Raw genomic sequence first — 72,089 nt, 5'->3', positions numbered from 1 at the left:
TTTGTATTATGTGTTGTAGCTATGTATGTATGCCTGTTTTTCAAAGTTGTGCCATGCTTCTAAGTGACAACCCCAGATAGTTTGGAATCAGCACTGCCTAGCCTGCTTGATGGCTCATCAAGCAACATCAATTGTACAATGAACCCTTTGAAAGAGTCAGGGATATAACTTATGACTCAGCAAGGCATGCAGGGACATGCCTATAGACAAAACTCTATAGCTTCCAGGTCTTGTGCTCAGCATCTTGAGTTTGGAACAAAGGAAATTAAGCCGCACGGCAAAAGACTGTAAAAGGCAGCTCCATCTTCTGCTTCTTGTCTTCATTCCTGTTTCTTACCTCTGGAATAACCTTCCTACAAACGAAGCTCTGAACAAAGGACTGAATGAGCCATCCAAGCTTTGGATGTGTTCCAGAGGGACTTTCAAGCCAGCAAACTCACCAATGTTGCTAGGAACCTGATGGACTTCAAAGTCCTTGTATGTATGTGGCTGTTTACCATTGAACAACTCTGGTCATCTTCTTTCTTTTTTCTTTATAATAAACCTTTAGTTTTAGACCCTAAAGGATTGGCTGGCAGCATGGGATTTTGGGTAAGATCCAAACCAATACTGATCTGGTAACATGGCTGACCCTTTGGGGTCAGAGGAACATTTTGTATGTGTGAGCAGAGTTTTTAAAATAACTTCTCACTATCCTGGACCTCAGTCCTGATTAGGAGCCTGAGAACTGGAATGCAATAAAGGGGGATGTGTGATTTCTTTTTTTACTTCTTGACAACCCATGTGGGGGATCAGAAGCACAGTCTGTGACTGGTTGGGGAGTTTAACTTCAGTGTTACCCACCAATCTTGGAAGTGTCTGGTTTCTCTTTTACAGCCTGCCCTGACAGTGGCATTTCCAGTGAGGGATGCCCCAGGTCGCAGAGGGGCACTGGACTCTTCTCTTTACCCTTCTGGCTGTGGAGGGGGGCACGGGGACTAGGCTGTTCTTCTGGATGGCTGCAGCAATGGCACAGCCCACCCTGAGAGCCCAGGGATGGTGGGTAGGAGATTGCTCTAGACACAAGCAGCAAGGTGGAAGACGTTGTGATGGTGAGAGTGGGAGCAGGCTACAACGGGGAGCGGTTAGGAGACAGGCTGAGGTGGAGTGCTGGCTGGGGGAATAAGATCTAGCAGCTGGCATTCTGGCAGCAGGGCAGCTGTGCAGAACCTTGAAGATCAAGCTGAGAAGCCTGGATGTACACCCTGTCACACAGTCATTGGCATTCGCCATTAAGTGGGTGATTTCGGTCAAGTGGGTCCCGGCCCCCTGATGGGGTCACTTAGATTAATAGTCCCTGGGTCCCTGAGTGGACAAAACAAACAAGCAGTATGAGTCCTGCAGCCTCCTGGCTGAGGCAAAGCAAATGAACAGTCTGGAGGCCTGAAGCCTCTCTACAGTACCATGCTGTCTCCTCTAGCTGGTGGTGATCTGGTGTCCCCATCAGTCTCTGTAGTCAGCGAGGTATCCACACTGTAGTCCGGGTCCATGGACCCTGCTGCTTGCAGAGTAGCTGGTACCTCTGGATGAGCCCCCAGGACACACCCTTACTCCTCTGCAACCAGCCCTGACTGAGCTGGGCTGCCTCCTTTTATCTGGTTCCTCCACTTGGAGTATGCCCAGCAGAGGAAAGGAGATGTGGCCGCCTGGGCCCACAATGATTGGTCCGCCCCCGTCACAATCTTGCAGTCTCTGATCTCCTTTATCGCTGGGTCTCAACATTCTTGCCAGTGCTCACATGTGTTGTCAATGTCTCTTCTCAGTAAGGGCTGGTCTACACTGTGTGTGTGCGAGGGGATTGATCTAAGATACACAACTTCAGCTACGCTATTCGTAGCTGAGTCGAAGTATCTTAGTTTGACTTACCTGGCTGTCCTCATGGCAGCAAGTTGACTGCAGCGGCTTCCCCGTCGACTCCGCTTACTCCTCCTGCCGAGGTGGAGTATGGGCGTCGATTCGGGGATTGATTTATTGCGCCTAGACAAGACACGATAAATTGATCCCTGATAGACCGATTACTACCCACTAATCCAGCGGGGAGTATGGATGTGGCCTAAGTGAATTCTACTACTGGTCAAAATTTTTTGGAGACAGATTTTTCATGAAAAAATTGTTTTACCAAAAGCTAATTTTTTTGAGTAAAAAGAAATCATGTTTGACAAAATTTGATTCCTCCTGCTTTTGAAATGGAAGAAAAAAGTACTTTTTGGCATTTTCAAAAATTTTCATTTAAAAATTATGGCTAAAATCCTACATTGTCTAAGGGCTTGGCTACACTTGCAGATGTAGAGCACCAGGAGTTAAACCAGCCCTCAGAGACCTCAGCAGGGAAAACGCTGCCCCTTGTCTACACTGACAGCTACAAGTACACTGGCGTGGCCACATTAGCAACTCTTGCAACACCACAGAGAGCAGTTATTGTGGTAGCTAACCCAGTGTACAAGTGGCTGCAGTGTGCTTTTCAAATGGGGTGGGTGGAGTGGAGTGTGTTGTGTGTATGTGGGGGGAGAGACAATGTGTTTTGGGGAGCAGAGAGTGCATCAGCATGCTGTCTTGTAAGTTCCCTCCCTCGCCTCTCTCTCTCTCACACGCACACACACACATATACACACACGGCTCAGCAGCAATAGCATTCCACAGTAATGGCAACACTTTGGTGGCGGGCCCTTCACTCGCTCTGAGTCTTCGGCAATGGGTCCCTTAGTGCTGCCAAAGATGCGGAGCGAGTGAAGGACCCACCGCCGCCACAGACTCAGAGCGCCGCCCAGTGAGTACAAACGTCCACTCCCCCGCTTTGTCCCAGGCCCCCTGAATCCTCTGGGTAGAACCAACAACAAACCTCCACCCACAACACTTTCCACAATTGGCAAAATTTGGAAAACAGCCAGAAAGTGGGTGGAAATAGTTTTTGTTTAATATTTTCCCTGGGGAAACCATGATTTCCTGATGGAAAATAAATATTCAAATAATTTCCCCTTGAAAATTCTCGTTTTCTGGCCCACTGCACTGATTTCCATGGTATTAAACTGACATTTGGCTTTGCTCAATTTAAGCTGCTTTCTCTTTGTAATAGCAGTGCTGCCCTAGGCTATCACATGATCAGGGCGCCCTTTCACTCCAACACCACATTCTGTTATTGGGGATATTATACAATGAAATACAGTATTACTTGCACATATGTTCTCCAAAAGACTATGTCAAGAAGCAGCATCTGCCAGCGAGTGTATTAAATATGGTCAGCTTCGAAATTTCTTCATCCAGGGCAACCTGCCAGTACATCAAATTTGCTAAAAAATTTGGCTGCTACCATCTCATCATATATCCAGTTTCTTGTGGGTGTACAGACATATTCCCCATTAAAGGTCTTCCTCGGGTCCTTTGCCCCCCTTACATTTCTGCAATTACTAAGCAGCAAACCCAGTATCTTGGCTCTATGAAAGACACTATCTCCTCAGTTCTAGACTCATTAAAAGCTTGTGGAGCATTTTAGGTGGCATGCACATGTTCCATGCCCTCCCATAGCAGCTACCCTTTTCTGGGACCACACCTGTGTATGCTGCAATGAGCCCATTCCCATCAGACTGAGGATGATTGCAACAGTTATGACCAGGACTCCCTCTGGCATATTCCCTTGTGACTAGGCCAAACACCTGCAACGTATCTCAGCCCAAGAATGATTGATCTCCTCTCTGTGCTCCTGCCAAGCCCTTTTGTCACTGCCTTGTCTTTGTGCATCAGTGACAGCTTCCCACATCCACAACTGGAATTTATTCCTCACCATAAGATTTGAATTTCACTGTTGACTTCTCCGGCTTTCCACATTCTTTGTACAATGCTGCATCCATTTCTATTACCACATTCATTTGGGCTCCACAGCCTGTTCATATGTCACATGATCTATTAGTCATTCTTTGGCATTTGCAGCTTCTTTCCCTCTCACATTTATGGGCGGCTCATCGGCTTCATTCAAGGTATCTGTACTTTGTGTTTAGCCCATGCGTTTGCCTGTTTTGGCTATACACTTTACAAAGTGAACTTGGCTTGAAGAGTAATTTGGGATTAAGACCATAAAAAATCTGGAGATTAAATTAAGCTTTGCTTTGCAGCGGATGAATTTCTCATGGTGCTACTGTGAATTATTGTGCAGTAAACATAGCAGCAACCACATAGAATAGCTACAGTGCGGGGGCCACAGTTTGTCCATAGAATAATGGACCTGATCCGAAACCCATTGAAGTCAATGGAAAGAATTCACTGGGTTTTAGTTCTGATCCAGCAAGATGTGGGCCTGACCCCAAAGCCTGGATTCAAACATCACAGAATTTGGGAAAACTCTGGATCTGAATCCAAACTTTGTGGATTAGCCAGTCTTGAAGATTCAACTCTGGCTCACCACTCCACTTAAACACAGAGCACTTACGTATATATATTGTGAAAACACGAATCTGTTTGTTAGCAGAGAACAGAGATTCAAATGATAGTAAATAGGAATATTGGAAACAAATGGTTATATGATCATATAATAAAAGACTGACTCAGAATGCAAATGCCTGGGGAGGCTGAATTGAGCTTGAATGGGTGATCCTGATAGCAGTATGTCCCAACTTTTAAGTGCTGAGCTTTGCTAACACAATGTTCTTTTAATGCTGTTTTTTTTGGCACGTAATTATTGTCTGCATCACGGTAGCTGTCAGATGCCACAACTAAAATCAGGACCTGTCACAGGGTTGGTGCAGGCTCTCCCTCTTTTCCGCCTGCACCCTGTGTTTAGGCTGGTATAATAAAGAGTCTTTCACGCCTTCTTTTGTTGGATCACCCAAGTGTCTTTATTTACAGCATTCATGCAGTTCCCAACAGGTAGCGCCTCACAGACCCTCCTCAGGGTCTCCTGCCTTGGAGGCTTTCCTCCTTTGGTAAGGAGACAGCAATACTACCCTCCTGTCTCCTTCCAGTCTAGCCTCCTCTCTGAGCTGCGTTCAGGGTTTTTATAGCCCTCCCATGCCTCAGCCCAGCTGTCAGCACTCAGCTCAGCATGTTCCTCTGAGCTAGCCCTGATTAGGGCTTGCAGCTGGGCCCACTGTTGAATACCCGTGTCTCTACCCTGGCCTCCTGGCCAGAGAGCAGACTGCAGCCAGCACTTTGGCAGGGTTTTACCCGTGCCCTGCCACAGACCCCCATTGTATTAAGCACTTTAAATGTACCTAAAAAGAGAAAATTCCTGCCCAAAGAGCGTACAACAACCTGAACAGACAAAACAAAGAAAATATCCTGCTCATAATTTTACAGGAGGGGAAATGAGGGCTCATCTTCAGTGTACTGTTAGCTTGAGGTATAACTCAATTGTTGTCCCTAACCTCATACCCACCCATCCAGAGATCTCCAGCATGAGTTAAGTGGCACTTTAAACTCAAGCTGGCTGGCCCATTGCGGGTGGGTTGAAGTTCCAATGCTGATGATGCTCGAGTTAGTAGTGAAATGGGGTCTCGGCCACTCTGAGCTGTTCACTGCATGCAGCTCAAGCATTTGTTTTGCAGTGTGCCCGCTCTCTCTGGAGCTAGCACTGCAGTTATGACAAGCCCCGAGAGAGAGAGAGAATGTGTCTCGCCCAAGATCCCAGGGCTACCAAGAGAAATGTAAAGTTGCACTGGGTGCAATGTCACTCAAGGAGCTGTTTGGGCAGCAGTGGATCAGCAGGGCACAAGTGTACTCCTGGCCACACACCCTTTTTATGGCCCCACCTCCCACGTGGGAGGCTGGGAAGGGTCCAGAGTGGGGCTGAGGTCATGGTTCGTTGTGTGCACCATGGTGCACTGGACTGTGCCTCCCCAAAAGCCAGTTAGCCAACAACACTCCATCTGTGTGGTCCTTTCAGTTCCCCTACTGTGCTCACACTATCCTCCACTACCATACCTATGGTGCCCATGACATCTTGGTTGCACCATTTCTGCAGGGTCTCACCCAGAAGCAAAGGCCCCTTTGTCCCTCATCCCATATTCATGCTTCTGGAGCAGGGAGGGGCACTGGGCTCTTCTCTTTACCCTTCTGGCTGTGGATGGGGGCACCGGGGACTAGGCTGCTCTTCTGGATGGCTGCAGCAATGGCATAGCCCACCCTGAGAGCCCAGGGATGGTGGGTAGAAGATTGTTCTAGACACAAGCAGCAAGGTGGAAGATGTTGTGATGGCAAGAGTGGGAGCAGGCTACAACGGGGAGCGGTTAGGAGACAGGCTGAGATGGAGTGCTGGCTGGGGGAATAAGATCTAGCAACTGGCATTTCGGCAGCAGAGCAGCTGTGCAGAGCCTTGAAGATCAAGCTGAGAAGCCTGGATGTGATGCTGAGGGTGAGATGACCACTTGTTTCCTGCCAAGAGGTTTGAGCTACCGTGAGCTCAGCTGTGTCAGAGCCATTCCACACAAGCTGAGCCATTCCACACCATTCCACACACGGTGTTTCATGAGGTGGAGGGGGAGCCTAGGCTCTGCTGCAGCAGAGAGTTCTTTTGGTGGTGGTGAAGGAAGGAAGAGGACAGGTGGCTCACATGCAACAAGGATCTGTCTATACAGAGACAAGAGAATCCTGGGCACTCTGCACCTTTCCAAAGACAATAGGCTTCCTCCATCACGTGGGCTTGACAGCCCTTCTGGACAGCTTGATTTATTTCACTGCTCGAAACAGACCTCCCCGTCCACTGTGTGAGTTCAGTTGAGCATAAAACTAGAATTTTGGCATAGCCAATATGCTGAGTAAGGTTTTTATTGATAATTATAGTATGGGAATACACAGGTATTAATTACTCCGCCCCTTATGTCAAAGTTGATACAGCTTCAAGGAAATAATACTGAATGCAATGAGAATTTTATTTTAAGTCATCCTAATCGGACAGGTGGGGGGGAGTCCCAAACTCTTACATTATTTGTTTGCATGAAAAATGATCCAGGGTGTGATATGGAGGTATTGTTTTCACAGCAACTTCTGCTACCAAAAAAACTGGGAAGAAAAGAGTCTGACTTCTAAAGGAGTTGCAACGATTAATGGGCCAGCCGTGATGTTGCAATATTTTCAGATACAGATTACCAGGACTGACTTTTACTAGTAGTTGTCAATCAAGGCTGATTGAGTGTGCGACGAGACAATATCTGTAATATTACTTGGTCCTTATAAACGAGACTTAAATAAAGTTGAGGTACTGGTTCTGTATTAGCGGAAAGACCATCCCTGAGTTTCTGTGGCATTCTCAGCCTCCTTGTGCTGAGCCAGACTAGACAGAGCCAACCCTAAACATGACTCTCTCAGAGAGATATCTTCTCATCTCCCGGTTCCAACTAAACATGAATGTTAGACACAACCATATATATAGACAAAACAACCCCCTAATAACTCACAAACAATTTTCAATTAGTCTTTGAGGTGTGCTGCTCAGTCTTGTGGATCTGGTGTTATCTCTTCAGTCTCTGCAGGGTGGTGTTCAGTACCAACCATGTGCACCCATTCTGTGGACTCCTCCATGGCCCTTCCTGGTTCTAGCTCTGCAGATTTAGATTCTGCCTCCCGTGCTGTCTCATCTCTTGTCTCCTTGCCCTCCCTTCATCCAGGGGTCTGCTAGAGGCATCTCCTATTCCGTCTGTATGTCAGTTCCCTCAGGAGTGACAACCTCGTAGGACCTAGGAGCCACTTTGTGAGAGATCCCAGCCTTTTGTGATCAAGTTCTTGCCTCACATACTTATACAAGATCATGTTGCTGCAAAGGCTGAAGTTCTTATGACCCCTGTCATAATCAACTTTTTGTTTCTTTTGGTCAGTTTTCTTATGCACAGTGAAGCCATTTTATCTGTTACACCAATTTCTACACAGTTAGGCTTTCTTCTTTTCAGTTTTCTATTTGTAAGGGGACTATTGGCCCCTTACTAAAACTCAGTGATGGGTTTTGGTTGGCTAGGTCCCAGTACCAAAAGGAAGGGGAAGTGTGGATGGGAAACCAGGACCCTGAGACTGACAGTCCCTAGGGGCAATGGGGAGAGGCCAATGCTCCAGGTTAGCCTGATTGACAGGGCAGATGGGCTAATGACGGAGTCGAGGGTCAGAAAGGTTCTATCCTCCGTGTGAGCTGGAATTGCCCTGGGTCAGACAGACAGACTGGGGCCGAGCTAAGGAGAGAGAAGACCCTGTGCTGGGAGCAGAGCTGCAGCCATAGAGCCAGAGTGGCCAGAGAGGCAGCCCAGGGGCTGGAGGCAGAGCAGTAGCATCAGTGCTGAGGCTGAGTGGAGCCGGAGCTAGAACAGTGGAGCTGGAGCCGGGTGCAGTGAGCAACTGGGGCCAGCCAAGGAGGGACCCTGGGCAAAGGGCTAAGTGCAGAAAGACATCCCCAACCAAGGGTCCTTGCAGGCCAGACTGGAAGGGGGATCTTAACTCAATGGGGGCGGATGCTGGGAAGAAGGGTCCCACCACCCAAAGCCCAGAGCTGTGTGGCCACCACCAGAGCAAGTGCTCAAACGATAGCATCCGTGCAGCACAGCCAGGACCTGAGAAGGAAGCCTGGGACCTACAAGGAACAGACTATGAACTGCCCTGATGTTCCAGAGACACTGTTTGTGATGTTCCCTGCCACAGAGCAGGGTGATGTGTTTCCTTTACCCTCTCCCCATTTTTCCTTATTCTTTTTTAAATTAATTGCTGATTAAATAAATTGTATTTGCTTTAAAATGTATGTAATGATTAGTGAGTTAGGAAAGTGTCCAGTGCAGAGAGAGCACCCAGGAATGGGGACACCCTAGCCCCTGTCCTGGGTGATCACAGCAAGGTTGGGGGTTGAGCCCCCCAGGAATCCTGGGCCCAGCCTTGGTGGGGTTACAAGGACTCTGCCAGACAAGAGAGTGGAAGGGGAGTCCACGAGGGCAGGGAGGCCTCTGGTTAAAGGAAGTGGGAACGAGGACTCAGATCCTTGTGCTAGCCCATTTCACCTGGGTAGTGCAGAAGCCAGGAAAATTCCCCACAATAGCAGGATCATTCCCTCACTTACATATTGAACAAAACCTCTGCTGGTGACAACCCAAGTGTAACAGAGCGTGACTCCTTTCCCACCTTTTTCCCCACAGAAAATGCACAGCTTCGAGTGGTTGTGCTTTTACTGTATCCTTTTATTTTAAGTATTCACCACCATTTCCATAACAATTCCTATGCAACAGTCTGTATACAGCACCACCATAATTTTTTGGCCTTCTCCCCAGGACCCTAGGGGAACAGAGGTCTCTGTCCTTTGAGACCTTCATTTAACTGGGCTCAACTAGCCTTAATCCCTCTCTTTCCCCCTGGCACTTCCTTCCTGCTTTGTTGTCAGCCTTGGATTGATGGGGTAAGTGGCTCCTGATCCCATCAAGTGGCCAACCTGATTGTCTAATTACTGCTTCCAGCTTTCTCAAGGGGAGCTAATTAACTTCTGAGTGATCAGAGCACAGACTCACCTGTTCTCTCCCTGCACTCTGTTCCTCCATGCTTTAAGGGGGCAGCAATTTTGAGTAAGAGTTAGACTCCTCTTCCTTTTTAAACAGCCTCTTAATTATTTGGATGCCATTTTCCACTAGACCATTAGACTGTGCATATCTCGGATGAGATGTAATATTTTTACACTAGGGCTGTCAAACGATTACAAAAAATAGTTGCAATTAATCAGTTTTAATCTCACTGTTAAACAATAACAGAATACCAATTTAAATTGATCATAAATATTTTTGCATGATTTTCTACATTTTCAAATATATGGATTTCAATTACAATGCAGAATATAACGTGTACAGTGCTCACTTTATATTATTTTTGGTTACAAATATTTGCACTGTAAAAAAGATAAACAAAAAAATAGCATATTTCAATTCACCTCATACAAGTACCGTAGTGCAATCTATCGTGAAAGTGCAGTTTACAAATGTTGAATTATTATTTGTACAACTGCATGCAAAACCAAAATAATGTAAAACTTTAGATCCTATAAGTCAAAGCAAGAAAGGGTATATGCATTTTTAGCACATCTGGCATATAAATACCTCGCAAAGCCGGCTACAACAGTGCCATGCGAACGTCTGTTCTCACTTTCAGGTGACATTGTAAATAAGAAGCGGGCAGCATTATCTCCCGTAAATGTAAACAAACTTGTTTGTCTGAGTAATTGGCTGAATAAGTAGGATGACTGAGTGGACTTCTACGAGGTAAATTGAAAAATACTATTTCTTTTGTTTATTTTTTTACAGTGCAACTATTTTTAATCAATAAAGTGAGCACTGTACACTTTGTATTCTCTGTCCTACTTGAAATCAATATACATGAAAATGTAGAAAATCATCCAAATATTTATAATACATTTCAGTTGTTATTCTGTTGCTAGTTAACAGTGCAATTAAAACTATGATTCATCAAAACTATTTTTTTAATCTGATCAATTTGTTTTATGTTAATTGCGTGCATTAATGATGATTATTAATTGGCAGCCCTAGTTTACACCTTTGTTAGCAAATTGTCTGAACTCACATCCATCAAACTGTGGCCCATTATTTGACATGCCCACTTCCTTGCAGTGGTGTTTTCTAGTTTCTATTTTTGGAAACTGCAATAAATAATCTCAAACCAGTGCACAGTTTCTTCTAACATATGTGAACAAATCAATGCCCACTTTTACCATGGAACTAAACTCTCCTGTGTAAATATTATGGGCTCTTTACTTGACTGGGTCTGTATTTCTGTCATATTTCACAAGCTCTAATGGTTTCTTCTATGTCCACATCTATGTACCAGATGGAGGATAGCTAATATAATACCTATTTTTAAAAAAGGCTCCAGAGTTGATCCTGGCAATTACAGGTGGTAAGCCTAACTTAAGTACTTGGCAGATTTGTTAAAACTATAGTAAAGAACAGAATTATCAGACACATAGATGAACACAATTGTTGGGGAAGAGTCAGCATGGTTTTAGTAAAGGGAAATCATGCCCCCCAAATCTGCTGGAATTCTTTGAGGGGGTCAACAAGCATGTGGACAAGGGTGATCCAGTGGATATAGTGTACTTAGATTTTCAGAAAGTCTTTGACAAGGTCCCTCACCAAAGGCTTTTAAGCAAAGTAAGCAGCCATGGGATAAGTAGTAAGGTCCTCTCCTGGATCAGTAACTGGTTAAAAGATAGGAAGCAAAGAGTAGGAATAAATGGTTAGTTTTCAGAATGGAGAGTGGTAAAAAGGGGTGTCCCCCAGGGGTCTGTACTGGGATGAGTACTATCCAACATATTCAAAAATGATCTGGAAAAAGGGGTAAACAGTGAGGTGGCAAAATTTGCAGATGATACAAAACTACTCAAGATGGTTAAGTCCAAAGCAGACTGTGAAGAGTTACAAAGGGATCTCACAAAACTGGGTGACGAGGCAACAAAATGGCAAATGAAATTCAATGTTGATAAATACAAAGAAATGCACATTGGAAAACATAATCCCAACTATACATATTAAATAATGAGGTCTAAATTAGCTGTTACCACTCAAGAAAGATCTTGGAGTCATTATGGATAGTTCTCTGAAAACATCCATTCAATGTGCTGTGGCAGTTAAAAAAAAGCGAACAGACAGTCCTGATTTGGGGGTATTTTTCTTATGTAGGCTCCTATTACCCCTCACCCCATCCTGATTTTTCACACTTGCTGTCTGGTCACCTTAGGGGCATGGGTCACTTCTTGGCTTGAACTAGAGTAAAGGGTGGAGTCTCTGTAACTTGAAGTCTTTAAAACATGATTTGAGGACTTCAGTAACTCAGACAGAGGTTAGGGGTCAATTACAGGAGTGGGTGGGTGATGTTCTGTGGCCTGCAATGTGCAGATCAGATAAGATGATCATGCCAGTCCCCTCTGACCTTAAAGTCTATCAATCTAGGTACAAACTGCCCTACAAAGTTACCATTTCTAGGAATTTTTGTACCTCATCTTTGTCTGTTAGGGCCAATTGCCTGTACCCCACTGGGGCCTACTTGTATCTCCTGTTCCATCAGCCTCTCTCCCAGGTATGTTTCTCTGACCTTAAATTTAAATTTTTGTTGATTTAGCTTTTACCCTACTGAATAAGCTCTTTCTAGTGCTCTTTGGAGCCTCTGGTCATGTTCCTCTGGCCTATGTCCCCAAATTAAAATATCATCCATCTATGCTTTGGTACCTTCAGTACCACCAAATATTTGTTGTGTTTTTCTGTGGAACACTTCAGGTGCAGGATATAACCCAAAGGTAGCCCACAAAAGCAGTATCTCCCAAAGGCAAGTGCACAAATGGGTACTACTTTTTTTCCTAAGGGCACCTGCCAAAAACTAACTGATGCATCTAGTGTGGAGATATTTGGCATCAACCACTTCTCCAAAGATTTCTTCCCTTGTAGATATAGGAAAATGTTCCCGCTCTTCCGTATTATTATGGGTGTCTAGATGTAGGTGAAGGTGTCCATCTTTCTTTTCAACCATTACTACAGAATGGACCCACTCTGTCAGTTCTACTTTCTCTATGGTGCCTAGTGCAATTAACTTGTCCAGTTCCTCTTTGAGCTTCTGCTTGGGGAAAAGAGGTGCACTTCTAAGGGGGAGGTGGGTGTATTATGGGACTATTGGCTTCAGTCCACTCTATCTTATACTCTGTTGAGAGCTTTCCAGTCCCCTTAAAGACATCTTGGAACTGGTCCTCAATATGTGATCCCCTCCCCCTCTAAAGAACACACTCTGTATAAGGCCCAGGGTCTGACACTTTTGCAACCCTAGGATTGGTGTTCTTCGCCCTTGCACAATTACAAACACTATCCTTTCCACATTGTCTTTTCCCTTTACTTAACGCTTACATACAGCAATAGATGGAGTCAGCTCTCTGCTATAAGCACTCTAAATGCAAGCCTAGATCTTCCAGCAGCCTCCTTCTGAGCTTTATTTCTCTGCTTCCCATAACAATCAGTTTTCTAATTATGGAACCTGTGAGCTCTCCACCATTGATCTCAGGCTGCCAAGCCAGTCACAAATTCTTCAAAAGTTTCTCCTTCTTTTTGAGCTCTCCTATGAAAGTTGTTTCTTTCAAAAGTCTCCTTCCTTCTGGGAGCAAAGTATGCCACAGATTTTTGCAGCACTGCCTCATAAGCTAGCCTGCTCTTCTTGGCTTACCTGCAGATTGTTATGCACATCTAGCGCTTCTGACACAGCTATATTAAGGAAAATCTTTTGTTTATCTACCTTCCCAGTGGCTCCATTGGTCTGCTGCATTTGAACTTTGTTGGGGCTCTGAGCAGCTCCATTTCCAGTCTGTGTTCTCTTCACCCCACTCCTGAAACCATGTGATATTACTGGGCTCTTACGAAGGAGATAAAGACAACATTGAGGGATTTCCTTCTTTATTAGAAGCAGAAGTAGATTAAGTTTTTGTGGGAGCCTGAGACAGAAGAAGTGGGGGCACCTCCCCATCCCTTCTGCCTGCAGTTCTGCCCCCCCTCCTCGACACACACACACTCTTGCTGGGGAAATGGGGTCAGGGCCTGGGGGCTTGCATCACTCCACCTGCGTGGCGCTCTTGCCAGGGAGCGAGGTAAGGGAGTGGTGGAGTCTTCCCCTGCTGGAGCACTGGGTGGGCAGAGCTGGGCAAGCTCCCATGCCCCGCTCCCACTCCCCAGCAGGCGCGCCAGGCAGGAGGAGTGGGTTGGAGTGTGGGGGTGCCCATTTTTCCAGGGCCTCCCAAGTGTCTGGGGCCCCTATGCATGAGCCCCGTTGTCCCAGTGGCTAATCCACCACTGATTAGAAGAGAAACGGAGACTGTAACGATCTTGGAGTTCATTAAATAACAAGCTAGTGAATGAAAAAGGAATAAAACTTTAATAAAACAAACTGGAGAGCTTCTGGAGTGAGTGTTCCCAACCCCTGCCCCAGGGCACCTCTTCAAATTCCTATGTTTGTAATACGTCCCTTATGAAGGAGCGTCTCTAAATTATAATCTTCTGTGAACATATCTCTGCATCTTCCTTCTTAAAGAAAGGCAAATTAACTCTAATCCACATATATAAACAGCTAACAACTATCTAATAACTCATGCATTACATTCTCATCCCATGTAGTATATTTCCATAAACCCAATGTGAGAGGAGTGGTTACCCAGACATCACTCTCGAGTGAGTCTTTACCACTCACTTTCCTCAAATACCCCTTCTCCAGGCAGGTTAGCAAGTCTTTATGAGTGTTTCAGGATGTTTAATCTCCTGCTCTGATCTTCTCAGAATCAGCCTTTCATTAGAGTCTGGAGTTGTTCTCTTGTTCCTTGACATTTTCTCCTTTTTTTGAAAATTAATTGGAGATATACCTATCTCCTAGAACTGGAAGGGACCTCAAAAGGTCATCAAGTCCAGCCCTTTGCCTTCATTAGCAGGACCAAGTACTGATTTTTGCCCCAGATCCTTAAGTGGCCCCCTTAAAGATTGAACTCACAATACTGGATTTAGCAGGTCAATGCTCAAACCACTGAGCTATCCCTTCCCCCCAATCTGTGCACTGATAAAGGATCAGTCAGATGAGAAATGCCAGAGTCCACATCTACTGTCAATGTATTGAAATTTTCTGGGATTATTCGTAAATCCCTCCAATTATGTTGAAATGTGTCCCCCCTGCTCTGTCTGGACGACATAAGATCTTGGATGCAGCTGTTCTTTAATGGTACTACTTTGGCCCCAAGTATTAGAAGTGTGATCTCTCAGGCACACTGTCATCTGGGTTAAGAGATGGGAGATCACAGGCCATTTTGTCAAAATAATAGTTCCGCTTCCACTTCTGATTTTCTTTCATCTTCTGTATGGTTTCATTGTTATGAGATTTCAGCAGGTTATCAGTGATTGGTAAATTAGATCTGATCCTTCTTCCCATTAACATCTGAGCTGGAGAAAAGCCATTCTCCAGGGGCGTCCTTCAGTAAATCAGTAATGCTTTACACAAATCACTGTCAAAAGTCTTTTTCATAATATTCTATACTGTCTGTGCTTTCCGCAAATCCATTTGATTGGGGACAATTTGTGCTTGATGTTTTGTGATTAAAATCCCAATCTATGGCAAATTGCCTAAAATCTGCACTGGAAACTTGTGGTCCATTATTGCTAAAGAGTTCATCTGGAATTCCATGTCTGGAGAAGATTCCCTTCATGCCAGCTATTGCTGATTTACTCTTAGTACTAGGCAGTGTGCAAATGTCTGGATACAGACAATAATAATCTGTGACGATTAAATAATCCTTTAATTGGCAGGTAAATAAGTTAGTGCCGATCTTCTCATAAGGCCTTTTTGTGGAACTGGATGAGGACTCAGTGGCTCTGCCTGTTGGCATGGCTTGTATTTCAAACATGGAAAGCAGTTTCCTACCACATTAGCGATATTGTGATTGAACCGCAGCCAATACAGCCCACGCATGCTCGTTGTTTGCACTTCTCAATTCCTAAATGACCCTCGTGGATCTTCTACAACATTTCTTTTCGGAGGCTTGTTGGAATTACAACTTTACTGCCCTTGAAAATCATCTCATCTATCACAGTAAGTTCATGTCTGCAGTTCAAATAGTTTCTTATACTTGGACAGCAACTGCTTATTTCTTCAGGCCATCCTTTAATTATCACTTCTTTAAGGATTCCCAATGATTCAGCTTTCTCTATTTGCTCTCTTATTTGTTGCAGTTTCCTGTTAGCTATGGAAATTGACTTTACAATCAAAGCTACATAGTCTTGCAGCTCTGTCTTTAAAGTCCTCCCTGGTTTCATGGGAGCCACTGCTCTGGAAAGTGCATCTGTAGTGAACATGAATTTACCAGATATGTAGGTCACAACCAAATCGGATTTTTGCAGTTTTATTATCATTCTTTGAATCGTTAAGGTGCAGTCATTCAGCGATTTGCTAAATAACGCTATCAGGGGCTTGTGTTCCATTTCATCTTCAACTGTCTGTCCATAAATATACTGATTGAATCTTTCACAGGCAAACAATATTCCTAAAAGCCCCTTCTCAATCTGTGCGTAGCTGGTTTCTGCCTCAGCTAGTGATTTAAGTGCATATGCCACTGGTTGCCAAGAACCCTCGTGCTTCGTAAAATTACTGCATCTAGCCCAGACTGTGAAGCATCTGCTGAGATCTTAGTAGGCCTTCCTAGTGTATAAAACTTCACTGGTTCTGGTAGCAGCTGTTTTAAATCTTCCCATGAGTTCTCCTGCTCTGCACTCCAGTACCATTCATTTTTATTTTCTAGAAGTTTTCTCAAAGCTGCTGTTTTGACAGATAGATTAGGTATGAATTTTCCAAGATAATTAGAGGAACCATTAGACATCTTTCTTTGACCAGGGGACATGGCATCATTTCAATGACTGAAATCATCCTCTTATCAGGTTTTACACCTTTGCTGGAAATCATGTCCCCAGCAAAAGTCAGTTCTGTAACCCCTAAAACACATTTCTCCCTGTTTAGTTTAAGGTTTACAGCTCTAGTTGCATCAAGGACTTCTCAAATTCTACAATCATGCCCCTCTTTCATTGAGGCCCAGATGATGTCATCCATCCCACAGTTCCCCATGCATGCCCAGAAGGACAGATGAGTTTTGCTGGGAAGGAATCACAGAGTGGCTCAGCTTCTGTGGCCCAAAGAACCCTGGGATGTGATACCTGAAGTCCCAGTGACACACGCAGGAGAGTGCAGCCATAAGCTGTGACTCCATGGGTGCTCTGGGGCTGGAGCACCCACGGGGAAAAATTGGTGGGTGCTCTGCACCCACTGGCAGCTCCCCTCTCTGCCACCCCCTAGCTCACCTCTGCTCTGCCTCCTCCCCTGAGTGCGCTGAGTTCCGCTTCTCCCCCCTCCCTCCCAGTTCTTCCCACCATGAAACAGCTGATTCATGGCAGCAAGCGCTGGGAGGGAGGAGGGAAGAGAGGGAATGCAACACGCTCAGGGGAGAAGCGAGGCTGGGGCAGGGATTTGGAGAAGGGGTCCAATGGGGCAGGGAGAGGGCAGAGTTGGGGTGGGGCAGGGGTGGAGTTGGGGCAGGGCCGAGCACCCACCAACTCCTGGAAAAGTTGGTGCCTATGAGTGCAGTTACGGTGAGCACACAGTAATGCAAGTAGGACTTTACAGTGAGCAAATCCAGTTGCTCGGACCATGTTCCGAACACGCTGCAGTGAAAATACGCTCCAAAAGTTGGTCTCTTCTGCCACTGGATGGCTCCTGCTGCCATTTTTGTAGCACCAGCTCTAAATTTTGGACTCCTAGAGCCCATTTCAACTCCCAAGTGAAAATGATGGGAATCTTTCGATCAGCTGCAACGGCAATAGGATCAGACCTTTACAGTGGTGCTGGCAAAAAACATTCAGCTAGCCTTGCTATCTGAAAAGGAAGGCACAAGAGGGAGAATTTAATCTCTGTGTGCACACTTTATAATTTTGGGAGGTGTTGAGATGTGTGGAGTGATGGATGTGGTTTACAAAGATGGGTGGATAGAAGTTACTATTATTAAAACTGTTTATTAATTATTATTATTACTGAGGATGAGCCTAGGAGACCCATGACCTCACCATGTTAGCTGCTGTTCAGGCACAGACAAAGGGTACGTCTATACTACCTGCCAGATCGGTGGGTAGTGTTCAATGTATCGGGGATCGATTTATCGCATCTTGTCTCAATGCGATAAAATTGATCCCTGGATCAACGCCTGTACTCCACCTCAGCAGGAGGAGTAAGCAGAGTCGACGGGGGAGCCGTGGCGGTCCACTCATCTCCGTGAGGATGGCCAGGTAAGTTGAACTAAGATACTTCAACTTCAGCTACACTATTCACGTTGCTGAAGTTGCATATCTTAGTTCGACCCCCTCCCCATAGTGTAGCCCAGGCCTAAGACAACATGCCCTGCCCCAAATAAAAATAAACATTAACAACACAGCTCTTATGACGATTGTCCCCAGTGTCCATTCAATGATAAGGATCATCCCAGCTGTCCGATCAAAATTGTCAGAATCTTGCAGTGCCGGCTCCCTCCCCAGTCTCTGCATTTATGTGCAGGGAATTTAATACGTTAACCCACTGGGTAACCTCCACCTCTTATTTTAGAAGAACTCCATCTCCTGCCTTATGCTGTGTATTGGAAGTATTAGCCAAATCAACTGAGTTTGGTGAAAAGCACCTTGCTTAAAGCCCACCGAACAAGCCTTGCTAAATCTCCGTCTAGCAGGTGGGCATCCATTTTACTTGTGTGGAGATGGTGCAGTCCAAACAGGCTCTGACTGTAGGAGACACTCCAATGATCTTTGATTCCAAAATGATGCCTGTGACATTGTTGGATGGTTTCCAACATCATCATTCAGATATTTTCTTTAATGCTCGACTCTGGCAAGCTCGCTGGGAAGATTGTCCACACAGAAATAGAAAGAATTCTCAGACTAAGGTCATGTCTGCGCTAGCGAGCTTACAGTGGCACAGCTGCACTGATACAGCTGTGTCGCTGTAAGATCGCTCACGTAGCTGCTCTGTGCTGACAGGAGAGAGCTCTCCCTTTGACATAATAAAACAACTGACATAGCGCTGCGCACACAAGCACTTATGCCGGCAAACCTTATGTTGCTCAGGGGTGTTTTTTGTGGAAGTGTAGACATGGCTAAATCAGACCTATGGTCCAGCTAGTCCAGTATCTCATCTCCAACTGTGGTTAGGACCAGATGGTTCAGATGAAAGTGTAAGAAACCCAGGATCAGGCAGATGTAAGATAACATGCTCCATGCATTAACCTTCTCTTGAGGTTTCAGAGTGGCAACTGTGTTAGTCTGGATCAGCAAAAAGAATGAGGAGTCCTTGTGGCACCTTAGAGATTAACATTTATTTGGGCATAAGCTTTTGTGGGTTAAAACCCACTTAATAGGATACATGCAGTGGAAAATACAGTAGGAAGATCTATACACACACACAAAACATGAAAAAATGGGTGTTGCCATACCAACTGTAATGAGACTAATTAGTTATGGTGGGCTATTATCAGCAGGAGAAAAAAAAAGTTTGTATTGATAATCAGGATAGCCCTTTTCCAACAGTTGACAAGAAGGTGTGAGTAACAGTAGGGGAAAAATTAGCATTGGGAAATAGTTTTTACTTTGTCTAATGACCCATCCACTCCTAGTCTTTATTCGAGCCTAATTTAACGGTGTCCAGTTTGCAAATTAATTCCAGTTCTGCAGTTTCTCATTGGAGTCTGTTTTTGTTGTTGGAGAATTGCAACTTTTAGGTCTGTAATTGAATGACCAGGGAGATTGAAGTGTTCTCAAATTCTGGTTGGCTAGTGACACATATTCCCGTGTGGGCTGTCACTGGTAGAGATAGGAGGTCTTGTATTCTTGCTATAGCAACATTTATTTTGGCATCTGGGAGACAGCAAAACAACATCAGCCCCAAGTGTCCCAACCCAGGCTTCTTATTGTGGAGTCATAAATGAAAGAACCTCAATCAGTGAAGCACTGCAGTTTTGAACAGAGCAATACTTAAGGTGATGCAATTCTAAGTGGGGCAACACCTAAACAAATTCTTCTGGTCCTTCCCCTAAGTAAAGCTGGCGGCAGATCAGCTGCTTGTGTGATAACCTCTTAGGATATCATTGGATCAGTCTGCCAGCTGGAACACCTATAAAGAGAAACTGGATGGTGCATTTGCTGGTGGGGAGAGGACGTATACAGCAGGAAGATGACTTCTGTGGTGGTGAGACTGATAACCGCTATTTGGTGCTGGCTGAAAAAGGATGTCTTTCGAATCTTGTACCTGCTCACTGTGCTTTGTCTGGCCTACATGGTGCTGAAAGCAATCAAGCTGTATTGGTGGAGAAGGAAGCTGAACAAAGCACTGCAGAGTTTTCCAGGCCCTCCAGTCCACTGGCTTTTTGGCAACGTCCATGAGGTAAGGAAAGAGGTGGTTGTGAAGACTTAAAAGGTCAAAACTGAAAAACCAAAAGCAGCTTTCTTGTATAGAGAGACAGCCTGCTTAGTGGTTAGAACAAAGGTCTGGGAGTCAGGACCTCCTGAGGTATAATCCAAGCTCTGATATAAAGTTGCTATCTAGAATGCAGGGGTGGGGAAATCACTTAACCTCTTGCCTACTCATGGTGAAGGAGGAATAATAATGTTTACATTGATCACTGGATGTTGAGAGGATAAATTGATAATGGAATTTATACTCTATAAATGCTGAAGTATTAGGGTTATTTGGTTATGGATTTTTAAAAAAAAGTTACTCCACGAGTTTGGAAGAGTTATAAATTCTTGTGTTTCGAGACATATGACAACCAGTAGCTAAGGAGGGCTTAAACCTCACCCCCCACCCATTTTTGTGGGCAAGTTATTCCATAACTGTTTTTAGCAGGGTATCTTGTACCATCTTCTACATCTGATAGTATTGGCCACTGTTGGAGACAAGATACTGGACTAGATGGACCCATTGATCTGATCTATTATGGCAATGACAGTGCTCCTATGAAGTAAAAGAGAAATAGAGAAACAACTCCACCTTCCTGGCCTCTAGGCTAATATCATTAGAGCTATGTTTCATGCATAACATTGTGTAGCACACATTATACAGTGTGTGCTTTCCATTTAAGTAGCCACAGAAGAAACAATCAGATGGGGGCAAGAGGGATTTGAGACAGGAAAACTCTGGTTAAACTTTCAGTAGAAAATAATCTAAGAGCAAGGTTATTTATTTAACTTATTTTGCATGCTTCCCATTCAGTAATTTCTTTGCAGACGCAAGGTCCAAATCTATGCTTGTGTTCTGACACTGAAGGTCAGATATTTACTGAACTCAATAGGGTTATTCATATGATTAAGTGTGAGACTACTAATGTCAGTAAGGAATGCAGAATTTAGTCCCCAAAAAATTGGTCACTTTGGGGTTGGATTATCAGTGGCACTGAGCTGACGGAAAGGTGGCATCACATCAGCTTTCTGCATCTCTCTTTCCCCAATCCTGGGGACAGTAGGGGACTGTTTCAGACTCTGGTGTCATTTAGAGCAGTCTTGGGGCTGCTCTGTAATATGCCTGGCTGTCTGGGGGCATCTAAGAGCCATCCATTGGCCAAGGATTCCTGGAGCACAGTGTACTCCAGTCACTCCCTTACTGACCCCAGCACACCCTCCATCCCAGGGGGTCAAAAGCATGTGGCATAAAGGTGTCTATGCCAGCCTCTGAGACTTGGGGATCCCCAGCTGCCTTATGTCAGCTTTCTACCCCCTCTTACCACGGGGATACGGTAAGGGATAGGAGACTTGCCTCGTGTGAAGCCTCCTACAAAAATGAAATGGTAAACAAAGTATTTTGTCCTTCCCACAAACCTCTGGCCTGGCAATCCTAATCAAGCAGCGTGGGGTGTGTTGCAACAGTCTGAAAATGCCAAGGCTAGATTCCTTGAATCTGCCAGGGCTTATAAAAAAGAAAACCCAGCAAGTTCTTTGCCATTTTGCACTGCCGCTTCTACCAACTCACTTGACTGTGCGTAGGAAGGACTTGACGTAGGGGGCTTGAACTGATACAAAGAGAACTGCCAAGTATGCCAACATCTTTACAGCTGACTTAGAACAATGCTTCCTTAGCATTCGTTCCCTAACACCCTTACTCTACTTGTGCTACATTGATGACATCTTCAACATCTGGACTCATGGAAAAGAAGCCCTCGAGGAATTCCACCGTGATTTTAACAATTTCCATCCCACCATCAACCTCAGCCTAGACCAATCCACACAAGCGGTCCATTTCCTAGACACTACTGTGCTAATAAGCGATGGTCACTGTGAAGGTGTGGGACTGGGGCTCGACCCTCTCCAAGAGGCGGAGGGGAGCCACACCAGCTCGCTACACGTTCTCTGGCCGGGCAGGCCCCCTGGCTCCGGTCCTGGGCGACAAACACAAAGTCACAAGGCTCGGGTCCCCGGGTTCGGGGCAGAGCAACACTACAGAGTCAAAAGGGGAGGGCGCTCAGGCCCTCTGCTTCAGGGCTGAGCAACAATACAGAGTCAAAGGGGGCTCAGGCCCCCTGCTTCAGGGCTGTTCAAAGCACAGGGTTTAGGAAGCGCAAGCCCTCTGGTTCAGGGCTGAGCAACAATACAGTGTAAAGGGGCCCAGCCCTAACTTCGAGCGGGGCACCAAAAGCACAGTCAGAGAGCTCAGGCCCTTTTGGCTCAGGGCTGAGCAAAGCACAGGGTTTAGGAAGCTCAAGCCCTCTGGTTCAGGGCTGAGCAGCAATACAGTCTAAAGGGGCCCAGCCCTAAGTTCGGGCGGGGCACCAAACACAGAGTCACAGGGTATGTCTACACTACGGGATTATTCCAATTTTACATAAACCGGTTTTGTAAAACAGATTGTATAAAGTTGAGTGCACGCGGCCACACTAAGCACATTAATTCGGCAGTGTGCGTCCATGGTCCGAGGCTAGCGTCGATTTCCGGAGTGTTGCACTGTGGGTAGCTATTCCGTAGCTATCCCATAGTTCCCACAGTCTCCCTCGCCCACTGGAATTCTGGATTGAGATCCCAGTGCCTGATGGGGCAAAAATCATTGTCGTGGGTGGTTCTGGGTAAATGTCATCAGTCATTCCTTCCTCCGGGAAAGCAACAGCAGACAATCATTTCGCTCCCTTTTTCCCTGGATTGCCCTGGCAGACACCATAGCACAGCAACCATGGAGCCTGTTCAGCATTTTTTTACTGTCACCATATGTGAACTGGATGCCGCTGACAGAGGCGATACTGCAGCACTACACAGCAGCATTCATTTGCCTTTGCATGACAGCAGAGACGGTTATCAGTCATTCTGTACTGTCTGCTGCACCATTTGAGATGACGGTTATCTATCATTCTGTTCCGTCTGCTGCTGTCAGGTGAGGTCGGCCGGGGGTGCAAAGACAAAAATGGGAATGACTCCCGAGCCAATCCCTCCTTTATGGTATCTAAAAATACAGTAAGTCCTGCCTAGAATATGGGGCAAGTGTACTAGAGAACCAGTGTATCAGAGAGCACAGCTGCTCCATGTCAGACCCCGCAGAAATGATGAGCTGCATGCCATTCACGGGGGATGCCCCTGCAACAACCCCACCCGTTGCTTCCCTCCTCCCACAACCTTCCTGGGCTACCATGGCAGTGTCTCCCCCATTTGTGTCATGAAGTAATAAAGAATGCAGGAATAAGAAACAGTGACTTGTTAGTGAGATAAAATGAGGGGGAGGCAGCCTCCAACTGCTATTAGTCCAGGCAGGACATTAAGCGGTGTGGGGGAGAGGAGACCAGCATCCCGCGGCTATGATGGTCCAGGCAGTACAGAATCTTTTGTTTACACATGAAAGGGAGGGGGCTGATGGAGCTCAGCCCCCAGTTGCTATGATGAAGATGGTTACCAGCTGTTCTGTACCATCTACTGGGAATGACTAGGAATTATTCCTATTTTTACCCAGGCACCCCCGGCCGGCCTCACCTGAGGCCAGCCAGGAGCACTCAGCAGATAGCAAGCATATTGTACTGTCTGCCACCAAGGAGGAAAGAGCAGATACTGCTCTTTACTGTCCCAGCATCGTGTCTACCAGCAGCATTCAGCAGACATAGGGTGACATTGAAAAAAGTCAAGAAACGATTTTTTTCCGTTTTCTTTCATGGGGGCGGGGGAGGGGTAAATTGACGAGCTATACCCTGAACCACCCCGGACAATGTGTTTGACCCTACAGGCACTGGGAGCTCAGCCAAGAATGCAAATGCTTTTCGGAGACTGCTGTGGACTGTGGGATAGCTGGAGTCCTCAGTACCCCCTCCTTCCCGCTATAAGCGTCCATTTGATTCTTTGGCTTTCCGTTACGCTTGTCACGCAGCACTGTGTAGCCTGGAGATTTTTTTCAAATGCTTTGGCATTTCGTCTTCTGTAACGAAGCTCTGATAGAACAGATTTGTCTCCCCATACAGCGATCAGATCCAGTATCTGCCGTATGGGATTGGATTTGGGACTGCATCGCCACCCGTGCTGATCAGAGCTCCACGCTGGGCAAACAGGAAATGAAATTCAAAAGTTTGCGGGGCTTTTCCTGTCTACCTGGCCAGTGCATCCGAGTTCAGATTGCTTTCCAGAGCGGTCACAGTGGTGCACTGTGGGATATTGCCTGGAGGCCAATACCGTCGATTTGCGGCCACACTAACCCTAATCCGATATGGTTTTAGCGCTACTCCTCTCGTCGGGGAGGAGTACAGAAACCGATTTAAAGAGCACTTTATATTGATATAAAGGGCCTCATTGTGTGGACGGGTACAGTGTTAAATCAGTTTAACGCTGCTAAAATTGGTTTAAATGCGTAGTGTAGACCAGGCCACAAAGCTCAGGCCCTTTTGGCTCAGGGCTGAGCAAAGCACTCAGTCTATAAGACCAGGACTGTAGGCCTGGGCACCGCAGAGAGGGGGAGTCTGCCACCCGTAAGTGGGGTGGCAGGGGGGATGCAAGCCCACCCACTCCACTGCGTCCCAGCCCGGGGCCCTAACAGTGGCAGAGGGTCCGCTGCTGCGTCAGTGGGGATCCTGCCCGCAACACACTGACATAGGCTCGGATATGGTTGCAGCCTGACCAGAGTCGGCTGTCCCGGGCTACTTCCGACCTCCCCCTCAGGGCCTACCTGGTCCGTAGGGTCGCCCCCCGGGAAGTCCAGCAGCATGGGCTCCTCGCGGCCCTGGTAGTTCCTCAGGGAAGTCTGGGCTGGCTTGCTCCGGTGGTTCCTCTGGGTAACAGCAGGGCTGGGGAGGCTCCAGCGGCTCCTCCGGGTAGTAGGACGCGGGGAAGCTCTGGCAGCCCCTCCGGTAGCAGGCGCGCAGAAGCTCCGGCCAGTCAGGGCGACTGCCCTTGGCCCTAGAGGGTTCCCAGTCTCGAGCTTCCTGCGGCAGGTCTGCTCCTGGCAGCGGCTGGGCTCCAACTGAGCCCTGACGGCCGGCTTTTGTACTTCTGGGTCGTCACCTGACCCTCTGAAAGGTGGGCTCACTGCTCCTTAGCCCCGCCCACTCAGGCTACTGGCTGGGCGCTCCCTCTCCTGGGCAGGAGGGGAGCCACACCAACTTGCTACAGTCTCATAAACACCACCCTATACCGGAAACCCACTGACCGCTATACTTACCTATATGCCTCCAGCTTCCACCCAGGACACATCACACGATCCTCTGTCTACAGCCAAGCTCTAAGATACAACTGTATTTGCTCCAATCCCTCAGACAGAGTTAAACACCTACAAGATCTCTATCAAGCATTCTTAAAACTACAATACCCACCTGCTGAAGCGAAAAAACAGATTGACGGAGCCAGAAGAGTACCCAGAAGCCACCTACTACAGGACAGGCCCAACAAAGAAAATAACAGACTACCACTAGCCATCACCTACAGTCCCCAACTAAAACCTCTCCAGCACATCATCAAAGATCTGCAATCTATCCTGAAAGATGATCCATCACTCTCACAGATCTTGGGAGACAGGCCAGTCCTTGCTTATAGACAGCCTCCCAACCTGAAGCAAATACTCACCAGCAACCGCACACCATACAACATAAACACTAACCCAGGAACCTATCCTTGCAACAAAGCCCGATGCCAGCTCTGTCCACATATCTATTCAAGTGACACCATCATAGGACCTAATCACATCACCATGCCATCAGGGAGCTCGTTCACCTGCACATCTGCCAATGTGATATATGCCATCATGTGCCAGCAATGCCCTGCTGCCATATACATTGGCCAAACCGGACAGTCTCCACGCAAAAGAATAAATGGACACAAATCTGACATCAGGAATCATAACATTCAAAAACCAGAGAGAGAACACTTCAACCTCTCTAACCACTCGGTGACAGACTTGAAGGTGGCAATTCTGCAACAAAAAAACTTCAAAAACAGACTCCACAGAGAGACTGCAGAACTCGAATTAATATGCAAATTAGATACAATTAACTCAGGCCTAAACAGAGACTGGGAATGGCTGGTTCATTACACTAATTGAATCTATTTCCCTATGTTAAGTTCTCCTCACACCTTCTATGGGTCATCTTAATTATCACTTTCAAAAGTTTTTTTTCTCCTGCTGATGATAGCTCATCTCAATTGATTAGATTCTTCCTGTTGGTATGGGTACTTCCACCTTTTCATGCTCTCTGTATGTATAAATATCTTCTGTCTATGTGTTCCATTCTGTGCATCCAAAGAAGTGAGCTGTAGCTCATGAAAGCTCATGCTGAAATAAATTGGTTAGTCTCTAAGGTGCCACAAGTACTCCTGTTCTTTTTGCAGATACAGACTAACATGGCTGCTACTCTGAAACCTGTCACTCCTGAATGTTGGGCCATTACTTCAACTGGAATATTATGTTACGCAAGTGAGTTAGTTACATTGAATGGCAACCGAGTAGCCAGTTTCCTTGCCAGTGTGTTGTGCAACAGCTCAGATAACAAAAACTGAGCATCAGTCCCTCAGGAAGAGATCCTGCTTAGCTCAAATAGATAGAAACCACAAGGTGGTGTCAGTCATTGCTCTACATTTTGTTTCTTCTCTTTATTTCACACTCTGATAGTTTATCTTCACTAGCAGCTGGCACAGTTTCAGGTCTCTCCACCTCTGACCCTGTCTGCTCAAGGGATGCCCCTTTAGGTCCAGGGCCGGTCTGAAGATTTATGGGGCCCTGCGCACTATTATTAAACTGGTGCCTCTATGCCTGATTGCAGCCCGGGGGAGGGAGGGAGGGCAGAAGGACGAGGCAGCAAAGAATACCAAGATGCCCGGCCTGCCTCATGGTGGCGGAGAGTTACAGTTCCCCACAGAGACCCTCGTACCCTCTCCCTCACGCAGACTGTGCAGCGCTGGTGCATTCGGCTCTGTGAATATGGCCCCTGCCTACAGAGACTGCAGTGCGTGGTTGGTGTGCCGGAGCTAACCCACTCTTACATGCTGTCATGGCCGGTGGGTGAAGCTGCTGCTTGGGGATGCTAGCTCCCCAGCCCACCTCTTCGGCCTGTGGCCCCGCCCATACTCCAATCCTGCTCCACCCCAGGCCCCGCCCTCTTCTCACTGTCTCCCTCCTCTTTCGTCCCCCACCCCGCTCACCCTGTTCCAGCCAAATCCCTGAACCCAAATGAAGCAACTGACATTAAAAGCACTACATTTGGGAATAAAAAATGTCACAGGTTTTTTGGATATCCCCTGAAGTTTGTCAGAGATTTATTTGCAAAAACTTGTCTTACTGAATACAACATTAATTATGGAGGAATGCCTGGTGCTGTTTTCCCTTTTCTTAATCAGTATTTCTAAGCTGATTTTATATTTTAAATGTACTCTTAAGCCTTCATAAAGTAATCATTCCAGATTACTACACATTTAACTCATTGAAACAAAGACATTATTTTAAAATAATCAGTCACAGAGGTTTAGTGTGTTCATAACAATATGGATTGCTCTTAGAAAAAGGGAACACTAATTTACTTGGTGATCTCCATAACAGACATGTTTATGAAATGTCACCAACTTTAAAAAATGTTTCCAAAGATTTTAGGCATAACAAAGGATTTTATATCTTACTAGATACTGATTTGGCTGGATGGTTCTCTTAAAACTAGTTCATTGGATAGTCAGAAGTAAAGAAAGGGAACTCTTTGTCCAGTTACCTGAAATGAAAGGGGTGTTGTCCCTTTAAGGGCTCTTTTCAATGGGGGAGTGGGGCGTGAAGGGAGAAAGGGATGGACAGAAAGGACAGGAAGACTTTGGAAGCAAGTTCCCTCCCTCTCATAGTAATTAAAATGTGTATTTTAGATAAGGGTGGTCTTTTGAAAGATTTATTTTAAACACATGTCTGAAGATCCAAGCATTTACGGCTAAAGATGACTGTGCATCTAAAAATCTATGCAAGGATTTTTTAGAAAATGTGATTTTATAAAATTCACCAACTCACTAATGAAATATTTTAAAGCAAATTTTAAACTAAGGTCCTGTAGACTAACATGTTCTGAGTAAATATGACAGTCACGCACAACTGTATATACCTGGAGATTGGCAAATACCTGTGAAATAGGCTCATTACCACTTGAATGGCTCTTCAACAGTTTCAGTATTGTGCTAATAGGTCTGGCAGGCTGGAGGTGTTTTCACCTTTACATTACTAGATCCCCTCCAGAGTAAGAGTCACCAGGTTGCAGCAGGTAGGGTGACCAGACAGCAAATGTGAAAAATCGGACAAGGGGTAGGGAGTAATAGGTGCCTATATAAGAAAAAGACCCAAAAATTGGGATTGTCCCTATAAAATTGGGACATCTGGTCACCCTAGAAGCAGCCACCTGTGGGAGCTTGCAGGAGGGGTCAGAACAGAATTAGGAAGAGCTGGAAGGGTGGAAACTAAGACCCAATAGTGCCCCAAATTTCCAGGTGCCCTATGCAGCCCTGTATGCTGCATATGCCTAAGGACAGGCCTTGTTTAGGTCTCAGGGCTCCTGCTGACACCTCTCTATAGGCAGACTCTGTCCCTCCAGACCATGGTTTCAGGCATGCAGTCCCCCAGCAGTTCACTGCCATTATCCTGTAGCACCTGCAGTCAGGATCTCTCTTTTTCAAGGGCTATGACAGTGATTTACCAGAGACCAGGAAGCCATCACAGATGTTTAAGGACAAAAGCCTTCCAGAGAAAACATCCAGAACAATTGACAGTCTATACGCTGGCTTCAGCTTACCAAGTGTGCCTAGCAGGATCCAGTCCTTCATACCCTGGAGCAGGTGTTTCCATCTTGGTCAGGGGTGGCTCCAGGCACCAGCACACCAAGCGTGTGCCTGGGGTAGCAAGCCACGGGGGGGCGCTCTGCCAGTTGCCGTGAGGGCGGTAGGCAGGTTGCCTTCGGCGGCATGCCTGCGGAGGGTACGCTGGTCCTGCGGCTTCAACAGACCTCCCGCAGGCATGCTGCCGAATCCACAGAACCGAGGACCTCCCGCAGGCATGCCGCCAAAGGCAGCCTGCCTGCCCTGCTTGGGGCGGCAAAATACCTAGAGCCGCCCCTGATCTTGGTTAAAGGTTCCTGGCAGTTGGCTGGATCCAAATGCGGGCCCTCTCAGTCAGTTTAAGCTGACACTTCTATACAGTTTGTGGGGCCTTTGTTTCCCAGCTGTCCTGAAACAGGTAAAAACAGTTACTTCACCTTTGCCCAGGGTGGGTAAAGCTTCAAAGGCCAGGTAGCTGCATAACCAGCATTAGGATTTGGCATTAATAACCCCTTAGTGTGTTTGGATTCCACAAGAATCTCAGCAAGCCAGGAACACAAAGACATATAAAACGTATTAATACAAAGGCCTATCCATGTCCAATAGACCCCTACTGTCTCATGCATCTCAATATAAGTCTTTTGCAGTTTCCATGTGTCCAAGGATGGACTCAAACCCCTCAGCGTTTAAGCTTCTGCCTCTTGGCATTTGCACAACACCTCACATGAGGTGTTATGATGCCTCTCTCATGCCTAAGCCTCAGTCAAACTCAAAGCCAGTGCAGGGAGGTGTTGCCCTGCCAGTCTCACCTGCAAGGCCTGAGTGGGTAGATGTGCTCTCAGAATGACTAACTCCACACAATGAAACTGGAAGTGGGGAGGAAAAGGCAGCCTCTCTTATAACCATTAGTCCAGAGTTTGGGGAATTCACCCAGGATATGAGAGACCCTGATTCAATCCTCACCCATGTTCTGCTCCCCTCTTCTTCCCCCTCCTCCGGCCCCCAGAAGCCAGCAGTGGTTCAGCTCCAGCTGGCAGGCTCCCTTCTAGCCTCCCCACTGCATAGTGCCTGGGAAGCAGCCAGCATGTCCCCATTCCAGCTCCTATGCATAGGGGCAGCCAGGGGGCTCTGCACACTGTCCTCAACCCAAGCACTGCCCCCACTGCTCCCATTGGCTAGGAAGCATGGCCAATGGGAGCTGTGGGGCGGCGTCTGCAGACCAGGCAGTGCGCAGAGCCACTGGCCGCGGCTTCCGCATAGGAGCCGGAAGGGGGACATGTCACTACTTCTGGGAGCTGCTTGAAGTAAGCACCACTCGGACCCTGTACCCCTCCCATACCCCAACACCCTGCCCCAGCCCTGATCCCCCTCCTGCCCTTCAAACCCCTCAGTCTAGCCCAGAGCACCCTCCTGCACCCAAATCCCCAGCTGCACCGCAGAGCCCGCACCCCTAGCCGGAGCCCTCACCCCGCCCACATCCCAACCCACTGCCTCAGCCTGGAGCCCCCTCCCACACTCTGAACTCCTCATTTCTGGACCTACCCTAGAGCCTGCACCCCCAGCCAGAGCTCTCACCCCTTCCTGCACCCTATCCCTCTGGCCCAACCCGGTGTAAATGTGCGAGTGAGTGAGGGTGGAGAGCAAGTGACAGAGGGAGGGGAGATGGAGTGAGTAGGGGGTAGGGCCTATGAGAAGGGGAGAGGCATAGGTGGGGCCTTGGAGGAGAATGGCAGGGGCAAGTGTGTTTGGTTTTGTGCCAGTAGAAAGTTGGCAACCCTAACTCACGCCAGCCTGGTGGTGGTGGTGTTGGGGGTGTCAGACACTTGGGACCAGCCTGGGTAGGATCGGGCCAGCAGCCTGGTGCAGAACTGGGGCTGGTCTGAAGCGGGGGGAGCTGGTAGCTTGGCCTGACACCAGGGTGGGTGGGCATTGTGGCTGGAGCAGGTGGGCTGGGACACCTCTGGCTGTGGGGCCTCAGGAGGAAGGGGCAGGTCAGGGCCTGCTGCGGGCTAGCCTCCCTGAAGTGTGGGGGGGTTCCACCAGCTGCCCATGCCCTTCTGCCTCACGAGGAGAAGGACAATCCATGCTCAAATCCCATTTCTCAGGCGAGTGCTCCTAATGTCTAGGTTATACATTCAGTCTCACTATCTCTGGTCCAATGCATATTTAATTCTATATCCACACAGAGGAACAGCTTCAATGGGAGAGATGGAGAGATGCCACATGAGAACATCCTGGAGTCCTGTGCTCAGGGCCCTCACCTGGGAAGGAGGCAAACCCTTGTTGAAATGCCTTCTCCTCATCTGGCAGAGAGGGGAATTGAACCACATTCCCCCACATCCTGAGGGAGTTTCCTAACCACTGGGTTACAGGTTACAAGGGAAGCCTCCTCCTCTCTCCCCCTGCCACTGGGGATTTTAGAATTAGGTATGGAACACCACTATTCTTGGAAGTAGCAGCTTAGGCCTGTGACTCTAGGAAAGGTTCACAGGAATATATGCCTCCCTCCAGCCCAGATTGAGGGGCCTAACTCCCTGAAAGATGTGGGGTTTAGGATGCACCCATCTCCTTGCCATCTGATATTGGAGTTTAGAATACACTTCTCTCCTTCACATCTGCTATTGGCTGACTACGGTGGTTCCCCACCTAGTATGTTGGCTTTTGTGGATCCCATTCTTAGGGGCTGTCTCTTCCTACACATCATAGGGAGCCTGGTCACCTAACTCAGCTTTTGTGGATTTCACTGGGTGGCTAGGGGTTTAAGAGTTGGGTGTTGCACCACTCAGCCTTGCAATGCCTACGTTTTCTTTGTGGCTATGGACGTTAGTGTCTCTCTGGCTAGAGCTAGTCAGCATTTTGAAATGTTGACACAAACACATGAGATAACCACAGTAACATTTTAAATTAAAAAAAAAAATCGTGTCCATCTTCCAATCATTGCTATAGCTGCTTGGGAAATTTTGAAAAAGTCAATGAAAAAACAGGGGGAATAACGTCAAAGCTTTTTACTTGTCCCTTCTCAACCTTGCTTTCCTGCCATCTCTAAATCTAAGGGCAGGTCCACACTAAAACATTAGGTCGACCCAGTTGCATCATTTAGGATTGTGAAATTCACACCCCTGAGCAACATAGTTAATACAACCTAATCCTTAGTGTAGACAGTGCTAAGCCAACAGAAGAATTCTTCTATCAACTGAGCTACCACCTCTTAGGGAAGTGGATTAACTACAGTGTCAGGGTTTTTGTAGTCTGGAATTGGGAAGGCATTTTAGCACATACTTAAGTTTCAGTAACCTGGAAATTTTCTGAATTCAGGGCCTAGATATGATAAAGTTTAAATTATTTTCCTTATTTTTCTGTGCCTCTGACAAAACCAAAATACATGCCTATGGACAAGAAACCTTTCCCTTTTGGGAGATTTGTTTCCATTTATCAAGCAGGGCGGTATGGAGTATCTCCTGTGATTTGTTTAGAGATCTGTTCACTCTGTGCTCTCCAAGGTCTGCCTCAGAACTATCACGAAGCAAAACAAAAAAGCAGTTTGCTTGCCCCAAGGCTCCAGTAGAGATCCAGCAGGACAAGCTGACTCCTTCCAGATCTCATCTTATCTGAAGAAAAGGCAAAGTTTACAAATTCCTTTATCTCCCAGAATGCCATGGGCTGCTAGGGAACTCTGTCTCCTAGCAACCTTGCTCCCCTGAATCCTAGAGGACTATCCCAAGTCAGCCTTGTCCCTCATCACTGAGGGGAGTTTCAACCCACTCAGCTTGGGGAACTCCAGCCTCAGGTTCACCGGTATGTTTTAAGAGGTAAAACCTGGATCAGAGTAGTGCCACGTCTTAAGGGCCAATGCACTTTGTTCCATCCAGGGTACTTTGTGTCATCCTCTAATTAATTCAGCAGTATCATGTATAAATAATTAAAATTGGGATGGAACCATCACTGGTGGGGGTCTGCTGCTGAATGAATATCCCAGGAGATGAGTGAATCATAGACTCATAGACTCTAGGACTGGAAGGGACCTCGAGAGGTCATCGAGTCCAGTCCCCTGCCCTCATGGCAGGACCAAATACTATCTAGACCATCCCTAATAGACATTTATCTAACCTACTCTTAAATATCTCCAGAGATGGAGATTCCACAACTTCCCTAGGCAATCTATTCCAGTGTTTAACTACCCTGACAGTTAGGAACTTTCTCCTAATGTCCAACCTAAATCTCCCTTGCTGCAGTTTAAGCCCATTGCTTCTTGTTCTATCATTGGAGGCTAAAGTGAACAAGTTTTCTCCCTCCTCCTGATGACACCCTTTTAGATACCTGAAAACTGCTGTCATGTCCCCTCTCAGTCTTCTCTTTTCCAAACTAAACAAACCCAATTCCTTCAGCCTTCCTTCATAGGTCATGTTCTCAAGACCTTTAATCATTCTTGTTGCTCTTCTCTGGACCCTCTCCAATTTCTCCACATCTTTCTTGAAATGCGGTGCCCAGAACTGGACACAATACTCCAGTTGAGGCCTAACCAGCGCAGAGTAAAGCGGAAGAATGACTTCTCGTTTCTTGTTTACAACACATCTGTTAATGCATCCCAGAATCACGTTTGCTTTTTTTGCAACAGTATCACACTGTTGACTCATATTAAGCTTGTGGTCTACTATGACCCCTAGATCTCTTTCTGCCATACTCCTTCCTAGACAGTCTCTTCCCATTCTGTATGTGTGAAACTGATTGTTCCTTCCTAAGTGGAGCACTTTGCATTTATCTTTATTGAACTTCATCCTGTTTACCTCAGACCATTTTGAATTTTGACCCTGTCCTCCAAAGCAGTTGCAATCCCTCCCAGTTTGGTATCGTCCGCAAACTTAATAAGCGTACTTTCTATGCCAACATCTAAATCGTTGATGAAGATATTGAACAGAGCCGGTCCCAAAACAGACCCCTGTGGAACCCCACTTGTTATACCTTTCCAGCAGGATTGGGAGCCATTAATAACTACTCTCTGAGTACGGTTATCCAGCCAGTTATGCACCCACCTTATAGTAGCCCCATCTAAATTGTATTTGCCTAGCTTATCGATAAGAATATCATGCGAGACCGTATCAAATGCCTTACTAAAGTCTAGGTATATCACATCCACCGCTTCTCCCTTAACCACAAGGCTCGTTATCCTATCAAAGAATGTTATCAGATTAGTTTGACATGATTTGTTCTTTACAAATCCATGCTGGCTATTCCTTATCACCTTACCACCTTCCAAGTGTTTGCAGATGATTTCTTTAATTACCTGCTCCATTATCTTCCCTGGCACAGAAGTTAAACTAACTGGTCTGTAGTTTCCTGGGTTGTTTTTATTTCCCTTTTTATAGATGGGCACTATATTTGCCCCCTTCCAGTCTTCTGGAATCTCCTCCGTCTCCCATGATTTCCCAAATATAATAGCTAGAGGCTCAGATACCTCCTCTATTAACTCCTTGAGTATTCTAGGATGCAATTCATCAGGCCCTGGTGACTTGCAGGCATCTAACTTTTCTAAGTGATTTTTTACTTGCTCTTTTTTTATTTTATCTTCTAAACCTACCCTCTTCCCGTAAGCATTCACTATACTAGACATTCCTTCAGACTTCTCAGTGAAGACCGAAACAAAGAAGTCATTAAGCATCTCTGCCATTTCCAAGTCTCCCGTTACTGTTTCCCCCTCCTCACTGAGCAGTGGGCCTACCCTGTCCTTGGTCTTCCTCTTGCTTCTAATGTATTGATAAAAAGTCTTCTTGTTTCCCTTTATTCCCATAGCTAGTTTGAGCTCATTTTGTGCCTTTGCCTTTCTAATCTTGCCTCTGCATTCCTGTGTTATTTGCCTATATTCGTCCTTTGTGATCTGACCTAGTTTCCATCCCTACCCTTGTGGGAGGATGGGGAAAACAGGGTTAACTGGTCCAGAAGTACCCATTGCAAAACAAAACAGAAGCTTGGGAGGGGCTGCAGCCTATGGCCTATGGCCATAGGAATCCCACAGATGGCAGGATGGGGTCCCTGCTCGCACAAAGTGAACCCTCGGACATTTGGAGTGCTGGACTATGGTGACCTGCTGTTACAACAACTAATCATAAATCTATATTGGGGTAGCACCTAGGAGTCCCAGTCATGGACCAGAATCCCATTGTCCTAGGCATTGTTCAAACATATGACAAAAAGACAGTTCCCACCCCAAAGAGCTTGCAACAGGTGGAAATAAACAGACGGGGAAGCAATAATAATAATTTATTTCACTATTATGACACCTATGATCAACAGTGTAGGAGCCTCAGAAATCACAGTAGCCACCCAAGTTAAAAGTCAGCTGAAAAGTACAACTGAGTACAAATGGGTGGTAAAAAGGGGGGACTTGGCATAGGCACATATCAGACACCTAGCTTTTGTCTTCTCTTTGTCATTAATAGAGCTGGTTGAAAATTTTCAGATGGGTCTATCACAAAATTTGATTCATCGCAATCTAAACATTCCATAGACATTGATTTTTTACTCCATTTTGTCTAGGAAAAAAATCAAAATGAAGGATTTGTTTCAAAACAGCTTATTGTTTTGAATTTTTAAAAATATTTATATATATTGTGACAGACCCAGGCCAGTGGGGTGCAGGAGTCTGGTAGAGGGCAAATATACTGGTCACTGGGTAAGTAGTTTTCTGTTCCCTGAGTGACCAGAGCAGGGTCTGCACTAGAGTAATCAGGAACTTGCTAGAACCAATTAAGGCAGACAGGCTGATTAGATCACCTGCAGCCAATCAAGGCAGGCTAATCAGGGCCCTTGGGTTTAAAAAGGAGCTCACTCCAGTCAGGTGAGGGGGAGCCAGAGGAGAGGAAGTGCGTGTGAGGAGCTAGGAGCAAGAGGCACAAGGAGCTGAGAGTGAGAGGCTGTGCTGCTGGAGGACTAAGGAGTACAAGCGTTATCAGACACCAGGAGGAAGGTCTTGTGGTGAGGATAAAGAAGGTGTTTGGAGGAGGCCTTGAGGAAGTAGCCCAGGGAGATGTAGCTGTCACACAGCTGTTACAAGAGGCACTATAGACAGGGCCGTCCTTAGGATTTATGGGGCCCTACGCAGTATTATTAAACTGGTGTCCCTGTGCCAGATGGCAGCCCAAGCTCACAGCCTGGTGGGGGAGGGGGAGGAGGGACTTGACAGCAAAGGATAATGAGATGCCCAGCCTGCCTCATGGTGGCGGAGAGTCACAGTTCCCCGCAGAGACTTCCATGCCCTCTCCCTCATGCAGAATGGACATGAAGAAAGTACCTAATTAAAAGCACTAAAATTTGGGAATAAAAAATGTCAGTCACAGGTTTTTTGTTATGCTCTGAAGTTTGTCAGAGATTTATTTGCAAAAACTTCATAGTAAGGGTGAGTCAGCTGTCCTGCTGAATACAACATTACATATAATGGAATACATGATGCAGCTCTTCTCTGTTTTTACATTTTCTTATTCAGTATTTCTAAGTTGAATTTATATTTTAAATGTACTCAAATCTTAAGCCAGCATTCCAGATTATTACATATTTAACTCACTGAAACAAAGACATTCTTTTAAATTAATCAGAGAGGTTTAGTGTGTTCATAACAATGTTCATTGCTTTTAGAAAAAGGGAACAGTAATTTACTTTGTGTGATCTCCATAACAAGAGACATGGTTATGAAATTTCACCAACTTTAAAAAAATATGTTTCCAAAGATTTTAGGTATAACAAGGATTTTGTCTTATTAAGGTACTGATTTTGCTGGAGGGTTCTTTTAAAACTAGTTCGTCGGATAGTCAGAAGTAAAGAAAGGGAAACTCTTTGTCCAGCTATCTGGAAGGGAAGGACTGTTGTCCCTTTAAGGGCTCTCTTCAGTGAGAAGTAGGGGGAGAGGTGGTGAAGGGATGGACAGAAAGGACAGGAAGACTTGGAAGCACTTTTTTTTTTAACTATAGTAATTAAAATGTGTATTTTAGATAAGGGAGGTCTTTTGAAGGATTTATTTAAAAAACTGTTTGTCTGAAGATCCACGCATTTAAGATTAAAGTTGATTGTGCATCTAAAACTCTATGCAAGCATTTTTTAGAAATGTGATTTTATAATCTTCACCAGCTCACTAATGAAATATTTTTAAAGCAAATTTTAAACTAAGGTCCTGTAGACTGACATGTTCTGTGTAAATATTACATTAATGCACAACTGTTTTTGTCAGTAAAGTCAGAAACTGACAGTATAAAAATTTATTTGGGCATAAGCTTTCATGGACATCAGATGAAATGGGTTCTAGTCCACAAAAGCTTATGCCCAAATAATTTGTTAGTCTTTGAGGTAACACAAGGACTCGTCCTTGTTTTTGCTGATACAGACTAACAGGACTACCACTCTGAAACCTGTCAGTATATACCTTGGGGTTGGCAAATGCCTGTTAAATGGCTTTATTACCCCTTGAATGTCTCTTTAACAGTTTCAATGTTGTGCTAATAGGTCTGGAAGGCTGGAGGTTTTTTCACTTTTAACTACTAGATTCCCTCCCAAGGAAGACTCACTAGGCTAGAGCAGCCATCTGTGGGAGCCTGCAGGAAGGGTCAGAACAGGGATAGGAAAACAAGAGGGTGGACACTAAGACCCAGTGGTGCCTCAAATTTTCAGGTGCCCTACGCAGCTGCCTATGTTGCCTATGCCTAAGGACGGCCCTGACTATAGACAGCTGCAAATCCATAGGGCCCTGGGCTGGAACCCGGAGTAGAGGGCGGGCCCGAGTTCCCCCCAAACCTCCCAACTCCTGATAAGACACAGGAGGAGTTGTTCCAGACAGTGGGGGAGATCACTGAGGTGAGCAAATCTGCCAATAAGTGCAGGACCCACCAAGGTAGAGAAGGAACTTTGTCACAATATTTACATTTTTATATTTTATAAAATAATGGAAACATGTAAAAACATGCAAAATGGAATATAAAACATAAGAATCAACTAAAATGTAAAAATATAAAATAATAAATTAATACTGAAACATACCATTTTGATTGTATTGAAATGGAAAATTTCAATGGACCCCCAAATGATCCCTCTCCTCCAACACTTCATTTTACAGGAGACTGAAATTCAGTGTTTCATTCTGATTCTGAACAAAATTCAGATTTTCCCATAAAACAGAACTGCAGGTTCCCAACCAGCACAGGTCATTCATTACTAGTATTTAGTAATCTAGATATTCACCGATTCTTATAGCACCATAAAAACACACGGTGCTGTAGAATAATAATCCCTGTCCTTATCTGCACCATGAAAATTAATGATTTTCCTCACTGACGTTTAAGGAAGCAGGATCAAATCCTATGGCACAAGCTGATACAACAGAGACCAAGCAGAGCTGAGTTTGACTCTTGTAGCAATAACACCTCCTGGAGTAGGTGACACTTCAGAAGTTTTAAGAAAGAGAAGGATGGTACATAAGGAACATTAGCTGGGTGCTCGTGCCAAGAATGCAGGCCTGGCAGAAGAGAAGGCACAGAATCAGGATTGAGCGGTGGAGCCTGATGGCGCTATCAGGGCAGAGCTGTGGGTGAAGAGTAAGAAGCACAAGACGGTGTGGGAGGAGATGAAATTTTAAATTGATGATCCTAACTATGTGCACAGGCAGGGCAAGATTCCATTGCTGGTGTAAATCAACACTGCACCAGGAGGACAATTTGTACATCTTATATGATGTTTTTAGATCAATGGAAGAGAACAACAAAGTCAAAACTCTTGGCATAGATTTTGATTTTGATATTGCCTTGAAGGAAACAGATCAAATTTGAAACTGTTGTTAATATTCAGCTGTATAATAAATTAGGGGACAATGGATAGTCATTTTTAAAAAGAGTAAATGGGATTGTCACAGTTCAAGGAAACTGCACTTGTATTCCCCCTCTATGGTCCCTCCAGGGCACCAACTCTAGGGTCCCAGCTCCTCCACAGTCACATCTCTTGGGCAAAGACACACACATCTCTCCCTTCTGAGAAGAGTATTTTCAGGCTTCACAGCTCACTACCTGCACTATGAATTTCCCAGCAAAGTCAGACTGCCTATGGAGGTCTGCTTTACTTTTCTCCTCAGAGCTAGTAAACAGTGCAATTGCCACAATTATAAAAAGTTAACGTTCAGCTCTTTCTAAGCAAGCACATTTTTTTCTTAAGGTATAAGCATTACAGAGCAAACATATTAAAACAAACAATAAAAGAACTTACACGTGTGCTTTACCAGAGATCACCTCCAGCTCCAACAAGATCTCTGGCTGGTGAACAGTACTTCAAACCTCACCAAGAGTCACAAGTTCATAATGGCTGTTATTTCAGAACGAGCGCACTCATGAATCTATGAGCCCCTCCTTTGTTGAGTTTGGATCTTTGAAGAGACCATGAATGGGTAATCAGTCGTACAGGGGGTTTCCCACTCAGAGAGAAGCTTGCATAAACAGAGTAGATGCATTGTACACCCATCCTAGAGATTTCCTGGGATTTCCCTTTCTTTAAAAGTTCATTCTTTTCTTGACCAATTGTTTTAAGAGTTCCTTGAAGCACAGAACCCTTTCTAAAGTTTACATTAGTCCTGTCTCCCCCTAAAAATTAGATACCATCCCATAATAATACATATACATTTGTATTTTAATACAATGAACTCCTAGGATACTTAATTCAATAAGGTTTGTCCAGGATATTGCAGAAAATTGCTATACCTGTCACAGGGATGACTCCGGTAATTATAGGCCAGTCAGTCAGACATCGATCCCAACCAAGATAATGGAGTGACTGATACGGGACTAGATTAATAAAGAATTAAAGCAGGGTAATATAATTAATAGCAGTCAACATGGTTTCGCAGTGCAGGACTCACCACTGCGGTGCCTCCTGCTGGTCGTCTCAGGGAATTAGCGTTTCCAACCTCTGGAGTGCCTCTGCAGGCCAGTGTCCTGCTGCCACTTGGCCCCCATGTCCCTCCCAGGACCCGGTGCCCCTTGTCTTTGGGGTGCTGTCCCCTGGCAATACCCTCACAGTCTCAGGGTCTCCCCACCCAGAGGAATCCCCCAACCCTCTATCCCCATCTTGCTTCAGTCGTGGGTTACGGCTAGTCACCACCTAGCCCCCGCTCACTGGGGCAGACTGCAGTGTAAAAGCCACTCATCATAGGCAAGAGGGGGGGTTGGACCTGCTGCCTCTGCCTACCTGTGGGCTGCCCCTGGCAACCCCAGTACCTAATTGGCCTTCCACTAGGCCACCGCCTGGGGAGTTTCCAGGCCGGAGCTCCCCAGCTCCCTTGGCCTTCCCCCAGCCCTGCTCCACTCCAGATACCTTCTCTCAGCTCCCTACAGCCAGGTCCCTCCCTCTCAAAGCTAGAGAGAGTCTGTCCTTCTGACCCACTGCCCTCTTATAAGGGTCAGCTGGGCCCTAATTACACCGGCTACAGCTGTAGCTGTTTTCCCAAACAGCCCAGCTTTTTCCTTAGCCCTCTCCCCAGGGGCGGCTCTACCCATTTTGCCACCCCAAGCACGGCGGCATGCTCCCGCGGGATGCTCCCAGCGGAACCTCCTCAGGGACGCCTGCGGGAGGTCCACCAGAGCCACCTGCCACCCTCCTCGCGACCGCAGAGCACCCCCCTCAGCATGCCACCCCAAGCACGTGCTTGGCGTGCTGGGGCCTGGAGCCACCCCTGCCTCTCCCAGGGCTGTTTTAAGCCTTTCTTTTTCTGATGAATTTTAAAGTTGGATTGATAAAGGTAACAGAGTTGATGTAATATACATAGACTTCTGTTAGGCACCTCCAGTCTAGACCTTACATCATCAATGGAGCCACACTGATTTGCACCTACTGAGAATCCATCTCTGTAGGCGAGTCTACACTGCAAAAACAAAAACAAAAACAGGAAACAAACCACGGCATTGCATTGCAGAAACCGAGTCTATGGGCTGGGGCTCATGCAACTGGGCAAAATATAGCACTGTAGACATTTCTGCTCAGGCTGGAGCTTGGGCTGTGAGACCCCATCCCTGGCCAGGTTTAAGAGTCCATGCTGGAAAGTCTACACTTCTATTTTAAGCCCTGTAGCATGAACCCCACAAGCCCAAGTCAGTAGACCTGGGCTCTGAGACTTGATGTTGTGGGTTTTTTTAAAGTATAGATGTATCCTAAGAGTCTTCATTGTGAGAAGAGACAAAAGAAGGCACATGATTAGGGCTGGCCAAAAAAATCCACATTAATTTCTGTGGAAATTTTAGAAAGAAATGAAAATTTTCTGTTTTGTTCAAATTTGTGTGTGTGGAAATTTTCACTTTTTTGGAGGAGGGGAATCAAAATTGAATGAAAGTTTCCATTTCACTTCACATGGAAGTTTTTAATTTTGTTTTGTTTTTTTTCAACCGTCCCCTCCCCCACAAATCCATTTCTGATGTTTGGATTTTGGATTTTGATTTCTCTCCTCACCCTTTCTTTACCTCTCACATGTGGTTTTTTTATTTTTTTTTGCTTCGCTGGTGGACCCTTCTCCCTTCCCATGTGTCCCAAAATTTTCTCCCTCTCATCTGGTTACCTTATCTCCCCCCTGCCCCCCACGCTCTGGACAATGGAGAAGGGGAGACTTTTAAAAAAGGAGAGAAACTAAGGAAAATCCCACCCCCAACCAAAGTCAATGTGGTTGAAAAGTCAGTGTTCTTTGAAAATATCCTGTGACAAAATTTCCAGCCATGTTCTACCCATGATATCGCTTGTGTATGCCTGCTAGAACTTGTTTTCTTTCTCTTTGGAAGGCATCTGGTCGCCTTTCAAATTACTAAGATATCATTGAACAACCTAAAGCATCTGAAATGTGTTAACAAAAAATCTGAGGATGCATCATAGAAGTTGACAAACTGGATCAGATTGGCTCATCTTATCATTTTATTTAGTGCTGTAGATTTTTAATGTGCTTATTCTGTAGACACCATAGTTTCAAGTGCTGCATTATCCAGCCCACGCCTGAGGTTGGTTGCTTTTGCTAAACCCTTACGGTAAGGCACAATTCTTTTATTAAGCAACTAACCACTGCTATCAAATGACATTGTAAATCTGATGAAAACAAAGGTCTTCAAGCCTGGTTCTACTCCCACAGGGTATATAAAAGGAGCTAATTTTTGAAGTGAGACTTTGTGGGTGGAAGATGGAGCATCTTAATACTGGAGTGTACTAGGGAAGGAAGGTGTGTGTACTTTGCTTGCTTAAATGTTTGTTCATCTCACTTTCATGGCAATGGATTATTAAATAATAGTTCTGATATAACAAACATGGTCAGATGGATCACAGACTTTAGAGTTTGCACTGTGACAGTAATCCTTTCCTCTGACACTGGAAAGGTTGTCTTGAACTCTACAGGAGAGAGATTTTGGCAAACACCTGTCTTATTGCTCCTGTCCTTTTTTCCCTCCATCATTGTTGCAGTTCACCAGAAGAGGGAAGGATCTGGACAAGCTTTTGGAATGGAGTAAAAAGTACGCACGTGCCTTCCCCGTGTGGTTTGGGAAATTTGTAGTGTTTGTGAGCCTCAACGATGCTGATTACGCTAAGGCTGTATGTGCCAGGGGAGGTAAGAGGTGGTGCATTTTGCCTCTGAATGAGAACAACACACTTGTTATCGAAGTCCTCCAAGGTGTGATTCTGCTCTGAGGCCTGCCAGGAATTGAGTAAGCAAGTATAACCTCAGCCCTGATGTATGGCTGCAGTCTTCTGCCTTTTTTCCTTGGGGTTATGGGCTAAGTTCCCTCTAAGCTGTGCAGCCGCGGAGCAGCCTATCAGGCACTCAGGGCTGTGACAGAGAGAGACGCCCCTCCCCCAGCCCTGGACCTGCCGCAACAGGGAGAGACAGATTTCCCCCCCAGCCCAGGTGCTGCTGTGGGGAGAGAGAGGGCTGGGGGAATCCTCTCTCCCCACCGCAGCCCCAGGGCAGCCTGCACCCCAAGCCCCTCATCCCCGGCATCACCCCAGAGCCCACACCTCCAGCTGGAGCCCTCACCCCCCCACTCCAACCCTCCGTCCCAGCCTTGAGCCCCCTCCTGCACCCTGAACCCCTCATTCCTGGCCCCAGCCCTGAGCCCCCTCCTTCACCCTGAATCCCTCATCCTTGGCCCCACCCCAGAGCCCACACCTCCAGCTGTAGCCCTGACCTCCCACACTCCAACCCTCTGCCCCAGCCCTGAGCTCCCACCCACACCTTGAACCCCTCATTCCCAGCCCCAGCCCTGATCCTCCTCCGATACCCTGAACCCTCTCATTCCTGACCCCACACCCTGAGCTAGAGCCCTCACCCCCCGACTGCACACCTCCAGCTGTAGCCCTGACTTCCCACACTCCAACCCTCTGCCCCAGCTCTGAGCTCCCACCCACACCCTGAACCTCTCATTCCCAGCCTCAGCCCTGATCCTCCTCCCCACCGCAGCCCACCGCACTCCCCACCTCCCCACCGCAGCCCCAGGGCAGCCTGCACCCCAAGCCCCTCATCCTCGGCATCACCCCAGAGCCCACACTTCCAGCTGGAGCCCTCACCCCCCACTCCAACCCTCTGTCCCAGCCTTGAGCCCCCTCCTGCACCCTGAACCCCTCATTCCTGGCCCCAGCCCTGAGCCCCCTGCCTCCCTCTGAATCCCTCATCCTTGGCCCCACCCCAGAGCCCACACCTCCAGCTTTAGCCCTGACCTCTCACACCCCAACCCTCTGTCCCAGCCCTGAGGTCCCACCCACACCCTGAACCCCTCATTCCCAGCCCCAGCCTTGATCCTCTTCCGATACCCTGAACCCCCTCATTCCTGACCCCACACCCTGAGCCAGAGCCCTCACCCCCCCCGACTGCACCCCAATGCTCTGCCCCAGCCCTGAGTCCCCTCCCACACTCCGAACCCCTTGGCTCCACCCCCACCACACACCACCTCCATATTGGGGCACATAAGAAAATTCATTCTGCACATGCATGGGAAAAATTAGAGGGAACATTTGTTATGGGTCTTGAGTTCACCTATAAAGATGCCTGGTACCTTCACCCAAGGAAACTCCTAGTGCAGAGAACACAGAAGGCTTGTCCCTTTAGAAAATATTTCACACACAATATCATAAAGAGGAGTGTCAGTTAGAGCACACACAAAAATAAAATAGCTATCACAATTCCCAGGTAATAAAACAGTGACGGTTGATTAGGCATGGGGAACTGAGGCTAAGGGACAAAGGAAAAAGGGATCAGGATAATAAAAGATAAAAACAGCAATACAGCAACTCCACCCCTTCCAACATATATAAACACTAAAAGCCACCCTTGGAGCCCAGCACCTGCCTAGGTAAATAGTGAGTTAAGGCTCATCCTTTGATTGGTGTTGCAACACTGAAGTTGGTGGCTGGCTTAAAACAAAACAGCAAAATAAATAAATAAGTATGTTCTTATGAAGTATCCGCCCCAAGGATGGCCAAATCATCCGTGTTGCTCTCTGGTCTGGATTCCAGTGTGCAGGTAGTTAGCTCTTGGTAGCCTGACCATGATTCTCCACATTACTGAGTGTCCCAAAAATCCCGTAAAATCCTTCCTTGGATAGGAATGTGGAGGGCTGAAAGGTCCTCCCTGGACTGTGACGCTTCTCTCTCTGCTACACTCCAAACACAGCCAAAAAACTGAAAGTAAAACCAAACCCATTGTGTCGGAGTTCTGCCTTATTACGCCTGGTTCTGGTAGTGTTGCTAGCCAGTCTGTCTCCTCTGCCACTAATTGCTGCTGTGATTCAGGGGCAAGTCCACTAGATGCTCAGTGTAGCACTTCAGAAGCACCTTCTCCAAAGTCCAATCAGTCTGGACCAGACCACTAACACAAAGCTGTTTTTCTCTCTCTCAATCACAATTTTGCAGATCCCAAGGATAATATTTTCTATCGCTACGTACTCCCATGGATTGGTAAGTATATTCTTGCTTTTAGCCATCAATAATGATATGGAGAAGCTACTCCGCCAGCTGAGGATCAGCCCTTGTGTTTCCATGATTGCAAAGCAAGGCTGTTTCAGATTGTTTCAATACACAAAAACTCCCGGGGCAACTTCATCCCTTATTATTACCATTCATGCTTATTACAGTAGTGCCTAAGGCAGGGCCAACCAAACGTGGGGCCCCATTGCGTCGGCACTGTACAAACAGGGTGTGAGAAGGGATGAAGCTGTTCAGATGAATGGAATTACAACATGTCCAAATTTGGCTCTACCTGCTTTTGCTCCGCTGCCTCAATGGTTTGTTCAGCAGCTGCCTGAAGTGTTTATGGTGTCTGTGATTTTAAAGACTTTCATTCTTTAATTCATTTCCATTTGAAAAGCTATACAGTGTATTAAACGTTAAAAACATTTCGACGGAGCTTGCAGAGCAGCTGATTCACTGCAGCAATTTCCTCTCTAGTGACAGTCACTCTGACCCAGAGGCGATCTGCCTCTTCTTGCCACTGAGCCTGCTGGCCAGGTCATGGTGTGGTCACACCCCTTCTGGGGTGACAGAAAGTCCAATGAATTGAAGTCCTTACGTCTGGTCCTCGGTCCCAAATCTCAGCCTCAATGTCCACTCCTTAGAATCCTTTCCCAGGGCTTTAGATCATCCTGATGTCCTTATGTCAGGGGCTTCAAGTCACCTTCCCAGTGGCTAGTAGGGGAACCCAGATCCACCGGCTACACTGGGCTCCAGGCCAGGAACTCTGGGATAAGCAGCCAAGATCTGCTCCCTCAGACACCTTGCTGCTGCCTCCCTGGACTCCTTCTTGTCTTTTTCTCAGTCCTTTCTTCAGTTCTTTGCAACAATCAGCTCCTCCCAGGGTTTCTCCCCAAGAGGCCCAGTTCCTGCCCTTGTACCAGGGTCTGCCATAGAAGCTGGCTCCAATCGTGTGTCTTACCCCCTCCCTCCATCCACAGGCTTTGTCCTCACCCTGAAGGAATCTTCTTGCTCCCCTCAGGTTTCTCCACTCTCTATTACGAAGAAGGTGACTGCAGTCTGACAATAGGCTAATGGTACCAAGGGAAAGCCTGTAATAGGGTAGTGATGGGTAAACCCAGTTACCTTTCCACCCTGGAGATAAACATTCACCTGAAATGAGATTTTGTAAGATATTTACCTTGAAACTAGCAAACAGGATAAAATGTCGTGATTGGGGATGCGGCGGGGGGGGGGGAGGGCGGAACGTGGAGGTTTGGTTTGGAGACACATTCAGAAGCTGCTCATCTGAACCTCTTGCACTTAGAAAAAAGTCAGGCAAGAGATTTTGCAAGAAGAAACTACCTCCTTAGATTCTGGTACTTTCTTCCAGTTGAGCCAGAAATACCAGGTGCGCAGCATTCCCCAAACTTGAATGGTGTACTACTTTAATACTGTTGATCGTGGATCCAAATTACTTGAGGTTTAGGCATTGGTACAGAAATGATTAGATTGCGTTGACGAATAGGCTGAATTTTTCAATCTGGAATTTTTTTCAATGAGGAAAAGGCCTTTCATAAATGAAAAATTTTGTGGATATATACATGAAATTTTCTGAATTTTTGACAATGCCCCCAAACCAAAATCATTTCATTTTTCAAACCCGGAAACCTACTTCTTTTTTAATTGTAGGAGTTTTGGTTGTCCCCCCTTTTCTTTCACCATCCCCCCACCCCTTTTCACTGCAAAAAAAGAGGGGAAAAACACTAAATCTCCAAAAACCAAAACATGGTTTTGGAAAACCAAATATTTCCCTGTTATCAGTTTCCAGTTTTTCTTCAAAATAAATTAAAAGATTTTGAATATTTTTTGCAAGGAATGTAGAAAAAATAAATTATTCCCCCCCTTCTCACGCATAAAACATATGTACCACTTTTCTGAGCAGTTCCCTTCTCTAGTGACTGAAATCATCTGATCTTTGTTGCCTGTGTTTCTCCAGGGAAAGGATTACTGACCTTACAAGGGCCAAAGTGGTTCCAGCATCGTAAACTGCTGACTCCAGGATTTCACTATGGGGTTTTGAAACCTTATGTGTCATTGATTACCAAGTCTACACAAGTGATGCTGGTAGGAACTGCTGTTGCAATTGTCATCACCTACACTTGGTTCTTTTCTGACTTCTATGCTGAAAGCAAAGCTTCTCTTGCCATTTCTTCACTGTTCTCTTGGATTCTCTGCCTGCATTTAGTATTTGAAAGACATATGGGGTGATTCACATGCTATGACATAATTTACACTTGTGTAACATGTTACTAGATCAGAATTCTCCACTCACAATGGTGGTGTGATAAATGAAGGTGGGTGTAGGGGACTTCCTTTGAACACACAGCTAGCCAGTAAGCTGTAAAATCCCTCTTGGTAGCTACTCTCTGCTTCCTTTAGCCGTAAAGGGTTAAAAAGACCCCCAGATTAAAATAAATAAATAAATAAAAAGGAGAGGGCATCTGACCAAAAGAGCCAATGGGACAGCTAGAACTTTTTAAAATTGGGAAAAAACTTCCCTTTGTTGTTTGTTTGTTCTCCGAGAGAGGGGACAGAGCAGGACAGGGCTGAAGTTATGCTGTAAGCAGCTTTAAAACCAGGTATGAAAACACATCAATTCATATCTCAAACCTACTTATCTGAAACCCCAGATGTGTAAGTAGATCAGAAATGTTTAGAAAGACGCGATTAGATTATTTTCTTTTATTTCTCAACGGCTTGTGGACTCCTCTGTGCTAATCCCAGATGCTTTTGTTTGCTTGTAACCTTTAAGCTGAACCCCCAACAAAGCTATTTTGGGTGCTTAGTTTTTGGAATTGCTCTGTTAAAATCTATCAATAGCCTAAATTCCAGAAGTATTTTCTTTCTTTCTTTCTTTCTTTCTTTCTTTCTTTCTTTCTTTCTTTCTTTCTTTCTTGTTTTTAATAAAATTTACCTTCTTTAAGAACAGGATTAGATTTTTGATGTCTTAAGAGGTTTGTGCCTGTTGTTTGATTAGCTGGTGGCAACAGCTAATTTCCTTTGTTTTCTTTCTCAGCTCTTTCCCAGAGGGGAGGTGAAAGGGCTTGAGGGTATTTCACAGGAGGAATTCTCAAGTGTTCCTTCCTGGGTCCAAGGTGGGTTTTGCATGTGGGTAGTGGTAGCATTTACCAAGCCAAGGTCAGAGAAAAGCTGTAACCTTGGGAGTTTAATACAAGCCTGGAGTGGCCAGTATTAATTTTTAGAATTCTTGCAGGCCTCCACTTTCTGCACTCGAAGTGCCAGAGTGGGGATTCAGCCTTGACAGGTGGTAACATTTTATATCCTCTTTGCACTCACTTTGAAGAAGTATAAATCACTAGAGATCTAATATAGCAAGACCTCCATCATCCTCCCAACACTTTAAACCCCAGCATGGAGGTGGGGGTGATCATAGAGGATTTTCCAGAAAGCATCTGGGCTCCAGCAGTCCCCTGCTGCTAGAATAGTTCCTTGGGATATGTTTCAGTTGAAAGCAAGTTAGAGCAGCCCTGAGTCTATAGGTCAAACCACACCCAGGATCAGAGGAATGCACTGGCTCCATACTGCAGATAAATGTGAACCCCCCTCACACGCCCCTTCCAATCTACACTGGGGGAAAATTCCCTCCCAACCCCAAACCTGTCAGTCAGTATGAGAGAGTCAAACCAGCCAGGCACCCAGAAAGAGGATTCTCTATATTACCTAAGAGCACTAGTCCACCTTGTCCAATGTCCTGTCCCAAGCGGTGGCCAATCTCTGATGTTTCAGAGAAATGTGAGAAAACCCCTCAGTATTCACCTGGCCAATTGTGCACCAGGAAAAATATTCCTTCCTGACCCCAGCAGGCAAATGACTGAAGCCCTGAAGCATCCGATTTGATTATAGTCATTCTCTTAATACAGAGATGCAAGTGTTATGAGAATGTTGAGGGCAATGCCGGCAATCCCCATAGCCAGTGAAAAAACGTCATGAACGGGGGGCCCAGAGATTCATCGATCCTAAAGTCAGCAGGGACTGCAACGAACATCCATTTTACCCCACTGCACACAGAGGCTCCAAGTAATGGCAAGTCCAACCTCAACACGGATAAGCTGTTCCAGTGTTTAGGAAATCACCTAACTTCAATTTTCAGTAACTGGGTCTTGTTATGCCTTCATCAGCAAAGCTGAAGAGCCCCACAGCATCAGATATCTTTCCCATGCATAAGTACCAATTCACAGCATTAAGTCGCCTCTCAGCCTCCTCTTCGATTGGCAAGCTTGTTTTCCAGCTTCCAGGTCATTTTTGTGACTGTTACTTTGAACTGTTTGATTAATACCTGAGATTTTTGTTCTCACTCTTCCCTTTCTGTCTGCTCGCCTTTGCCTTAGTTTTCCCGTTTCCCTTTATGAATAACTTTTTCCTGCCTTCTTCCACATAAATCTGTCCTCTGCTCTCCTCCATATTTTCCTCTTCCCCCTTCCATTCTCCTCCAATTCACTTCCATTGGGTCCTACATTCTCCTCTTGTCAGAGGGCCAGCGGGGGTCTAAGGTGCTGCTTGGCTTCGGGGCAGCAGTGCCCCGGCAGTGGGAATCTAAGAGGGTGTCTTTTCTAGCAGGAGTACGTAGTGAGAGTCTCAGGAGTCACCCTCTTTCTGGAGGTAGCCGTGCCTAGTGACAGGAGTCCAGAGGGCTGCCTTCTCTGGCAGTGGTAGCGCCTAGTGGCAATAGACCAAGGAGCTGCCCTCTCTGGAAGTGGTATGGCCCAGTGGCAAGTGCAGGGAGGGGAGGGGAACCCGGGCCCATTCTGCCCCACCATGATCTGAACCAGGCCCTTCAAAACCCATTACTCTGTTGAAGGGTTCAGGTATCCATGTCCCCAAGCAGGTCACTTCCTACCCTTAGTCCTTACTCTGGTATCTCTTCCGCTGGTTGCAGTTCATCATCCCCTTCAGTCCCTAAGGTGAACTGGGCTCCTGTGGTGTAGTCAGGATTCTCAGTCTTGGTGGTTTGTAGTCCCGTTGGCTTCTCAGCAGAAGCCTGCAATGCATGTCCACTTTCCTCCTCAGCCAGCCCAGACTAGGCTGAGCTGCTTCCTTTTATGTGCTCCCTCTACTGGGAGTGTGCCCAGCATGGGCGAGGGGGCATGGCCTCTTGGACACAAAGCAGTTTGTTAATCCCCGTGTCACCAATGCGGGGTTGGTACACCCAGTCACAGCTCCTCTGCTAAATTCCATCCCCTCTGCCTCACCCTCAGGAGTAATCAGGAAGGGGAAAAGGAGTTCACAGGGCCATTTTGTATCCTGGTACTATTAACTTCCAGGATTCAGGCCCGTCAAAATCATGAGATTGGATTAAAAATCATGAGATTAAAACAATAATAAATAATAATAATAAACACTGTGAATCTTTGAATGAATCCAAGGCCAGAAGGCACCATTAGATCACTTAATCTGACCTGTAGAAAACAGGCCATAAAATTTCACCCCATTTCTCAAGCCTATAATTTGTGTTTGGCTAAAGCATCTCTTCCAGAAAGGTGCTCAGTCTGGATCTGAAGACATCGAGAGATGGAGAAGGCACCAGTTCCCTTGGTAGTTTGTTCCTAGGGTTAATCACTATCACTGTTAAAAATGTGTGTCTTAGTTCTAATCTCCATTTGTTTGGCTTTAGCTTCCAGCCATTGGTAAACTGGGTTCTTTTTATTTGCCCTCTGGTCTCTAAACTCTTTTGAGTGCACTTGGGTCACATTTTCAAGCCTTTCTCTGCAATCATGAGGGCTAGAAGCTTTCTTTTTTTAAAATGAAAGCTGAGATTTTCATGTATTCACTTGACTCCAGGAGCTGGGGCTTTAAGAGAAACACCAGATATGATACTCCTAATCAAAGCATGAGTGCTGTCAATACTAGTTCTCCTGATCCTTTAACGGGGAAGTGGAGGGGAAGGTGATGGTGGTGCAGGAGCTCTCTTCTGTCTTCCTCTTGGAGCTGGTAGGTGGTAAGGTTAAGAGCATAAGAAGAACATCAAGTGATTCATCCCACATCACCCATTCCCAGCTTCTGGCAAACATAGGCTAGGACACCATCCCTGCCCATCCTGGCCAACAGCCATTGATGGACCTATCCTCCATGAACTTATCTAGTTCTTTTTTGAATTCTGTTATAATCTTGGCCTTCACACCATCTCCTGGAAATGAGTTCTACAGGTTGACTGCGTTGTGTGAAAAAATACTTCCTTTTGCTCATTTTAAACTGCTCCCTATTAATTTCATTTGGTGACCCCCCTACTTCTTGTTTCATGAGAAGGAGTAAATACCACTTCCTTATTTGCTTTCTCCAGTCATACCAATCAGCTACCTGAGGGGGTCAACAACTCGCTCTCCTGTGGTGTTAGGTATATCGACAGCTCTGTGTAAGCTCCAAAACTTGTCTCTCTCACCATGGAAGTTGGTCCAATGGAAGCTATTACCTCATCCACCTTGTTGCTCTAGCATCTAGCAAAGCACTTTTGTTCCATCTCATTTCTGTCTCCTTCCTGCATTAGGATAAATGGGAACATCTGATCACTCAGGAGAAGTCGGTGGAGCTCTTTGGACATGTCAGCTTGATGACTCTTGACAGCATCTTGAAATGTGCCTTTAGTCATGAGAGCAACTGCCAGATGGACAGGTCAGTACAAGGGATAGACCTGGGCAAAATTTTTTAGACAAATAATTTATTTGCCAAAAAATGCAGTTTTGGTTGACTCAAAACTATTTTCGAATTTGACGCAAATAGTCACAAAACAGAGGAGCAGGGGGCAGTGTGGTGCTGTTGCGATACCCCTCCTCCCACACCCTTTATAACCTTTAGCCCAGTGGTTAAGATATCTGAGACTCTGGTTTGAAACCGCCTCTAGATAATGGAGTTTTTTGATTCACTGAGAAGTTTTGGCTTCAGTTCAACCCAAACTGAATTTTTTATTTTATTTTTCAGAACTGCCTTCAAACCAAAACATCAGTTATTCTCCCAGCTTTATGCAATGTTATCTGGATATACTGCTGCCACTAACTCATTGTTTAGGTATAGGATATTGCAACTTTGGGATTAATGGTGACTATGTTACATCTCTACTACAGGCAGAAAAGTTGTATACTTTGCTAAATGCCATTTAAATCCTTCAATAAACTTTTCTTTCAGGGAGAATTCCTACATCAAATCTGTCTATGAAATCACCTATCAGATAAATTACAGGATCTGGTACCTCCCATATCAAATTGATTTCATCTATTGGCTCAGTCGTGATGGACGTCGCTTCCAGAAGGCTTGTGAAATAGTGCATCTCCAAACAGGTATTTCCCAATGTTCTTGTCGCTGTCTTTCTCTGAAACTTAGGGGGAAGGGCTAAAAATTCTTTAGAGAAAATACAACTCCCGCTGAAGCCAATGAGAAGCGATCAGTTGACTTCAATAGAAGCCAGATTGTTGCCTTGGTCTCCATGACTCTCAGTATAGCAACAAAGTATTCTATTGATCTATAGACATTATATAGCTGTGCAAGCTTCCCACATATTGTTCTGCCAATGTGCCTCACTCCTCTCCTGGGGAGTCCACCTTTAGAGGTGAGAGGGAGATGCACTCTTCGTGGACCCTTGGCTTCTTTGGTAAGGCTGCCATCCAAGGTGTTATGTGAGATGGACACCTGATTGCACCTTCCAGTCATTACCTATCTGGGCTGGATTTGAGGACTGACCTTCCTCTAAATTTGAATTATGCAAACTCAAATTTAGTGAGAAATAACTGTGAGGCCAATTGGGTAATGGAATGAGAGAAATCCCATTCCCCCTCACATACGGATACAAGAAAGCACCGAGTAGAGTCCTTCTAACAGGCCTCTGTTTCTGCCCTTCTGCCCTGCATCCTATGGTACACAGAGTGAATCCTATCATCATAAACAAGGAGGATGATGGGGCCAGAAAGACCTCACATGTTGAATGATGGCCCTTCACTCTGCTGGTAGAGCTAACAGAGAAATCTAGATTCTTGAAATATATATTTTTATTATTCTTTTTCTGAAACAGATAAAGTGATAAAGGAGAGGAAGAAATCCCTCAAAGACGAGCGAGAACTTGAAAAGATCCAGAAGAAGAGACACTTGGACTTCCTCGATATTCTTTTGTGCGCCAAGGTAGGTACAGAAGAACCTTGGTTGTTTCTCATATCTAGTAAATGAGTGTGTGAATGTCTGTTAGACAAAAAAAATTCTCACATTGATTTTTCCACTTTGTAGCAGTGTAGTTCCCTAGCTGGGTTGGGCTAAAAGCTAATTTTCTCTGACATCAGTTAATTTCTGGAGCAATTTCTTTAAGGACTCCACATCCGTCAACTTCCTTTGTTAATAGGTATCTATGGCTTCAAATTCATATATTTTAGCATAGTCCAGGAATTCCCTATTCTTGAATGAAACTGAGCTGAGCTGTTCCCTTTTATATGCTCCCTCCATGAAAGCATGCCCAGCAAGGGCGAGGGAGTGTGGCTTGTTCAGCCCAAACCAGTTTGTTAACCCTTGCATTGCCAGTGCAGGGTTGATACACCCCATCACAGGATCCTCTCCCCAGAGCCAGCTCCAGGGTTTCTGCCACCCCAAGTGTCAAAAAGAAAAAAAAAAAGCCACGATCGGTGGCAGCTTCACTGCCCTACTTTCTTCTTTGGTGGCAATTTGGCGGCAGGTCCTTCCCTCCGAAAGGGACCGAGGGACCCGCCACCGAATTGCCACCAAAGAGCCCGACGTGCCGCCCCTTCCTCTTGGCCGCCCCAAGCACCTGCTTGCTGAGCTGGTGCCTGGAGCTGGCCCTGCCTGTCCCACAGCGGAGAATGGGGACAAGGGGAGCCAATTACAACTGCCATGAGACACTACAATGACGATTCTCAGCCAAAATCTTTCAGTTTAGAGTTTGATGAAAACTACTAATTTCCCATAATTTTTTTTGATGAAAACAAATGGACAATTTCCATGGGGAAAAAAAAATCAGACCAGCTCTACTGGCCACTCCAATCTGTGTACTAGCCTCAGAGTGAAACACATTGCATGCCCAATGGGGGAGAGACCTCAGAAAACAGAGAGATTTCTGGAGCTCAAGGGTAGAAAGAAAGAGAGAAGAGACCATTTTTAACCCTCCTTCCCTACTGTTACTCTGCATTTGCCATCACCATTGGTAGTGGTAATGGTATGTCTGCTTAATGTTTGTCAAGGACAGCATTAGGTGCAGTGTGGTGCAGCAGCAGCAATATATCTCTGGGCTAATACATTCCCTTGACCAATATCCCTATCTAATTAGGATGAAAAGGGAGATGGATTATCTGATGAAGACATACGTGCTGAGGTGGACACTTTCATGTTTGGGGGTCATGATACCACAGCCAGCGGGATCTGTTGGACCTTATACTGCCTAGCCATGTACCCAGAGCACCAGCAGAAATGCAGAGAAGAGATACGGGAGCTTCTGGGTGACCGGGAGACCATTCAGTGGTGAGCGCTCACATCTTATTTCATGTTATTTCCTCTCAAGATTATGTCTGGTGAATTAAGATATTCTGAGCGTTGGAAACTAAGAAGTCCCTGAAACTCAGGGCATCAGGCAGTGTGGTATATTGCCCTGATATTTAGTTGATCCAAAGCCCAGTGGTAGTCAGAGGGAGTTTTTACAATGACTCAAGTGGTCTTTGAATCAGAGTTTTGAACAGGATTTTCATTGTCTTTAACATGGATGCCTGCAAGAACATTTCATGTTTTGTGTGTAAATGGAGACTGTCAAATAGCTGAAGGTTCAGCTAGGTCTGTCTTACTTACATATTTAGAAATCCAACTCCCCATATTAAACGTAGATACTAACTTTGTGGGCCCCACAGTTTTAAAAAAGTTTCACTCTCTTATTCTCCATTGTCTTACTCTTAAGGGGCATTCAGTTAACAAACGCTAATCCCACAGCTGTGCCTGACATCACTGATGAGACTGACATAAACAAGCGAGTTAATGGCGACATATGTGACTTTCAGATCCATTAAAAATAAGCGGATGCTATCTCTGGAAATCTGTGCTGAAAAGTTGTCATAAAAATCTACCAGCGTGAGTGCAAAATTATATCTCCTGCCATCCAGCCCTCTAATCTAGATAATTAAGTAGCCCTTGTCACTGTAACATGTATGAGAACCTTGGATGATAATGAGAAAATTAAACAATATTTTGCGTGTCCATCAAAAACTGTAGCAGTCAAAGGCAAGCTGGACTTTGCAATGCTGTTTTAATTAGGGTCACTCTCAGATTAAACCACTTGAACTGAGCTGGGAGTAGATTTCAATCATGGTCTGTGAATATTCAAATGGTTTAATGAGTTCCCATGGGACTCCTTGCATTCTGTCCCTTTGGCTCTCTGAAAATGTTCAAGCGATTAGGTATTATTGACATGGATTTTTGTGGGAAACAAATTTCAAATCCATGTGGATGAATATTTGTAGGAACCAAATTTAAATGCGCCTAGACAAAGGTTCCTGTTGGTAATTCTTGTGCCCTCATTCAACCAGGCAACTTTGTACTATATAACCTATCTGACTAATCACAACTAAGCCACATGACTTACATTTCTAATAGAAAGTGCCAGAACCTTTCAGCAAACTGTTTGCAATCAGTCACAACCCACAGAGTAAAAATATAATATTCCATGAGCCAGGGCCGGCTTTATGACCCATGGGGCCCGATTGGAATACTCGGCAGTGGTCCAGGGGTCTTCGGTGGCACTTCGGCGGTGGGGGGTCCACTCCAGGTCTTCTGCAGCACTGAAGAACCCCCTGCCGTCAAAATGCTGCCAAAGACCCCCTTCGGCGTGGGGCCCTCTTCAGCGTGGGGCCTGATTCCGGGAATTGGTGGAATCGGCGTAAAGCCGGCCCTGCCATGAGCAGAAAAAAAGGAGGCTGAATACATTGGGTCATTTTTCACTGTGGTTTCTTTACTCACCTCAAATGCTTATCTATACAGCTTTGTACACTCTTTAGGGCAATGTTCTCCAACCTTTTTACACACAAGATCACTTTCTGAATTTAAGTGCAACCCAGGATCTACCCTGCCCCTTCCCCGAAGCCCCGCCTCGCTCACTCCACCCATTCTCCCACTCTCCGTTGCTCTTCCCACCCTCACTCACTTTCACCAGACTATGGCAGGGCATTGGAGTTCAGGAGGGCGTGCAGGTTCTGGGCTGGGCAGGGTCGCCCAGAGGTGGGGGAAAGTGGGGCAATTTGCCCCCGGCCCTGCAGGGCCCCCCATGAAAATATAGTATTCTATAGTATTGCAACTTTTTTTATGGAAGGGGCCCCTGAAATTGCTTTGCCCCAGGCCCCCTGAATCCTCTGGGCAGCCGTGGAACTGGGGCTTAGGGGTTCGGCATGGGAGAGGGGGTACAGGGTGCTGGGTCAGAGCTGGGGCAGGGTTTGGAGTATAGGAGGGAGCACGGGGTGCAGGAGGGGGTTCGGGGTGCAGGAGGGGGTATGGAGTGCTGGCTCTGGGAGGAGATCACGGCTGGGGCAGGGGGTTGGGGTGCAGGAGGAGGTAAGGGGTGCAGGAGAGGGTATAGGATGCTGGCTCCGGGAGGAGGTTCAGGGCTGGGAGTTGCATAAATAATCATAAAAATGAATGACAGTTTTTGTTGGCTGTGTAGCCACGCAGCCTTTCCCACCCAAAACCTGTCCTTTCAGAAACTGGGGAGGTGTGCCAAGGAAGGCAGGTAGAGAGCGTGCAGACAGGCCTGGATTATAAATGTAGGTCAATTGCTTTATGTTTCAGAACGAAACTGTTTGCCCAATCCTGCAAACACTTGTGAGTAAGCCAGCAGTGCATGCGGGCCGGTACCCTCCGGTACGCCGTACCAGCAAGCTATTTACACGGGCGGCTCCAGGCACCAGCACACCAAGCGTGTGCCTGGGGCAGCAAGCCATGGGGGAGCATTCTGTCAGTCGCCAGGAGGGCAGCAGGCAGGTTGCCTTCAGCGGCAAGCCTGCGGAGGGTCTTCTGGTCCCGCGGTTTCGGCAGACCTCCTGCAGGTGTGCCGCCGAATCCGCGGGACTGGAAACCTCCTGCAGGCAAGCCGCTGAAGGCAGCCTGCCTGCCGTGCTTGTGGCGGCAAAATACCTAGAGCCGCCCCTGCTATTTATAGCCAGTATGGAGTACTGGAAAGACACAGCAGCAGCAGGAGGAGGAGGAGAGGGCTGGGGGGCAGGGCTGGGGGTTCTGCTCCTTTCCCCGCTACCCTTTCCAGAAGGGAAAGGAGCAGAACCCCCAGCCCCGCCCGCTGCCCTTCCATGGATTGGACACACTGGACTCATTGGAAAAGCAGAAGAGTTACAGAGCTAGGCAAAACTAACAAACAAAACAAGCTCAGGGGTATGACTCCATGGCCACAAATTGAAAGAGAAGGAATAGTTCAGAAAGACTTCATTAAGCAAAGCCACTGAGGTCCCCATAGTGCCATTAGCCAAGCAACTGCCATTCTTATCAACTGAGGTGGCCAAACTGACCGACCTTCCGAGACACACACCATAATCTTCAGCCGTTCAAGAGCTGCAAGACATCCATAGCCTGGTAGGTGGAGAATGGGGGGTGGGGCTCCATGAGCCGCATGTGGCTCGCGAACCATGGTTTGGCCACGCCGGTTATATACATCATTACGACTAGGGTAAGTCTTCATTACAGAGTTATCCCGGGCTACAGCCTGGGTGTTATTCTACCCTCTCTCTGGTCCACACTGCAGAACCTCTAACCTAGGCTTGAGGATACTCTGAGCCTGAGCTAGCAGGCACAACTGAGGGTATAAACATCATTTTGCTGCAGGTTGGCTTGATCACCCACCTACTGTTCAGTGAGAACACAGGGTAGTCAAGCATGGGTGCCATAAATCCTCTAATCCTATCCCCCCCGAATCACCAGACTCACTTTCTGCTGATTTTCATCACGGGGGGCGGAGAGGGGAAATTAAACTGTATTTTACAGGCTTAAAAAATAGAATAAAAGGAGAGAAGTTGTCAGTGTAAAAGCCAGCTAAGCGGGTCTAATGAAAATGATCGTTTTAGGCAGAACAATACGGTTAGCAGCTCACCCTGGACACTGGGCACAGGTTTTTTATGCAACCTGCAGCATGGATTCTCAGCATGGATATTGCCTGCCTGTATTATTGCATCGAGAAGGAGGGTGTCACTCAATTTCTCTTGCTTGCAGGGATGACCTGGGTAAGATGCCTAACACCACAATGTGCATCAAGGAGAGTATGCGCATTTTCCCTCCGGTGCCCTTTGTGGGCCGCCAGCTTAGCAAACCCATCACGTTCCATGACGGGCGTTATTTACCAGAAGGTCGGTATACTCCCTTTCCCCTTTCTGGAGTCTGCACCCTGTCTTGCTGGTTGTTGAGAGCTACAAATTGCTTCCACAGCCCTCCATTAAGCCTCACCAAGTCCGGGCTTACTAAATGGGCCATGTAGAATCCTGAAGTTATTTGGTCTCAAAGTGGCCTCTGTTGGGTCACATAGCCCATCTGCCTTCATTATCACTGCATCTGAGCCTATTATCCCTAGTAGATGAATCTAAGGACTAGCCTTAGCCTTGAATGCCTTCTCCAGTCATGGTGATCTCACCACGTTCATTGCAAGACTTTCTAGGCTTCCCCTCTCCTCTCCTTCCCTGTAACACTGTGGTTGGGACCTGTTGGGAAGGTGAAAAGAGAATATGTCCATGAACTTCTCATGCTGCCGACTTCCACAGATTCTTCCTCTTTCTTTCCTCCACGCATAGAGTCCTGCACTGTGGGGCTGAAATCGTCCTTCTAGAGCTGTACAGGGAATGAGGGGGACTAAAATGTTCCTCTGGTGCTAAGCAGGGTTGGAGATGATCATGGTGATGGTGTAGTCCAGTCTTCCTAGTTCCCAACTGCCCCAGGGGGAAATCTCTGTGCCAGCAGATCTGTCCACCCCCAATGACTGATGCAAAATGGAGCTTCTGCAGTTGATTCTCAGCTATGGAGTCCCACCCACCTTCTCACTTCCCCTTCTGTGGAGATGGGGAGATGTAACAGGGGTGCAGGGCCTCCCTGGTGTTGTCCCCAGTAGTCCCAAGGGATGTGTAGACTCTGCAGTCTGGACACTGGATGGAGCATGGGTGATACGTTGCCCACATGATTCCAGTTGAGATCCACAGCCATAGAGTGAGGCTGAGCTGTGGAGGTCCAGCTGGTTTCATGTCACAGAACCCAACTAGGGAAGAATCAGATATTATTATTGCTCTTCTCACCGAAGTTCAGGGGGAGAGCTGTAATACTTTCCCACTGAGCAACTGCACTGGGATAGGTGGCCTGAAAATGGGGGTGATAAAAATGCTAGCTACTGTGGTTGTAAGAATGCTTAGCCTCTCACAGAACATAGCTTAAGCAGAGAAGCTATGTCAAAGACCTGTCTTTTTCTTCAGCTTTTTATCTCTTCTGTTGCTTTGCAGGCACTTTGGTTGGAATAAACATCTATCTTATACACAGGGACCCCAGCTTATGGAAAGATCCTGAGGTATGGTACTTTTCTGTCTTTATAATAATAACCTGTTTCCTGCAGCTACTGTCTTGGGGTAGTGACCGGGGGACCCCAGTCCTGGATCAGGTCCCCGTTGTGTTAGGTGATGTATAATCACAGAGCAAGACCTTGGCCCTTGCCCCATAGAGATTACAGCCTAAATAGCTCAGACAGAGAAAAGATGAAAGGGGGCAAAAAAGAAAGGGGAAATGACTAGCCAACGGTCACACAGCATTTCAAGACATTGAATCCAGGTCGCCTGACTGCCAGGGCCACATCCTTATCCAATGTATCATAGTACCACCTATTCAAAGGATGTAATAAAGCTCCCTGCCACACTTGGCTCTGTTGTGGCCCTCTGGTTGGAGACACATCTAATTTACAATTCTATAATCTCACTGATGCAACACAGTGAGGCTAACATTCAGCAAGCAACAGGAATATGAGAGATCAGCCACTCATCTAAACAGGAGTGCTACAGTGATGTTATCTCTTCTGAGTTATCAAACACTCTCATTACAGGTATTTGATCCCATGAGGTTTTCGCCGGAGAACTCCTCCCAGAGACACTCCCATGCTTTCATGCCTTTTTCAGCTGGAGCAAGGTGGGGCATAGCATTAGTATTCGTGTCTAGTTAGTGCCAGTAACCTACGCAGCGATTTATAAACCTGGAGTCAGTGCTGCCAAGAGCTCAGGCCTGGATCCAGATGGGAGTTTTGCCACCGACTCCAACGGGAGCAGGATGAGGCCCTATGGCAGACAGGGAAAAGGGAGAGAAGATACTTAAAGGCAACAGAAGGGAACATGGCATAGAGAGATCATCGTCCAGGAAGACAAGGCAGAGTGGATTCCTGGGGAAGTGAGTTTTAAGGAGGCATTTGAAAGGGGAGAGTGCACTAGGTAGACAGGAAATAGGAGATTGTTCCATGTACAGAGAACAATGTAAAGTGAATCCAAGAATGGGAGACAAAAGAGGGTATGTCTACACTACCCATCGGATCGGCAGGTAGTGGTCGATCCATCAGGGATCGATTTATCATGTCTCATCTAGAGGTGATAAATTGATCCCCGAACGCGCTGCCCGTCGACTCCGGAACTCCACCACTGCGAGAGGCAGAAGCGGAGTCAACGGGCAAACCCGTACCAGCTGTGGACAGTTTAGAGCTTTGCTTTTCAACTGTCTCTGTGATCACAGGCTTACAAAAGCACAGCAAAATAGACAGTCTCGGCCAGCTAAGCCACTCTTATTAGACAGGAGGAAAAAGGAAAGGAATAGGAAAGAGAAGAAACAAGGCAGGGAAGGACAAAATCTCACATCCCTGGTGGTGGTTGGGATCTAGCCTGAGCCAGTGGAGCTGGCGATGTCATCTGAGTCTCAGTCTGCTCAGGATGAGGATGACAAAGGCCAACAAATAGTTCCCAGGGTCCCAGGAGGTGGTGGTGGTGGCTGCCCTGATGGCAAAGCTCGCTCCTTTTGGTTTACCTGTCCCCAAGCAGCAGTTCTCAGACAGATTCTCTTTCTTTAAAAGAAAAGGGAGTTTTGAGCAGAATATTTTGTCCTCATTCCTGCATTCACCAGTTAGGCCTAATTTCCAAAACACCAGTTTTGGTCCTTTGTTTTCCAGTCCCGCACTTCTCTTGTTTTCCAGACATGGTCTAAACACATTCCCTGAGTTAGATCAGGAGGTCTTTTTGTTTGGACTAATTTAGTTTGTTTCCCCTTTGCACCTTTCCCCATCGACATTGGTTGTTATAGGTTATTGTGACACTTTATGGACTTTCACTCACTTGTCACAGCTGGGCTTACAATTAGGGTATATCCGCAGACCCAAATATCATACCTCCTTTCTGAGGAGCCACCTGCTACACCTGGGGATTGCTGGCAGCATGGCATAGGGGACACTAGGACAGTTTTATGGCTGCACAGAAATTTCTCCCACGGTGGGCTCCCTAGAAGTTCATGGGCCAGATCCCCGAGCTGGCGTAAATCAATCAGTGAGCGCCATTGAGTTCCCTTGACTTAATCATTCTGTAAATAATCTTAGTTACAAAAAAGGCACAAAATCTGCCTCACCCAGACACTGACTAACACAAGTTAGAGTGTTTTCTTCTCACACTTGACATAGTATTAAACCGTACACTTTAAAATTACAGACATAGCTGGAGGCAAAGGGGTATTGTCATTTGAAGCTCCGTAAACAAACTCTAAGTAAAGCTATTTGATTCTTTCCTAATTCAGCTTCTGAAAGACACCTCCAGCAGGTGATAAGTGACTCCACCTTCCCAACACAATAAGGAGAAATCCAACTAGGGAAAACCTACTGTGCTTTTCCATATCATGTACACATTATTACACGGTTATGCTGCCCTTCCTGGCTCTGCTGAGAATATCAGGGATTATACAGCCAGACATGGAACATGATCTTACCTATTCATTACAATCTGATTTAGGATACCAGAGGCATCATTTGCCACTGTGCTACTGCTGTTTTATTCCAACATCAGTCTGTTGAAATCAAGGGCATTTCACCAGCACTAAGTAGGAGTCATGGAGCAGTGAATCAGGCTCTAATTATTCAAGATCACATTCTGATTGGTCATATCGGCCTTTATCATGAGGTTAAGATAAGCCGGAAGAATGGCTGTGGGGAGCGGGGGAGATACAGTTGCAGTCGGCAAGGTCTTCCTCAAGGCGTAATATTTATAGCAAAAAGGCAAATTAAGGTAATTTAAGTGAAAAAAGGAAATAGCGAGCTCCCCAGCTCGGGAATCAATCCAGTTCTGTGACCCTGCGTATGGAACCTGTTCCTGCCAAAAACATTCGCTCTCCTCTCTATATCCCAAGCAACAATTTATAACCCTGTCCCTAAGCACCTGTGGAGAGACAGGGGGCTGCTGAGCTGAGGTTAACCCCTTATTTGCCAAGGATCAGATTCAGCCGTGTGCACACGGTCATAATCACCAACTCCCAAGGATGTCTGGCTGTGAGCTCATCACCCACACAGAAAGGAAAGCCCACATACCTGTGACATACAGAGGGTGGGGAAATAAAGAGAAGGGGATGAGCAGTGCTGTCCAGTGGGGCAGCTTCTTTTCAAATCAGCCCAGCTGCCTGTAGAGATTTGCTGGCTGTGAGAGGGGGAAAGGCGGTGGGTGGGTGGGATGGGACATGGGTGGGGTTGACCACTATAATTTCTCCACTGGTTTCAATTTAAAGAGACATGCCACATTTTCTTCTCCAGCCTATGGCGCTTAGCAGTATTTGAAAGGCAGCAGGATCACATCAGAGTTTTCCTTCAAGTGAGAAGGTGAATTGAGAGCTGTTAAGTACATGTTTATGTTTTAAAGGAAATAACTGGGATGTGGGGTAGAGAGAGAGGGGGAAAAGAAGAGTATAGAAAATGCCAAACATGAGGCCAGCTGCTCCTTCCGGCAGCATGCAAGAAACGTTAAAATAATCATTTAGAAGTGCATTGATTGGACCCAGTCCTCATCGACTCATAGACTTCAAGGCCAGAAGGGACCTTCATGATCATCTAGTCTGGCCTCCTGCACATTGCAGGCACAGAACCTCACCCACTCCCTCCTGCAGTAAACCCCAAACCTCTACCTGAGTTACTGAAGTCCTTAAATCTTGATTTAAAGTCTTAAATTACAGAGACTCCACCCTTTACTCTAGTTCAAGCCAGCAAGTGGCCCATTCCCCATGATGCAGGGGAATGTGAAACCCTCTGAGGGTCTTCATCGATCTGCCCTGGGAGAAAATACCTTCCCCGACCCGAGATATGGAGATCAGTTAGACTCTAGGCACGTGGGTGAGAGCAACCAGCCAGACACCTGGGAAAGAATTATCTGCAGTAACTCAGAGCCCTCCTCATTTTGTGTCCCATCTCCAGCCATTGGAGATATTTGCTAATAGCAGTTGTGGTTGGGCCATATGCATTGTAAGCAATCTCATCATATCATTCCCTCCACAAACTTATCAAGCTCAGTCTTTAAACAAATTAAGTTTCTTGCCCCCACAACTTCCCATGGAAGGCTGTTCCAGAACTTCATTTCTCTGATGGTTAGACACCTTCCATCTAATTTCAAGCCTAAACTTGTTAATAATAATAATAATAATAATAATATATATATATATATATATATATATATATATAATGGCCAGTTTATATCCATTTTTGTGCAAGTATTGGCCCTTACCTTAACTCCCCTCCCTCAATGATGTTTGTCCCTCTGATGTATTTATACAGAGCAATATCTCCCCTCAGCCCTCCTTTCGTTAGGCTAAATAAGCAAAGCTCCTTAAGTCTCCTCTTATAAGTTCTCCATTCCTCTCATCAATTTAGTAGCTCCGCTCTGTATCTGTTCCAGTTTGAATTAATCTTTCTTAAACACGGGAGATAAGAATTGCACATGGTATTCCAGATGAGGTCTCACTAGTGCCTTGGATAATGGTATTAACACTTCCCTATCTCTGCTGAAAATATCTTGCTAAACGCACCCTATGATTGCATTAGCTTTTTTCAAAGCCACATCATATTGGTGGCTTATAATCATCCCATGATCAACCAATATGCTCAGATCTTTTTTTCCTCTGCTCCTTTCAACTGGTAACTGTGCAGCTTATAGCAAAAAATCTTGTTGGTAGTCCCTAAATGCTTGACCATGCACTTTGCCCTATTTTATTTCATCCCATTTCTATTAATTCAATATTCAAGGTCATCCAAATCTTCTTATATGATATTTTGGTCTTCCTCCATATTGGCAATACCACCCACCTTTGTGTCATTGGCAAATTTTATTAGCACACTCTCACTTTTTGTGCAAAGGTCATTAATGAAAATGTTAATGAAGATTGGTCCCAAGATTCATCCTTGAGGAACTCCACTAGTAACCTCGCTCCAGCCTCACAGTTCACCTTTCAGTATGATCCATTTCAGTCTCTTCTTTAATCAGTCCCTATCCACCTTTCAGTTCTCGTATTAATCCCCATCTTCTCCAATTTTACTAATAATTTCCCATGTGGAACTGTATCATATGCTTTACTGTAAGGCAGGCAGATTAGATCTACTGCATTTCCTTTGTCTACAAAATCAGTTATCTTCCCAAAGAAAGAGATCAGGTTAGTCTGACACAATCTATCTTTTTTAAAACCATGTTGTATTTTATCCCAATTACCATTTATCTCGATGTCTTTAATTACTTTCTCTTCAGAATTTGTTCTAAGATCTTGCATACAATTGAGGTCAACTAATGGGCCTGTAGTTTCCTGAATCACTCCCCCACCAGCCCCTCTTGAGTATAGATACTATATATGCAATTCTCCAGTCACAGGGTATCACTCCCCAATTTATGGATTCACTAAAAATCCTTGCTATTGGGCTTGCAATTGTGTGTGCAATTTTTTTTTTAATATTCTTGGGTGGAGATTATCCAGGCCCTCCGTTTGATCCCATTAAACTGTTTGAGTTTGGCTTCCATATTGAATGTGGTAATTTCTACTTCATATCCTTGTTCCCATTAGCCACCCCGCCATTGGACCCAAGTGCCTCATTACCCTTACTAAAAACTGAGAGTATATGTTCATTTCTGTGTTTGACCATACTTAGATTATCTCTTTAATCTCCACCCCATCCTCAGTGCGTAGCGGTCCCCAGTTCATCTTTCCTTGTTTTCTTTTCTATTTACCTGGCTAAAGTACCTTTTACCATTGGTTTTTATTTCCTTTGCGAGGTCGAGCTCAGCTTGGCTTTTGGCAGTTCTCACCTTATCCTTCTCTTTCTGAGCTCCAAGAGGCAGCTCTCCTTGCTGATCCATTCTGAGTCCTTTATTCTGTTCTTGCACAGATAAACTGTGATGGAAATCAATGGGAGTGGTAAATAAGAAAGGCAAAGAGCTCAGTATTGGACCCATTTATTAAGGAAGGGAAGAGTTTTCTATTTCTTTCTCTGTTATTTTCTTGTGTTTTTCTCAATGCACCGCATTCCATGGTGGAAGAGTTTTTGCTCAAGATCTCTGTGATCTCTCCCCATGCCATACAGCCTCAGCTGAGATTGGCAGAGGTGCTCAAATGGGCTCCCCTCGATTTAAACAAGGGTGGGCTGGTGGGAACCCCTTCTCTATGAGGATTCCTGAGCTCTGGGACAGACTTGAAACCCTGGTCCAAGAAAGCTCAAGTCTACTGATCTTCAGAGCATACCGCAAGACATATGTATTTATGTGGGCTCCTGTGAGGTGTGTATGTATGTCTTTCTCTTTGAGAGAAATCACTTGTGTGGGGGAGAGGGAAGTCAAATGTTCTGTTGGCAATCTCATTGGTCCTATAGCAGAGGTGCCTAGAATCTTGGATAGTTGTCCATTTTTATTTTTTGTATCACTGTAATAATAATTGAACACAGCTTGTTTTTTTACAAAATTTAAAAAGTGAATATATGCAAATATCAAAGAGTCATAGAATAATAAAATTGGAGAAAGGTCAGAAACATTTATCTTACTGCCCTCAGCTTCTTTATATACATATAAAATGATTGGATCTAAATCAGCTGTTACTACTCAAGAAAGAGATATTGGAGTCACTATGGATAGTTCTCTGAAAACATCTGCTCAATGTGCAGCGGCAGTCAAAAAACCGAACAGAATACTGTGAATCATTAGGAAAGGGATAGATGATAAGACAGAAAATATCACATTGCATCTCTATAAATCCACGATATGTCCACATCTTGAATACTGCATGCAGATCTGGTTGCCCCATTGCAAAAAAAAAAGATATATTGGAATTGGAAAAGGTACAGAAATGGCCAACAAAAATGATTAGGGGTATGGAACATCTTCCATATGAGGAGAGATTAATAAGACTGGGACTTTTCAGCTTGGAAAAGAGATGACTAAAGGGGGATATGATAGAGGTCTATAAAATCATGACTGGTGTGGAGAAAGTAAATAAGAAAATGGTATTTACTCCTTCTCACGACACAAGAACTAGGGGTCACCACATGAAATTAATAGGCAGCAGATTTAAAACAAACAAAAAAGGAAGTATTTCTTCACACAATGCAGTCAACCTGTGGAACTCTTTGCCAGAGGATGTTGTGAAGGCCAAGACTACAAAAAGGTTAAAAAAAGAACTAGATAAGTTCATGAAAGATTGGTCCATCAATGGCTATTAGACAGGATGGGCAGGGATCATGTCCTTAATTTCTGTTTGCCAGAAGCTAGGAATGGGCAACAGGGGATGGATCACTTGATCATTACCTGTTCTGTTCATTCCCTCTGAAGCACCTGGCATTGGCCATTGCTGGAAGACAGGATATTGGGCTAGATGGACCATTGGTCTGACCTAGTATGTTCGTTCTTATGTTCTTATGAAAAACAATGGTCCTGCTCTGCAGGGTGCTGTAGCTGAACCATCCTTGGTTTTGCAAAATGACCACCCTAACCAACAAGGTGCTGCACCTGAGTTTGCCCATCCCCGTTACATTACCAATCAGCCATGCCAGCAGGTGCCTAGATATTGTTGCATTTCTTGAGTGACGAGGGGCATTTTCCTGTTCTTCAGTCCCTCTTTTCAGAATTACAGTGCTTGAAGGGCTGCATTAGTGGCCAAACAATGCACTCCAGAAGCTACATCCTCCATTGGTGTAAGTCAGCATTTCTCCTTTTTAGTCAATAGAGTGATGTCAATTTACACCAGCATTGACAATATATTGCTCAACTAATATGCGATGGTAACAATTCTCTAGGTTACTTTATAGTCAAGCCATATATATTGACATCACCTACATATAAATGGCAGTACCATCTTCTGGTCTTAGGGCTCCACAAAGGAGGTAGTAAAACCTGATCTAATCTTCTGTTCATGCTAACAGTTCTGTGCTGTTTCTTCCTTGTAGCTGTAGAATTCTATATATTCAATGAACAACCATGCTGGAGTCTATGGAAGTTTTGGACTGATCCTAAAATATCAATTAATGAGTTGGATAGTTAAAACCAGTTTGATTCCTTTCGGCATGAAACACATGGAGGATAAGGAATTGTTGAGCAGCAATTAGCCTATCAACGTATTGGCAAAGAGTGAAAAATAAACTAAATCTTTTAAAGCACTTTCTTTTTGTTGGATTAATGGGATATGAAAGAATCTTAATACGCCTGATTCAAGAGCACTTGAAGTCAATGGAAAGTTTCCCATTGACTTCAAGTGACTTTGGAGCAAGCATCAGGACACTCAGGTTCAATATTCTCACTGGTTCCATCTCTCTCTTCTCAGGAACTGTATTGGGCAGCAGTTTGCCATGATCGAGATGAAAGTGGCCATTGCTTTGTCCCTGCTACGCTTTGAGTTTTCACTCGATCTAGCGAAGATTCCCAGGAAAATACCCCAGATGGTCTTACAGTCCAAGAATGGGATACATGTGCACTTGAAGAAAATCCACTGGCATTAACATTGCGAAATGTGGGCAAAATACATAAGAGATTTGTAAGTTATTTGACTATCAAATGCATTAAAAATCCCAACTTTGGGGAAAAAAAGATCCCCCGTCCCTTTGAGCCTGAAAGGTTGCTTGTTGGTCCAGTCAAAGACATATATATATTTATTCTGAGCCATATGATGTCCTTCATTAAAACTGTATTCCCAAACATTTGCTGGTTACTTTAGTGACAGAGGGACAGAAAAATTAGATTGATCAGCAAGGGAGAAAAATATGAATCAGATCTTCAGGCCGTGTAAATCAACCTTGTTCCACTGATTTCATCGGAGTTTAGTTCATTGATACCAGCGGGAGATTTAGGCCTATGTTACCAGATGAGATTTGAAAATTTGATCCAGTGGTCACCATTTAAAGCCAACTTCTGCAAAAAGGAACTTCACTGTGACCTTAAAGCTTTTATTTCCTTTGCTAGGTACAGCGGGAACCTATGGTATCTCAGACTCCTCTACGTGGCAACTCTTGGCAAATGATTACTCTTTAATAGGGTAGAAGAGTGGACTCACTGCTGGCATAGCCCCTCATGGCTGGAGGTAGTGTTGCAGGCACTCCTTCTCTAGTTCAGTCTCACTCATTCTGGGGTAAACAAAGAGTCCAATAAAATGAACTTAGAGAAACATAACTCTTTGCTCCTAACCAGACTCACTCCTCCACAGACTCTTCGCCCTTCTTGGGCTCTGCAGGCTTGTGCTCCTGCTCTTGTGTGGAATGACTCCCGGGGTTTTCTCTAGTTGTGTTCACAGCATGCACACAGAGAAGTTAGATAAGAACTTAAATACTCATGTTGGAAGGTTGCAATATAACTTTATTTTCATAGAATTCAGAACCATAATGCAAAACAACCAATAAACAGAGAGACAAAGCAGGCTGCTCCCTAAAACAGAGAAGTGCAACTCACTCCACCCTACTCTAGCTCTCTGTCTGCAGGCAGACTACTTCAGGCCCAGATTGTACACTTCCCACCAGGCCCCATAGCTTGCAAGAAGAACCAGGGACCCCTTTTGAGAATTTAAAGTGATAGATCACAATTTTAACACACTTTTCAATCCACCACACTCCTCCCCTGTAAATTCCTCAAACACAATTTTAAAAAATCACAAATTTAACCTTAAAGGAAGTTGGTGATTTTGCTGAGGCCAGTGGTGCCTGCCAGGGAGAGAAAGTGACACCTGAACTTTGTCCTATTTGTGTCAACCCCAAAAGAAGCACTATCCCTCTCTCTCTCTCTCTTGGCCACCATCTCCCATGCCTTCTCTTCCTCCTCTGGCCAACAAAAGCTACACCCATCCTTACTAATGTCAGAGGCTGCATCCTGTAGCAGTACTGAGGTTCTTTCTGGTAACAGTTGATCACTGGGCCTCTTCATTATCTCCCATTTTACCTCTACCACAGATGTCTCTAGTCCCATATCTGCTTTACAGCTTTCCCCCTACTTCATCCCTCCCATGTGATTTTGCACCAACACTGTCTGCCTTCAGCAGAAAAACCTGGCAGGTTTATGGGGTAGGTTTTTTCACTCTTTGCCATCTTTTGTTGAGTGCTCTCCATAGGTCGGATCTAGGTAAATCAAATTTAGTACATAACTAGCATTTTAAAAACAAAGCAGCTGGAGTCTTCTGAGTGGCAGGCTGTGGGGTAGACCTATATGAGAGTAGGGAATTTGCAATGCAATGTGTCAGGGGACTCCATTCAGTTTTGTCTAGTGCTTGTTTTAATGTCTGCACAACACTCTGTGCCAATCCATGTGATGCTGGGTGGTGGGTAGCTGACCCAATACGTTTGACTGAATTTTGCTGTGGGAATGTCTGAAAATCCCAGATATAAACTGTGGACTGTTATATGAAGAGAGTTCCTCAGGTAACCCACAAATGGCAAATATTGCAAAGCACATCAGTTGTTTATTACAGAAGAGGTTTTAAATCATGTGCCTCGCCTCTGGCCACCAAGAATAATCATTAACCACTATTACATGTATTTGCTTATCTTTTTCTGGAAAGCCGATGCCCAGTTGCTGCCAGGGTGACAGTGTCTCTTCTGGCATGTTCCTATGGCTATAATGGGAGTCGCACTGGCTACTTTCCATTTCTAAATCTTAATCTAAAGCCAGCCACCAGAAACAATTTCTGGCCATCCCTTCCATATCTATTAACCCTTGGTGCCGCTCGTGTAATTCCACCAGCATCCTTTTCTGCACACATATTGGCAGTATCACTTGTATTCCCCATAGCAAGCAACCCTTCTGCGTGGCTAATAGTTTGCTGAAACAGTAATGGCTACGTTGCTCTTTGGTTATGTGATTTGGCCAGTCTCAAGTGTGGTGCATCATCTTAACCAAAATCATCTTTTTGTCTTGTTTACAGAGCAACTTCCTTAGCTGTAATAGGGAGGTCATCTAGGAAAGAGACTCTGTCCACGGAATTTTCCTCTATATGTTTCCCTGTGTGCAAGGACAAACAGGACAATGCATCTGCATTAGCATGTTTTTCGGATGGTCTATAATATATCCCATCTTAGTAGGCAGCAAAGATCAAAGCCCCCTCTTTGAAGTCTAGTTGCTGCTAGTGGTGGAATGCCTACATCTGGGCCCATTATTTTTACCAGTGGTTTATGATTTGTAACGAAGGTAAATTTTTTTCAGAGAGGTACTCATGGAAATTAATAACCCACGTCTCTTTTTCTATCTGTGAGTATTTTTTCTTGACCTTTGACAATGTCCTGGGAGCAGATATTATAGGTTTTTCACTCCCATCTTTACAAAGATGTGAAACGAAAACCTCAATTCCTACAGGAGACACATCACAGGCTAGCGTTGTGAGAAGCTCCGGATTAAAATGTACCAATAGGTTGGCACGACTTAGTTTCTTTTTTGCTTTCTCCAAAGCCTTATTTTCTTATTTCTGTCCAAACCCACTTCATATTTCTCCATAACCGGGCAGACGTCAGACTGGTTACTGTTGATAAGTTTGGAATTCAATCTTCCATAATAGTTTTAACATAGCCTGAAACAATCTAAGCTCTGAGACATTACAAAGCTCAGGGGCATTCTGAATGGCTTTTGTCATCTCTTTTAATAGGTGTACTCCTGCATCTAGAAAATGGCTGGATGAAGTAACCCGGCTTTTTTGAAAAAAAAGCACACTTCTGTTTAAAGCTATGATTTTACAAGCTCTTTAGAACCCCCTCTAGGATTTTTAAATGTTCCTCTGACATAGCAGACAAAGATAACACAATCCAAAAGTTGGCAGTGGAAGCTAGACTGGAAATCAGGTGTATCTTTTTAACAGTGAGGCTAATTAATCATCAGAACAATTTACCCAGACTTGTGGTGTGTTCTCCAGCAGCCAATTTTCAAATCAAGATTGGATTTTTTTAAAACAAGATCTGCTGTAGGAATCATTTATGTGAAATTCTCCAACCTGTGTTATCCAAAAGGTCAGACTAGATGATCAGAATGGTCCCTTCTGGCCTTGGAATCTATGAATGATACGTCATCCAAATAACAGGCAACACCATTTACCACCGGCACTAACTGATCCATTATTCTTTGAAACATAACACAGGCACCAGCTATCCCCTAGGATAATATTTCATATCTAAATAGCACCTTATGTCTGTTCATTGCCCACATTTTTTTTTAATCTAGCTCCAATGCCATCTGCAGGTCAGCTTGAGACAAGTCTAGTTTGGTAAACGTCACTGCCCCTGTCAGCTTTGCAAATAAATCTTGTGGTTTAGGAACTGGATATTGGTCCAATTCCAGCCAGGGGGATATGGCACATTTATAGTCCCCACAAACTCTTATGCTGCCATTACCCTTTGGGCTACATGCAAAGTGGTGCATCCTATTTGCTGAACTCCACAGGTGAAATTATGTCCTGCTTTTGCAATTATTCCAGCTGGAGTCAGATGACATAAAATACTCTTGCTGGAAGGTTGCAATGTAACACTTTGTTTCTTAGGATTCAGAATGATACCCCAAAAGAGAGAGAGACAAAGCAGGCACAACGCAACTCACCTCACTCTAGATGGCTCTCTGCAAGTTGCTTACTTAAAGACCCACATCATATGCTTCCCATAGAGCCCCCTAGCCTGCAAACAAGACCAGGAAAACCCCACAGAACTTAAAGTGATAGATCACAATTTTAACCTAGCTAAAGAAGCCCAGCTACAACCTCAATAACAAGGTTACAATCTAGCAAGCCCATAACATAATGAAGATATGTCAAAGATGGGTCTGATCCACAGCATATTGACATCAATGGGAA

The 72,089-nt window shown here is 45.6% G+C and overlaps 1 protein-coding gene across 1 annotated transcript; it reads left to right on the top strand.

Annotated features, from left to right (window-relative positions):
• Positions 1–19,761: 19,761 nt before the first annotated feature.
• On the top strand, positions 19,762–67,779 carry LOC127055107 (cytochrome P450 4B1-like). The gene is made up of 12 exons (XM_050961721.1): positions 19,762–19,971; positions 42,261–42,405; positions 44,703–44,747; positions 46,738–46,865; positions 51,304–51,428; positions 51,939–52,090; positions 52,819–52,925; positions 54,076–54,266; positions 57,999–58,132; positions 59,267–59,331; positions 59,857–59,939; positions 67,605–67,779. The coding sequence occupies exons 1-12, from the start codon at positions 19,762–19,764 to the stop codon at positions 67,777–67,779; spliced, it is 1,560 nt and encodes a 519-aa protein (XP_050817678.1).
• Positions 67,780–72,089: the final 4,310 nt, after the last annotated feature.

Source organism: Gopherus flavomarginatus, chromosome 7 (assembly GCF_025201925.1).
Source record: "Gopherus flavomarginatus isolate rGopFla2 chromosome 7, rGopFla2.mat.asm, whole genome shotgun sequence".
In the NCBI taxonomy this organism is placed as follows: domain Eukaryota; kingdom Metazoa; phylum Chordata; order Testudines; family Testudinidae; genus Gopherus; species Gopherus flavomarginatus.
The sequence above is the reverse complement of the archived record's forward strand: the minus strand, read 5'-3'. Positions and strand labels throughout refer to the sequence as shown.

Coding starts and splice junctions, on each gene's coding strand:
- LOC127055107 (XM_050961721.1), top strand. CDS start 19,762: ATGACTTCTGTGGTGGTGAGACTGATAACCGCTATTTGGTGCTGGCTG. Junction 42,406..44,702: donor GGCTGTATGTGCCAGGGGAG/GTAAGAGGTGGT, acceptor ACAATTTTGCAG/ATCCCAAGGATAATATTTTC. Junction 44,748..46,737: donor CTACGTACTCCCATGGATTG/GTAAGTATATTC, acceptor GTGTTTCTCCAG/GGAAAGGATTACTGACCTTA.